Raw genomic sequence first — 72089 nt, 5'->3', positions numbered from 1 at the left:
GACTTCAGTAACTCAGCCAGAGATTATGGGTTTATTTCAGAAGTGGGTGGGTGAGGTTCTGTAGCCTGCAATGTGCAGGAGGTCAGACTAGATGATCATGATAGTCTCATCTGGCCTTAAAGTACATAAGATTAGCTTATATCTGATCACCTGAATTTAAGAAGGTAGGGACCTGAATGCATCCCACCTGAATGTCAGTACCAGTACATAGTATGATTCCAGTTCCTACAATAAAGTGGATTTTTACAAAGGGAGAGAGAATAGAATAGTTCTACAGAGTGTTGCACAACCTGCAGTGCAAATGAGACAACGGTTGGATCACATTAAAGAAGTTCTGTATTAAAATCACAAATGAGTTTGATTCCCCATACTTTAAATTCCAGGGTATTACTAATTTAAGAGGTCTCTTGGTTTTACGGTTTCTCTCCCTCTCTGTGTGAAACTTGCAAGCTGCTAATTGTGTTAGTACATCCTAAGACAGAGTCTGTTCTCAAAGCAATACTTTGTAACAACTACTACTCACAGAGAGAGAGAGAGACTCAAAGCGATACTTTGTAAGAACAGAAACAGCACACAGAGACTCCTCACCCTTTTGTTGTATTTATCTCGCTTTGTTAACAATTGTGATTAAAATAGAGATAGAGGATGTATGGGGATGGATGCTTGGTGTGGATAGTAAATGAATGATCAGGGAGGTGCCAGCCTAGGAGTTCAGTATTGGCTGGCCGAAGAATGCGCAGAATGGAGACAATCAGAGGACCCCCAGAGGGCAGACTGGAATCCACCCAACAGCCTCAAGGATGGGAGACCCGAAGAACAAGATAACATCTGGCAGCACAGAGCCCTCAGGAATGTGCCATCAGCTGATTGATTCAGCAACAGCATGATGAAGCAATTCCCACAGACTGGCATAGGAATAAATTCCTTTAAAAATGGACTCTAGAAACTGAGAACTTTGGGGTCTGATTCTGCAAACCAACTTGCAGGAGCATCAGATGAGCATCTGACAAGGCCCTGCTCCCTCCTCATGTCCAGGCCACCTGGCCTGTGGCTTGGCACAAGCAACTCTAAGGCTGGTAACTATGATAACAACCTTGCAGAACCTGTGTGTGTTTGAATGAATGTGTGAATAAATATGAATTTAATGGCATGTTACAGCTATAACTAACTGCTTACTATGATTCTTTCTGTATTCACAATAAATGTGGCATTTTGCCTTTTCCCCTTTAATAAAATCCAGCTAATTTTTATTTTATTGGTTTAACACAACTGCTCTTCATAGCACAGCATATGCATTAACATATTAGCAGGCAGGATAACTTCCAACACTCCACATCATTAAGAACTTAAAACGATCATTTCCGCATATTGTATATAATTCTCTTTACTCTCTGATTAGAAATGTCCAGGTTAGAAAATAGCAAGCTGGTAGTTATCTAATTAGAACCTGCTTCAGAATCTTGCCATGGGGCTTGTAGAGCTGGCCTTTTAATTTTCCTCTCCTTTGTGCTCTGAATGACTCTGAAGTTCCCTCTGCTCTTTCCCTTAATGAGTTGTGCTGTGGTGGGCTAAATGAGAAACTGCTAGCATAGACTTCTCATCGGAAAGCGTCTAATTGCTAAAGTAAGAATAGAAAACCCTTCACCATGTTTTCTAATTATTTAATTATTGTTTGTTACTTGTGTCCTCCTGCTTCATACAGCTGTAACATAACAGACCTACAAATACTAAATAACTACAGCTACTGGGACCTAATTGCAATCTAATCTTCCCTGGTTGCCAGATCGCCCTCTTAGAAATAGGAAACCAAATTTCTCCCTTTTGTGGATTTCCATTTGGTAAAGACTTAGTGTTTGTTAACAGAGCACAAGTGTACATAGTCAGCAGAAGCATGAGAGAACAAAATGAGGCTTTATAGACATCCTATGTGTGGCAAATTGCCAGCACTACTTTGATGGGTCTCACACTTTCTCTTCTTGGGGAGGGTTCAGGGTACTATTTCTCACCCCTGAACTGGGGTATTAACTCCCCACTATTGTCCTAGAGGAGGGGAGTGGAGAGGGAGGGACCCAGGCCTGCCCTCTACTCCGGGTCCCAGCCCAGGGGCCCTAGGGATACCAGTAAACCACTTGAACTAGCAGTTCCTTCCCATGGACTACTTCCCTCTCCTGCCCTTCAGCTTGTGGGGCTTCCTGCCCTCCCTCAGCACAAACCAGGTGTCCTTTTACCTAGGGTCTTGCTCTTCTTAGCCCACCACAGCATTTCTCCAAACTCTCCTCTGCTTCCCTCCAAACTGCTCTCTACTTCAACACCAATCCACTCTGCTTCAACTCCTTCCCTTGTCTGATTGGAGCAGGAGGGTTTTATCAGCTGACTGGCTTCATGTGCTCTAATTGGCTTCAGGTGCTTTAATTAATCTATAGCAAACTTTCTTCTCTCTACAGGGAAGAAGGCTCCCTTCTGCTGCCCTCTGGCCTGGGCTTTCTTTGCTTTTTGCCCCTGCTTTCAGCTTCCCCCCGACCGGGCCAGACGCTCTCCCCCCTTCTCCCCACTATTTTTTTTTGTTTTTCTGCTGTTGCTTGAGTGCTGGTCGGCTGCCGGCTGGCTGTCAGCCCCCCCACCCGCTCTCGGACGCTGCTGCCACTCCAGCTGAGGCCCCCTGAGAGAGGGGGGGCCTGCTGACCCGCTCCCCAGAGGGGGGGAGTGGAGGGACCCAGCCCCCAGACCCAGCCGCTTGCTGTTTGTTTGTGGACCCGTATCCAGCTGAGAGAGACTCTTATCATCTGTTCCGGGATCCCTGGAATGCTACAGCTGCAAAGAAAGCCCAGGAAAGAGAGGGAAAAAGCCGTCTACTGGAGGAACACCGCCCGGGGAATGTACAAATCGCCGTGGAGGGGGCCTTAAGACTGAGTAACTTTTGAACTGTGCTCTCGTGTGGGGGGAGGCCTTGACTGTGTCTTGACTGTGTTTGTAGGGACAGAGGGGGTGTGGCACGGAGCTGTCCCCCAATCCATCTGTGTCCTCCCAACCCCCACACTACAATCTTCACCACTGCCCCCCTCCACCATCTTTGCAGGCTGCTTAATATCTGCCTCTGGACTCAGCTGCTCGCCCTGATTCCACCGTGTGGGCCAGAAGCACCAGCCAACCAAACAGGACTCTCTGTACAAGCGTACGGTGGTTCATGTGCCCCCCCCCACGAATTGTCCACCCCACAGTTTGTCCCTTTTTACCTGACCCCAACTCCTGTTAACCACCTGCCACCGCCCCCGCTGGGGCATCGGCAATTGAGGGCACCGGGGTGACCTCCACCGCTGCCATGCCCATCACCTTCTCAGACTCTAGGGGAGCCCCCCCAGCCGGCGGTAAAGGCCAGGGCAAGAAGAAGGGGAAGGGCCCCACTAAAACCACCAGGCCCTCCATGGCAGGGGCCACCCCCACTGCTGCGGCCCTGCCACCGACCACAGCATCCTTCCCGCTGCCTCCTCCACCAGCTCTGTGGGTGTCCCTCCCTCAGCCCCCAGGATGTATGCCCAGGCGGCGGCAGCCCCCCCGCCTGCTGCCTCGTCATCTCTCCCGCCCACCGCCTCCGCCACCATCAATAGCGACCAGGGCCCCTTTCCCACCATGACAAGGAAGCACGGTGTCCAATGCCTCCTGGTGCCCGCCTCGTCCCACGTGGAGACCTATGTGCGGGTGTTGGCGACGGTGGTGGGGCCCTCGGCCATTGTGGTGGCCTCCAAAATGTACGGGAAGGTCGTCTTCTTCTTAGCATCGGAGGCTGCCGCCCAGGAAGTGGTGGAGAGGGGCCTGGCAGTGTGTGGGGGGGTGTTTGTCCCCCTAGAGCCGCTAGAGGACCTGGGCGTCCGCCTGGTCCTGACCTCTGTCCCTCCTTTTCTCCCCAACGCTGCCCTGTTACCCGCCCTTTCCACCCTGGGGAAACCTGTTTCTGTTATCAGCCCTCTTCCGTTGGGTTGCAAGGACCCCACCCTCCGTCACATCTTTTCCTTCCGCCGGCAAGTGCAGCTTCTACTGCTGTCGGCGGCACGTGACGGAGAGGCGCTCGAGGGGTCCTTCCTAGTCCCCCACCAGGGGGCCCGTTACCGGGTGTATTTCTCCACAGGGGAAGCCCAGTGCTACCTCTGCCAGGCGTTGGGGCATGTCCGGAGGGAATGCCCCTTAGCCCGGCAAGGAGGGGCACCTGGAATCCCCAAGACCTGGCAGGACATCGGCCCCGTCATTGCCGATGCCCCTGGCCGCCCGGTACCCGAATCCGCCTCCCCCCTTCGGACCACCACTACTCCCGCTCAGGCCCAAGGGGCACCTCCCCTACAACACCCAGACGAGCGGGAGAGCCCCGCCCTCGCTGCTGACAATCTGGCGGGCCTATGGAGGAGGGTGTGGCAGAGATACCACCAGGCATGGGAGAGAGTCTGCCCCAGGGAGAATCCTCCCTCCCTAATGCTGCCCCACTGTTCCCCCCCTCAAGTCCCTGAGCCATTGCCTCTACCCCCTGACACAACCCCTGCTAACCAGCCCCCAGATGATGCCATGGAGGGCTGGGCCCTAGTCCAGGGGAAGCGAGGCAAGCAGATGGTTCAAGCTCCGCCTCATCCACCCGAAGCAGAGGCCCCCCGGAAGACCAGGAAGGGGAGCACCGATGCCGAGCCTTCTGCTTTGCACATGAGTGCGTCCCATCCACCGGTGTCAGCCGGGAAAGACATGGCAGCACCGGAAGGTAGTGTCTCCCCTCCACAGGAGACCCTCCCCTCTGAGACCCTCGAGGAAGCCCCTTCTGTCCTGACACTACCCGAAGCCCCTGTGAACCCCGAGGCAACTGTCGTGGCGGGTGCCAGCGGGGAGAACCCCGGGGTGGCGGAAAGTGTCCTCTCCTCCATGTTCGAGGAGATCGAGGCCCTAGATCTGACCCCGGTTGCCCAGGGGGAGGACGACCTTTTGCCAGCAAACCTCGATTTGGGCGACCTCACTCCACCCCTCTTTTCCTCATGCTCCCTCCCCCTAACTGCTGCTTCTGCTCCCACCTCCGAGGAGCCCCTGGATTCCTCCATCGACCCGGCCGCTGATGGCACCCCGCTGACGACCACTGAGCCTGCTCAGGTGACAGCCGGAGCCACGCGGCCGGGACACGAGTCGCCAGGGGCACCCCCCCGTTGGTGTGGAGCAATCGACTTCCTTCCCGGGCGGGGGCCCTACAGAAGATAATCCACCTCCTGATGCTGTGGCCGCTAAATCCACCATAGAGCCCGCGCCCGGTATCACTGAGAGCTCCCTCCCCACCCCCTTAACCCTCGAGCCTGATCGGGAGGCGCCACCATCCAGCTGCTTGCCTCCTGAAACCCAGAACCTCACCTCTGCCCCTGACCCTGCCCCTACCCCTATCCAGTTTACCTCCTGCAATGTTATCGCCGCCCCCGGGGCTGTCTCCTTCCCTTTTCCAACTGATGACCCCCGGGGAGCGGCCTTTGTGTTCTCCTGCCCTGACCCATTAGGGGCTGCTATTTTCCCTCCACCGCCCCCTATTGCCCCAGGGTTTGAGGCGGGCCTAGAAGCTCCAGCCCATCAGGCACCCCGTCGGGGGTCCGCACCCTGCTTGCCCATTTTAGTGGACCACGGGGCTGCACCAAGGGCCCCGCCGGGGAACAACCGGGAAACCGTAACCTCATCCCCCCATGAGCTGCGAGGAGCGCTGCAGAAGTTTTTAGAAGATGCCCGTGGCTCCCGCAACAAGGTACAGCTTGCTCTCCAGCGATGGGGGGACTTTTCTTGAATCCTCTGGGCCACAAGGGCCCTCATGGGGGAAGGTAAAGGGACGGGGAAGCGGGATGCCGTGGCCTACTGGCAGGTCCGCGTCTTCCGTGAACAATTACTGACCTACGGGATGGGCCAAGGACTATTGCGCGGCCTGCTGGGGGATGCGAGCGTCCCTGCCAGTGAGGATCCCCCCGGCCCTCCCCATGACACCTCTCACCATCGCAACGTTGAACACCTGGGGTTGTAGGATGGCTCTCCGCAGGTCCCAGGTGCTCTCCTTTCTTCGGGAGGGAGGTACTCTGTGGTTTTCCTGCAGGAGACCCATATGGATCCGACCGCCGAAGACAGCTGGCGGCTGGAGTGGGGGGACAGGGTCTACTTTAGCCATTCCACGGTTCGACAGGCTGGAGTGGCGACCCTGTTCTCCCCCGACCTACGGCCCAAGGTGCTAGGGGTTGCCGAGGCCGTGCCGGGTCGCCTGCTGCATCTCCAGGTCCGTATGGAGGGGCTCGTGGTTAACCTCGTTAATGTCTATGCCCTGACATCTGGCCCGGAGCAGCTGCAATTCTATCAGCAGGTGTCCGCCTTCCTCGGCACCTTAGATTCTCATGAGTGCTTGGTCCTGGGAGGGGATTTTAATACCACCCTCGAGGAGCGAGACCGCTCGGGGACCAAGCAGAGCCTGGCCGCTGCGAACACCCTCCGGGAGATAGTCGAACATCACTCCCTAGTAGACGTCTGGCGTGACCACCAACCGGATGACACTTCCACATTCACCTTTGTCCGGGTGGAGGCCCATTGGTCATGCCACTCCCGATTGGACCGCATCTATTTATCACGCTTCCATCTCTCACGAGCCCACTCCTCCAGCATTCGGCTGGCCCCATTTTCTGACCATCACCTAGCCACCGTGACAGCCTCACTCTGTGCGGAGAGGCCGGGGCCAGCCTATTGGCATTTTAACAACAGCCTGTTGGAGGATGAGGGCTTCGTGACGTCCTTCCGGGAATTCTGGCTGGCCTGGCAAGGGCAGCGGCGTGCCTTTCCCTCGGCGCAGCGATGGTGGGACCTGGGGAAGGTGCGCGCCCAGCTCTTCTGCCGCGACTACACCCAGGGCACCAGCCGACGGAGAAATGCGGCGATAGAGCAGTTGGAACAGGAGGTCTTAGAGCTGGAGAGGCGTCTGGCTGCCAGCCCCAAGGAACCGCTCCTCTGCGGAGCATGCCGGGAGAAGCGGGAGGAGCTCCGGGCCCTCGAGGACCATCGGGCCTGGGGCGCCTTTGTTCGATCCCACATCCGCCTCCTTCGGGAGATGGATCGCAGCTCCCGCTTCTTCTATGCCCTGGAGAAAACGAGGGGGGCCAAGAAACACGTGAGCTGCCTCCTAGTAGAAGACAGCACCCCCCTCACGGAACAGGTGGAGATGTGCGGGAGGGCCCGAGCCTTCTACGCAAGTCTTTTCTCCCCGGATCCGACCAACCCTAGCGCTTGCAGAGTGCTCTGGGAGGAGCTCCCTACGGTCAGCGCGAGGGACCGAGACCGGCTAGAGTTGCCTCTCACTCTGGCCGAGTTCTCGGAAGCCCTCCGTCGTATGCCCACTAATAAGTCTCCAGGCATGGATGGGCTGATGGTGGAATTCTACCGCGTGTTTTGGGACGTCCTCGGCCCAGACCTAGTCACCGTCTGGGCTGAGTCTCTGCAGAGCGGGGTCCTCCCTCTTTCGTGCAGGCGAACTGTGCTCACCTTATTGCCGAAGAAGGGGGACCTCCGCGATTTACGAAATTGGCGTCCCATCTCGCTTCTCAGCACGGACTAAAAAATCGTAGAGAAAGCAATCTCACTATGGCTAGGGTCTGTGCTGGCGGACGTGATCCACCCAGACCAGACCTACACCGTCCTGGACCGCAGTATTTTTGATAACCTATTTCTGATTCGGGACCTTTTGGAACTCAGGTGTAGAGATGGTCTGTCGTTCGCCCTCCTGTCCCTAGATCAGGAAAAGGCTTTCGATAGGGTGGACCATGGATACCTCCTGAGCACTCTGCAGGCGTTTGGCTTCAGATCCCAGTTTGTGGGTTTTCTCCGGGTGCTGTTCGCTTCTGCAGAGTGTCTGGTTAAGCTCAACTGGACCCTGACCGAACCAGTCAGCTTCGGGCGAGGAGTCTGGCGGGGTGCCCCCTCTCAGTCCAGCTGTACACTCTGGCGATCGAGCCCTTCCTCTGTCTCCTCCGCAGGAGGTTGACAGGGTTGGTGCTGCGGGAGCCGGAGCTGCGGGTCGTCCTGTCGCCATACGCCGATGACGTGCTCCTCGTGGTCCAGGACCCGGGCGACTTGGCATGGGTGGAGGCTTGCCAGGCCATCTATTCAGCAGCTTCCTCCTCCCGGGTCAACTGGGTCAAGAGCTCTGGCTTGGCGGTGGGAGACTGGTGGCAGATGAGCTCCCTCCCACCCGCGCTTCAGACCATCCGGTGGAGCGCGGGTCTGCTGCTCTACCTCGGCGTTTACCTTTCTGCCACGTATCCCTCTCCGCTGGAGAACTGGGAAAATTTAGAGGGCGGGGTGATAGATCGGCTCCGGAAATGGACGGGACTACTCCGATGTCTCTCCCTCCGAGGGAGAGTGCTGGTGCTTAATCAACTAGTCCTGTCCATGCTCTGGTACCGGCTCAACACCCTGGTCCCGGCCCCGGGTTTCCTGACCAACCTCTGGACATCGATTCTGGGGTTCTTTTGGTCAGGAATGCACTGGGCCCCTGTAGGGGTTCTTCATCTACCCCTGAAGGAAGGAGGACAGGGCCTGAAGTGTCTGCACACTCAGGTCCGCGTCTTCCGCCTCCAGGCCCTACAGAGGCTCCTCTGTGGTGCAGGCAGTTCGGCGTGGAGCACACTGGTGCACGCCATCCTGCACCGCATCCGAGGGCTCCGATATGACCGGCAGCTCTTTTATCTCCTTCCGGGAGGTCTTCCGCGAGACCGCTCTGGGCTGCCGGTCTTCTACCAGGACCTCCTCCGGATTTGGAAACTGTTTTTAACGACCAGGTCCATGGCGGCCACCGAGGGGGCAGATCTCTTCGCGGAGCCCCTGTTACACAACCCCCAACTCCGTGTGCAGGTGGCGGAGTCCTGCTCGGTGTGCCAGAACTTGATCCTGGCAGAAGTCACGAGAGTCGGAGACCTCCTGGACTACGACTGGGGAGACTGGCTGGATCCCCTGATGCTCACTCGGCACATGGGGCTCTCCAGACCTCGTACCCCCCGGCGCGTACTTCAGGAGGTGAAGGCCGCTTTGCCGCCCGCTGCTCGAGCTTACCTCGACCGGGTCCTGCTCGAGGGCATGCCCTGCCCACCCTCTACCCCAGGCCTGCCGGACCTTTTAATTGGACCCCTGCCCCATAGACTCAATCGACCCCCTCACCCCTTTACTGCGAGCTGGCTGCATGAACTGCAGCCAGTATGCTTCCAAACCGCGCCGAGGAAACATCTATACATGCTCGTGCTCCACACCCTTCACGCCCTCACCCTAGTGTCTCGCCCCGACATGAAGTGGCGAGACCTTCTGCCACCTTTGGAGGGTGAGCAGCCCCGGTGGGCCAGCCTATATTCCACTTTGGTTCCGAGGCCTGTCGGGGACATCAGTTGGAGGCTCCTTCACAGAGCTGTGAGCACGGGCACGTACTTGGCGTGGCTCACCCCCATCCCAGATACTTGTCCCTTTTGCGGTGTGAGGGAAACCCTGGCGCACGTATATTTGGAGTGTGCCAGGCTGCAGCCCCTGTTCCGGCTCCTCACAAATCTTCTATTACGTTTTTGGTTGCATTTTTCCCCTCACCTTTTTATTTATGCACTCCCCATCCGTGGCCTCACAAAGTCGCGGGATCTCCTAGTTAACCTCCTCCTGGCCCTGGCTAAAACAGCCATCTATAAAACCAGAGAGAGGAGGTTGGCCGATGGAGTTTCCTGGGACTGTGGGACCATTTTCTGATCCTCGGTCCGTTCATGTATCTGGGTGGAGTTCCTCTGGGCGGCGTCCACTGACTCCCCTGGATGCTTTTGAGGAGCAGTGGGCACTGTCCGAGGTTCTCTGCTCGGTGTCCCCGTCCGGTTCCCTTTGTTTGACCCTTTGATTGGGGGAGAGAGTAAGGGACCCCAGCCCCAGCCATTGCTGCTGTGGACACCACCACCTTAGAGGGATCCTTTCACACGTGGGTGCATGTGCCCCCCCCCCCCGGATTGTCCACCCCATAGCCTCCCCCTCTTGTTGGGTGCTTTCAAAGGAGGGAATTGTTGGTGATACTAGGCGTGGCGCCAGGTAACTCGAGGGGGTGGCAGACCTTGAGAGTCGATGAAGCCCCCTTGCTCTGGGCCACCAGGTAACTTGGAAGGGTGGAAGACCATGAGAGTCGAGGAAGCCCCCCGCCCTGGGCCCAGGCAAGCTTGAACACTTCCCTCCCCTGAAGCTAATGAGAAAACAATTGTGATTGGTTGCTGTGTTACACATTGCATATGCTGCTGTTTTTGCTTTGTAAGTGTGCTATGCAAATAAAAACACCTTGTTTGCTTCAAAAAAACACTCTCCTGCTGCCCTCTGGCCATGCTGTATCACATATGAAATGAGCTGTTTTTACAACAATGTTTTTTGTGGGTTGCGGACTGATTTGGTCTTCACTCAGGACGAACTCCCAAAACTTAGTGGGGCATCTTTTGAGTTGGCTTCAGACCCTTGGATTTTTGTTTTTAAATGTGTATTAGATATGCTAAAATAGATAGTCTGAATCCAAGTCACTATGAATGAGAGTGGATGAGAGAGTAACCATGTCATGGAATGTTAAATTTGGACCCTACATTACATGGCCATTTTAATACATTTATCAGACTTTCCTTAAAATGCCTATAACTTTGTCCATTTAAAAATGTATAATATATCAGTACTGCTAATATCAAACAAACAATGCGTTCTATGAAATATCAAAGAATTAATTATGCTACCAGACTGTTCTAGACCTTACACTCAGATTGCGAAAGAATCGGTTCCTGCGAATGTGATCTCTAGGAAACAAAATACAACTGATTAGTACTGGCTGTGCTGCAGCCTGTTTACTTTCTTAATTACAAAAGAAAAAAAAGGCAGGGTAGAAAACTTGTGGGAGCAGGGGGAGAAATTGCATGTCCAGCTTGAGAGCTAGAACTAAGATCTGGGCTCTGCCCATGGCTCCACAGGTGCAGGGAGAGGGAAATGAGGATACAGAATACAAACAGTGGGGCCTGATTCACCATTGCCCTGTACCTTGTGCAGCTGCATACACCAATGTAACGCGGCTGTAAAATGCCACCACTTCAGAATGGCAGTGTTTCAGGCTCACTTAGCCCTGGTGCAAAAGACTATGCAAGGTGCAGGGCAGTGGTGAATTGAGCCTGTGGATTGTGAGCCCCAGTAAGTGCAATGCAGGGTAAAGTTGGTTTCCTAGCACAGCAGAGTAAGAGATGCAAGCATTATGCTGTGGGTGATGCAAATCCATTAGAAAGGGCATAGCTGAAAGGAAGAGAGGGCCTTGCTTCCCAGTGCAGCAACCTGCGTGGAATTTGGAAGGAGGTGCACACATTGCAGGAGGAAGGAAAGGTTTGGAGGAGGCACTCTAGAAAGCTGATCTGTCGGCCCGTGGCTTGAATGCTAGCCTAGCTGCAGTTGGAGCAGTAAATAGTTCTTTTTATAAAGAGCCAGGTTAGATTTACAAGCACACAGTCCTCTTATGTCATCATCCAGCAGTAGCTGAGACACCCAGGACCCCACTAGGGGGCATATGAAGTCATGCCAAACAATCTAAGATGCCAGCAAAACAGCACACAAGTTGCTCCTGAGACAAACTAAAGTAACAATTGTCCTGCTCGCATCCGTCTGGCTTCATGTGTCAGCCTGCTCTGAGCTGGCAGGATTTGTGGTGCAATGGCCACGTAGCTAGGTATGTGCTGGTTGCACAGCCACTTGGGAGTGTTGCCAAGATGTGGCCCTGTGTGTGTGATGTGTGCATTCCTTCTACCTTATCAGTAAATGTAGAAACAGTAGCAGGTTTTAATCAACTAAGATCTCATTAATTAATAAAAGACATTCTCCCTTATATCTGATCTGTAGATCTTACAGCGAATGGTTGGGGAATGAGGGGTAAAGAATAAACACATTTAATAATCAGTAAAAATGCATGTGAATACTATGCAACTCTGGGGGGTTGGAGGGGAGGGGAAAAGCAAAGAGCTATAGATCTTGAACCTCTTGTGTAATGATAGTTGTTCTTGCAGACCTATGAAACTGTAGTGACTTTGTTTTGTGTACTGTATCTTTAAATTTCTTAAGAACTCTTGCCTGTGAGCAGAGATGGCTGCCATTTTGTTCTTGGAATTGCTGTGGCGTGTACAGAAGATAACGTCACACTGTGCTTTCTCTTGTTCCTTCCCCCTTGCTCCAATCTACAGATGATTTAAACAACAAAAAGTAATTAAGAGCCTATAGTATTATTCATGCCACTTTGCTAGAACTTAATTACAGATTAGTCTTGCCATCCCATGTGTTTCTGTAAAGAAATGACAATTTATCAGAGGCTGATGATGAAAACAACATTTGAAGTCTGACAAAAACTTTCCTTGATGTGGAATGTCATGGCCACTTTTGCATCATTAGTCCTTTACAGAGGTACTGTATCTGCAGGAAAGTCTTGTTAATACTGTGCTATTCAAATGCTATGTAGGAAAATTACCAGTGGTAGCATTTAAAAAGAACAGGCAACTCCCTTACTCAGCTCTCTGGAGGAGGAGGGCTGCACTGTAAGTCACCACCTTTATCCTCCTCCTTTGGAAGAGGCTGACACTAGGTCTGGGGGCCTCTCCCAAATCTTGAAAGGATATTTGAGAGGCAGGGGAAACATGTTAATACTACAGGGATTGGGGTAGAAGGACATGTTTTATAGAAGATACCCTGAAGGAGGCAGCATCTTTTGCCACATAGCCCATCACTGTGTAAGTGTGGGCCAAAAACCCCCACTCCTTCCACTGAGCAAGGTGGAAGGTACAGGTGGCTGGATTCCTCTAAAGCAGGGGTTCTCAAACAGGGGGTTCTGAGGTTATTATATGCGGGGTCATGAGCTGTCAGCCTCCATCCCAAACCCTGCTTTGGCTCCAGACTTTATAATGGTGTTAAATATATTTAAAAGTGTTTTTAATTTATAAGGGGGGGTCACACTCAGAGGCTTGCTATGTGAAAGGGGTCTCCAGTACAAAAGTTTGAGAATCACTGCTCTAAAGGCACCAAAGGTAACAGGTTTGGTGTGAAAGTGGAGCTTATTCTGGGGAAATGGGGAGAAGTCCCTTTAGGAGATCTGTTTTATGGGGTTTGGACCACTCTTCTGATGACCTGGGTTTTACAGGACATTCTAAAGGATATAATCTCCTCTGTAGTTTCCAGAGGGTTCACAATTCTAAATCTTCATTGTGCTCAGCTCTCACTAGAATAAGGGGGCCATGTTGTCAGAACTAAGAGGAACAAAAACATACTTGATTTGAAACTATTTTATAAGAGCGAGAATGTAGGACGGTTTTGTAAAGCACTGGCACTTGTTAAGGAGATGAAATGCTGAGCGTTAAGTCAGAGGTTTAAATACTCGAGTCAGAATCTTCCACTATGCACAGAGGAATACACTGTGTGAAGCTAAGAAAGTTTTAAAAAAATTGTTGGAGGGTTTCTGTTGTACCACTAAGCCTCGCTGACTTGGTATTGGAAAAATGGAGGCTTGTACCTATGGGAGACTCTTTAACAAAGCTCTCCCTACCTTCAATGCCATAGTGCACGGGTGTTCTAGAAATGTGCAGAGGGGGGTTACAGTTGAGTAGGGCCATAGGGAGGTGGGCGGGGAAGGGGAATGGGACTGGAGTGTGTTGGGGGGAGAGCATAGCTACGTGTAGCACCCCATATCCACCCAGTTTCCTCCTTTAGGGCCCTATGAAATCCGTGCATTTTTGGATTTATTATTTTCTGAATTTTTTCCATTCATAATTTCATCTTTGTTTTTTTTTAAATCAAAATTGTTTGATACACTGACAACAATTAAGTAGCCTTACTATAAATGCATAAAAATGTTCAGAATTGGATTTCAATTGGAAAAACTGATTTTACCAAAAAAAACCCCAACATTCTGCAGCTATATAGTATATGGTAAAAGTAACACATCTTAAATAACTTTTTGAAGTATCACTCGGTAATATGATAAAACTGATGTTGCTGAACAGTAACACAAGAAGTCCACAGAAGTATGAGCCTCTTACAGTGTCCATTTAACTGAATTCATATTTGAATAATTAAAACATAAAAAATGTACTAAACATAAAATAATTCATCCTTCCAGCAGTCATTGCTGCCATGTTAAATTAAACTCAGTACTTTTAAGCTTTCTATATTCTGAAGGAATGCTTAAATTAATTTCAAATTTGATTAAATAAATTTCAAACTATCAAATCAACAGTTTATTTCTGAGCAGCACTACATACTGACAAACTTAAATGCCATTATTTTTGCCATCTCTGGCAGACATCTCCATTGTGGTACATTATGTTAGATTTTTAGTGTTTTCCTCAGAAAGTGATTCCCTCATGTCTATAAGTAGATTTTTATATTTACTAAAACTTCTCTCTGTGTCTACAAGAGAGGACAAGGAAGAAGATGTAAGGTAGGGCAACCTCTACTACTTTAGGTACTCATCCCTTCATAACTTTCCAGTAAGTGGAAGGATCCAGTCGATCTGGGATGGGCTCATTCTGAGTGCTGCGCAGAAACACCAGCCGTTGTTCACGCAGTTCTAGTGAGGGGTGGGCAGCTCTGATCAGAGTGTTGTTGCATAACTGGAGTCTGCCTGGGATCAAACAAATGGATCAGTCAATACATGTCTTTTGCTCTATGGACATCCCGGTGTTTGGAGAATTTGATAAAAAGTAAGTTGATATTCTTCATGCAGATTGTCCGGGGTATTTCCAAGAGTTTCTTCACCAAACCCAAAGGTTTTGGCTGTTCCAGAAATCAAGTAAGACCCCAGGTCTTCCATAATATTGAAATCTGAGACAGCTGTATGGTGGTGGGTACCCTCAAAGATGGTCAGAGGTGTTATCAGTTTGGGGCAAGCTTCAGATATGAAAGCTGTCTTAAGTTTCAGCAAGTCTGATTTTTCCTGATTGCTAAGTAATGTCAAAAGGTTTGTCACAGCCTGTGGTGAATACTTCTCTTTTTCAAAAAAGTCCCGGTAGAGATCAGTGTGCTCTGCATGATATTTTACTGCCTGAAACCAGCTATTCCATCTTGTATGTACTGCTTCAGGGGGGACCTTTATGGTGTGCACATCTTCAATCTAAGAAAAGCAACCCATCTTCGCTTTCTGGCTGGCTTTTTGAACAAGGCAGGTTTTATCCAAGTAACAAAAGGTGCCACATTGCTAAAGAAGTGAAAATGCTGCCATGTTTCACCTATCAGATTGATTATATGACATAGACATGTCACGTGCACGGCTGTGTCTGACACATTTCAGTGCTTCTCTGTATGCTTTGATGCAGTATGCTGCATTGTCAGTTACGACTGACCAAACATCCAGGCTGAGCTAGTTCTATTCATTGATTCCAGAAGAATGTGGAATGGTTGCTGCTCTTCCTGAATATGACATCAGTTAAATAGCATTGATCTTCAACTCCTAAATATAATATGTATTCTATTGCCATAATTTTTCTACTTGTTTGTTACTGGAGGATTTCATTAAACAAACTTAAAATTCAGTAATGGAAAAAAAATCCAGCTTGAAAATCACTATCGTATCATTTCATGTTAAAAGGGTTTTTTTAATATTGTACAAGCATATTACAGGTGCACTTCAATACACAATTAAATGTCCTAAAGCATATTAAATATGAAATGTCTGATAAAATCATTAACAAGCACTTTATAGAATAGCTCTAAAATCTCAATGCGGTGCTTTTTTGTTTGTTTGTTTGTTTTTTTGTTAAGGCTATTTTAAGGGGTTACAGCATCTTAAATGTTTTTCTTAAATTATCAGTACTTTAAATCTTATAAATGGTTCGTGTTTTCTAAGTACAACAAACGTTTTCCGAAGGGCCAATGCATACGTTATAAGAAAGCATCTACTTATGGATCTCATTATAGTAAAAGAAAAAAACTTACCTTTAACAATATTTAGCACAGTGTAGTCTTGGATATCTGTTGTCTCATCAATCACCATTGAAATCTTTCTCCCATGGATTTTGCCAGCACTGCCACCATGTGCTCCTGATAAATATGCAGCAGGTGAATCTGCTAAAGAGTTGCTTCATTTTCAGGCAATGCTTCCCCCTCCTTTCCCCCGGCAGTGTTTTAAAAGGAAAGGTCGAAGCTTCTTCATTTTTTCCAATGGGATATCAGCCTCAGCACAGACCGCAACAAAATCTTCAACATCCCATCTGGAATATGCAGATTTCATACTGTCTACAATGATTCTCTGTAGGGAGTGAGAACCTCCATGATTCTTGTCACATATGGCATGATTCTTCAGATGGGTTTTTGACGTTAGATGATGGTTGTAGGTATCTTTTCGGGTCTAATCTGTCTATTGTATGATGACAGCACTTGCGGAACATACCGCCAGATTCATAGAAGTCATTAGAAGTCATAGAAGTCATTAGGGAACTGACTAGCTCTTAACTTTGGTTTCAAGATGTTGTTTCTTAGTTTTTTGGATGAGCATTTTCCAGTTGTAACATGCCTTTTAGACATGTTTAAATTGTGTACTGAACATGGAGGGGTGTGGGAACTGCACTAGTAGTAGCAGGCCGTGTTTCTAAACAATGGTCACTTAATCTACAGTGGCGGAGAAGGGTGAAAATGCATATATATGCATTCTCGTTTTGTGTGTGTAGGTGTGTCTTTGACACTTCCCACGCAGTACAAAATTAATGCATGTGGGTTTCAAATATGCTATTTCAAGCTTCATTTTCTGCTGCTGAACGACTTTATTTTTTTTGTATAGCATGGATTTTTTTTTTTTGTATAGTGCTGGTTTCCATGTTGTTTTGATTCCGTGATTCTGTCCAAATTCTCGTTAACGTGGTTTCATAGGTTCCTTACAATCTCCTTACAGGTTTTGATGGACAGCCCTGGGTTTTTCTGGATCCTGCCACCCACTCGGCAGGGTGTAACTTCTTTTTCTTCCCATACAAATTTATTTTGTGGTATTTCCACCCCTCTTGCTCCTTCCTGGCAGGGTCACCAGTGCAGCTTGGGAGGAAAATTCTAATCACAGGGTAACCCCCACTTACTTGCCAGATAGTTGGAGACTTCCAAAAAATAATACAAACACATACAATATATTTAGCACAGTAATTATATTAACTAGGAAATAAATATAACATAACAGGGTAAAACACTATTCTTAGGGTCACCTGTGCCCATGCTGATAATACCATGAATTTCCCCAGTGACCTGAATATAGCAAATGCAAAATTAGTGTCCCGTTGGTACGTGTACTTTGTAGGGGCCTTTGATGACCAGTGACCACACTATCTTCTGTGCAGAAGTTAGCAATGTGTCTCACTGTGTTCACTACAACCCAAAAGACTCACAAATGGGATAAGGTGATAAGTGCCTATGCAGATTTAATAGGCCGGAGGTAATAAAATCCCCAAACTCTTTTCCCTTGGCTTGAGGACACAGTTGAGGGAGTAAGGGGTCTCTCAAACAATCTCCCTGACTAGCTAACTAAAAGATCATAGAATCATAGAATATCAGGGTTGGAAGGGACCTCAGGAGGTCATCTAGTCCAACCCCCTGCTCAAAGCAGGACCAATCCCCAATTTTTGCCCCAGATCCCTAAATGACCCCCCTCAAGGATTGAACTCACAACCCTAGGTTTAGCAGGCCAATGCTCAAACCACTGAGCTATCCCTCCCCCAAAATAGAAGATGGTGCACTCACAACTTTGTGATGGATCCTCAGGTTCAGAGATGGCTCTGGACTCCTCAGTCACTGCAGAGGGCTGATGATCTCTGCTGGCAGGCATCCTCTTCATGCAGGAATCAGGCTGCTTCTGGTGCCAGGGTTTCCCCTCACCACAAATGGATGCAGGGCTCATGATGCAGATTACAAAACTATACTAAAATCAAAACTAGTCTCCCACCCCAGCGCTCAGACGCACTCACAGCAGGTGGCAGCCCTGAACTAGCAGCCAGAGGAGCAGTGATGCCATGTGGTGACTGATTTCACCTAGGGAGCTCAGTCTGGCTGGGGGCAGTTTTCCCAACAAAGCTCTACAAACTTGGAGTACATTAGAGAGGGAAAGGCTCAAGCTGAGGGAACTTGCTTTCCGGTCCCCAGGGGCCAGTTCTCAGGGGGGACCCTGTATGCAGGTCTGGGACTCACCAGCTCCCCACATAGCCAGTCTTGCCCTTTCCCTGGCTAGCTCCAGACTGCTCCACAATGGCTTCCCCTGTCTCCTGAGCTCCCAGGGAAGGGCATCTTACTCCCTATTGGCAAAAACAAGGAGGAGTCCTTGTGGCACCTTAGAGACTAACAAATTTATTTGGGCATAAACTTTTGTGGGCTAAAACCCACTTCATCAGATGCATGGAGTGGAAAATACAGAGGCAGGTATAAATACACAACACATGAAAAGATGGGAGTTGCCTTACCAAGTGGGGGGTCATTGCTAATGACCCAATTCAAATAAGGTAGAAGTGGGCTATTCTCAACAGTTGACAAGAAGGGGTGAATACCAAGGAAGCAAAAATCACTTTTGTAGTACAGGAGAACCCTTGCAGCTCCCGGCCGCCGCCCACAGGAGTACCCCGCAGCTTCTGGCCAACACGGGCGGCAGGAGCTCCCCGGAGCTGCAGGCGACGAGTACCCTGCAGCCTGCAGCTGCTGCAGGCGGCTTCTAGCCCCTGCAAAGTTGCCCTACTTCAGGCAGTGTGGGGACCCACAGATCCCCATTTTGACAGGTATACTTTTAGTAAAAGTCATGGACAGGTCAGGGCTTCTGTGAATTTTTCTTTTTTGCCCGTGACCTGTCCATGACTTTTACTAAAAATATCCATGACAAAATCTTAGCCTTATCAATGACATGTACGTCTAATAAACACTGCTTATTGTTATACTCCACATTCACTTGCATGGCTTATTGTTATACTCCACATTCACATGAAACTGGCACTATATTTTCTCTCGTATAAGTTTTCAGTAACATTGGTGTCTCCCTCAGTTTGGTATTTTTAAAAGCTTTTTCATATTCCAAACCTGAGATAACAGACACTGCGGAGCCTGTGCCCAATTCTGTTTTAAGCATTTTCCGAGCCACCTGAGATGTCAACCAGATTGCTGACTTGTCGTTTTTGCTCACACTATATCCAGGCTGCCCACTCCACTCCCACAGTCTCTGCAGACATATCTTCACTGCTACAATGATCAACACCCCCCACAACACACTTTTCAAGATCCATGGCTCCCATACTCCACACATGCCTATCACAACATGTGGTGTACCTCATTCAGTGCACTAAATGCCTCAATGGCAACTATGTCAGAATGAAATCAGACAATCACTATGCTCTCGAATGAACTCATGCAAGAAAATGATAAAAGACAAAAACAACACATCACGTGTGGGTGAACACTTTTTACAAAAACAACGAGGAGTCCTTGTGGCACCTTAGAGACTAACAAATTTATTTTGCATATAATATATTTCCTCGTTGTTTTTGCTGATACAGACTAACACGGCTACCCTTTTGAAACTTTTTACAAAGTGATCGCTATATCTGACCTACCACTCCTCATCTTCAAAGGAAACCAGAACAACACTTTCAAAAGACAAGCCTGGGAGCTTAAATTCATAACTTCATGGTTACATCTTGTATTTAGCTGTGACATGCTGATTAAATTTCCCAGACCTGGAGAAGAGCTCTGTGTAAGCTCGAAAGCATGTCTCTCTCATCAACAGAAGTTGGTCCAATAAAAGATATTACCTCACTCCACCCACCAGTGAACTAGCTGTCATTTAGGGCCTGATTCTTCAGTCTGAAAGCAGGCAAAAATGATAGTTTGAAGTCACTGGATGTTTTACTGGTCAGAAATATAAGCGTGGGCCCGTTAGTGCAAATTCTTGAAAACCCACAGAAACAAAAGGATGCCCTAATAAAAACAATACCTCCTGAGATCCCCTGAGTGGGGTGTGAATAGGGATTCTACACTGTAAAACAATTCAGGCACTTTAACCTTTTAACTTATTGGAAAGCCACGAGTTAAGGAATGATGGTTTTGGTGCTGGAAAGGGGCAAATAAGGTGCCCCATTAACCCAGCTTCACTCTGACCAAGGGCTCAGTGATGGAAGAGTCAGGGGCAGAATGGGATTAAGGCAATCTGGGGCCCTATGAACAGCACAGTATGGGGCACTCTGTGGCTTAGTCCTCATGCTGTGATCACACATCTTTGGTGTGGCGATGGCAGAAGGCCGTCCTCCCTGCTCTGAGAGGCAGAGGAAGGAGCATGGTGCCTCTTCCTCCCCAGGAGTAGCAGCAAGAGTCTCTCAGTTTGGGAGAGAAGGGAGGTGTTGGTGGGACACCCCATCCAGATGGGGGCTGTTTCCCCCTTTTGGAGCTAGTGTTCCAGGCTATCTGGAGACCCAGGCAGTTGTCACTGCGGCAATCATGCTCAGGTCAGGTTTTTAAGCTTTCCTTTGTGAGAACTAGAAACTTACTTTTGTTGATGAAAACTGAGATTCTGACATCATCACATGACTCCAGGAACTGGGCCCCAGAGCACAGACCAGTCGAGCCTATTCTTTACTCAGACCCGGCAAGGGGCTCTGACACCCAAGGCCGTGCTGTTGTACATACTCCTGGACTGGGAAAAGTTGTTATGGCTCCTTCACTGAGGCCCTGATGCTGCAACTTGAGCTGCATGGGGAAACCCTCGCATATAGCACTTCAACAGGGCTCTGCATGGGTGTAGGGTAAGGGTCCACCTAGATGGAACAGATTTCAGGATCGGGGGGCTTAAAAGTCTTGGGAAGGGAGGCTTGTATATATCACAGCTATGATTTTTCTTGCCCCATTTTTGCCACATGACCAGTCCCAATTCAGAATGTGCCATTCCAAAGTGATCTGGATGTTTTAACCCACATTGAGACAGTGCACACGAGCCAGCGTGTGCGTGTGGACACAGACAGACACAGACAGACACGCACACAAGCATCTGCAAAATGTATCCAGGTTCGCCCAAAGTTATGTTAAACATTTGCTTGTTTCCCTGGAACTGATGAACTCAAGCACTGGACTACTAATCAATGTTTTTGATTTCTCTTTGAAAGGTTTTCTCAGCTCTAACTGTGAGAGAGAGAGCTCTTTTGGCCAACATGGATTATTTTCAATAATTAAGAAGGTTAACAAGAAACTTACTAGCAGAGTTCTTTCCTTATAGCATAAATATTATTTGTTTTAAGGTTTTCCCCATTTAATGGTTCTCATTAGGAAATATAACACCGAGCACTCTTGGAAAAGTAAGAGAAACAAGCTTTTAGCCTACTAGAAAATTCTAAAATATTTTAAGTATAAATTATTTACCTTAAAGTTCACTCTGTGAATTGTTCTTGTCACGGTAGCTAACTACTGATCAAGTTATCACAGCAATGTGCAGGACAATGTACCTATCCCTTTCAGCAGTTTGACAGATGAGCCTTCCTAACTGGAATATGTTGTCTGTAACTTCACCATTGCGATACTACTTCTGTGTTTGGGATTTTGAATTTTTTTTTTTTTTTTTAGCTAATGGTCTGTTTTTATGGAAACCGGTCAGAGATTAGGAGCTGATTTTGAAAATCATCCTCCGTAAAGTCTCTTGATCATATTTTATGGTGTCTGCAGTTTATAGAGGTAATCTTGTATCCCTCTGATACTTATGATATGTAGGAATATTTCCTCTGATGGTTAACTGCTCCTGCAGGGGAAGTTATAATGATGAATTTGTGACATAATTTCTATGGCAACATTCTATGATTTCATAAATGCGGGATGATGGTTATAGTGCAAGTTCAAGCTGAAGCTGAATTATGATGGAAAAAAGTCCCTATTCATACGCAAATGTTTCAGTAACAGTAGAGGGGATATCAGAAATTACTGGCAATTTATTATATTTGTGATAAGTTTCTCATTCAGTTTTCTCCAGTATGAAAGTAACTCTTTACAAGAGGAGAAGCAAAAAAATGGCTGAAAAGAGAGCTTAAAACAAAACTACTATGAGGACATGGGGACGTGAGGACAGAACTGAGGGGATGGTGCCCTAGGGCCATGGGGGTGCGAGGCCAGAGCTGAGGAGATGGTGCTGTGTGTGAGGACAGTTATGAGGGGATGGTGCTATGAGGACATGGGGACGTGAGGACAGAACTGAGGGGACGGTGCCCTAGGGCCATGGGGGTGCGAGGCCAGAGCTGAGGAGGTGGTGCTGTGTGTGAGGACAGTTATGAGGGGATGGTGCTATGAGGACATGGGGATGTGAGGACAGAATTGAGGCGACGGTGCCCTAGGGCCATGGGGTTGTGAGCCCAGAAATGAGGAGATGGTGCTGTAGGAGTCTGTGGGAATGTGAGGGCAGAGGTGAGAGAGGAAGGTGCACTGGGGATGCAAGGACCCTGTTGAGGCTATTCTTTGGGCTGGGGGGTGGAAGGGAAGCGAATGGGGACATGGACAGAGCCCACAGCCATTGCCTTTGTTATTCACCTCCCCTTCCCCCCCAGATTAGAGGAAGGTATCAGGCAACCGCCTAAGGAGGCGCTTGACGTCATAACGGGTGGGCGGGGCCATTGTTCCTTCTCGCCTCAGGCACCGGGTCGCCCCCACGGATTACCCTGCCCGCATTCAAGATGGCGCCCAGGGCCTCATCATCTGGTGCCGTGGTAGGAGGCCGAGGCGCGCAGGCGCCGGGTAGCGCGATTGTGACGCCGCCCGGCCAGGCGCTGAGCTCGGCCCCTGCGCTGGAGCTGGGTGCAGCTTCGTCGGGTCCCGCCTCGGGCTTTCCTCCCTTCCCCGCAGGCGGGACGATGAGGCTGCTGGCTGCCGGGATCCTGCTGCTGGGCTGCTCGGCTCCTCTCTGCGCCGCCTTCTACCTGCCCGGCTTGGCCCCCGTCAGCTTCTGCGAGCCCGCCAAGGAGAGCGAGAGCTGCCAGGTGAGAGCGGCCCGCGGGGAGCCCTGCGTGGGCGCCCGCCGCTGCCTGGCTGGGCCGGGCTCCTGGGCTCGGCGCTGCTGGGGGCGGGCATCGCTTGTCAGGGGACGCTGGGGAGCCCTGCGGGTGGGGGCTCCTGGCTTGAGGCACCCTGCGAAGGGCTGGGGGGCAGGGGGGCTCTTGTAGGGCGGCCCCCGGCTGGGTGCGGAGTAGGGCCCATATTGGGGGGGGGGTGGTTTGTAGGGGGCGCGTCGTTGGGTGCGGAGCAGGGTCCTGTGTGGATGGGATGAGAGGATTTGTAGGAGGCTTCTTGGTGACTGTAGAGTAGGGCCCTGTGCCTGGGGTATGTGTGGGTGGGAGGGCTGTAGGGGGTGCCCAGCTGGGTATGGAGTAGGGCCCATAAGGGAGGGGGGTGATGACCCTTTCTCAGTGGTCAAATTTAGGGATCTTTGGGGCAGTCCCTTCATGGGGCAGCAAGTGGCTGTGGTGGGAGGAGAGAGCCCCACCCCTTTCACACCCAGTTCTCTCTTTCCTGTGGTGGGATTTTTAGGACGGGGATACATCCCATGGCTTTTAGCATCTCTGGTGCGGATGAGGTGTTGAACCTGCCTGTCAACCCTGGCCAGGTGCTTGGTGAGAGCAAGCTGCTTCTCAGAGGAACAGTGGATCTGTCATACAATGCAGCTTTTCTTTGAATAGCATACTGTACGTAGAAAACCATGAGGGCTAAATTAGCTGTTATCATGCAGGAAAAAGATCTTGAAGTTAGTGTGGATAGTTCTCTGAAAACATCTAATCAATGTGCAGCAGTAGTCAAAAAGAGCTAACAATGTTAGGAATCATTAGAGAAGGGCTAGGTAATAAGACAGAAAATATTATCAGGACATTTTATAAATCCATGGTATGCCCACACTTTGAACACTGCATGCAGTTCTGGTCACCCCATCTCAAAAAAGATGTATTAAAATTGGAGAAGGTACAGAGAAGGGCAACAAAAAAGATTGAGCATGTAACAGCTTCCATATGAGGAGAGATTAGAAAGACTGGGACTGTTCAGCTTTGATGACTAAGGGGGAATATGATAGAAGTCTATAAAATCATGAATGGTGTAACAAAAGTGAATAAGGAAGTGTTATTTACCCCTTCATTCAACAGAAGAACCAGGGGTTACCCACTGAAATTTATAGGCAGCAGGTTTAAAACAAAATAAAGGATGTACTTGTTTACCCAACACACAGTCAGCCTGAGGAACTCATTGCCAGGCTATATTGTGAATGCCAAAATTATAACTGGGTTCAAAATAAATTAGATAGGTTCATGGCTATTATCCAAGATGATCAGGGATGCACACCATGCTCTAAGCCTCAAACTGCCAGAAGCTGGGACTGGGCTGCAGGAGATGGATCACTTGATAATTGCACTGTTCTGTTCATTCCCTTTTAAGGCTTTGGCATTGGCCACTGTGGAAGACAGGATAGTGGGCTAGGTGGACGATTAGTCTGAGTTTCTGGGAACACTTTAAAACCAGGTGTTATCACACATTTGTGTGCATGATAAACTTTTTTTTAAAATGTTTCTAACCATTTGTTAGGTGCCCAGAAATCCTCTTGCTTCAAACTTGTCACCTATGGAAACTTGGCGGAGGGGCAAGACTGCTTGTGCATTATGATGTTGTGTCTTACTGCCATTGAGCCCTTCAAACAACATGCTGGTTTCTGCTGTCATTAGAGACCATATGGTGCTGAAAAATTGTCAGTTTCTTTTGTGATGTGGTGCCATAAAAATGTGAGAACTTCCTGCTCAGTTCTGCAAAGTGGGCAGTCTACTAGGAAACCTGATACCTGTCTTTTCAGTCAGTGGTGCGGCTGGGCTATGCTAGCAGCCTGGTAAGTGCTAATGTAGCTAGAGCTAGAGAGTTTTTAACCACTGTTTTTTAAAACCTGAGTTTTGTCTGCACTGGTGTTTACACAAGTGACTAGTGCTAGCTATTATGCTACTACTGGAAAACAGGTGCAAAGATTTTTAGTCTAGTCAAGGCCTTTAATGTAAGTCTTCCTAGCACTGCACAGCAAAATGTAAAGGATAAAAAAATGAATCTTTCTAAACTTGGAATGGGTTTAACTAGTTTAAGATACTTCTCACATGGGTAAAAGCCCTGTTGCCTTTTCTTGTATTACAGTGTATGTTACTTACATACTTTTTCATTCTTTTAGTCAAAAATTGAGCTCTTTGTGAATAGACTGGACTCAGTAGAATCAGTTCTACCTTATGAATATGATGCGTAAGTACATTATAGTACGATTCTAGAGTGTTTGAAAGTGTGTTTTCTATCCTCGCCTTTATTTTTGTATAAACTAAAGTAATGTGATTTGTAACTTGATACAATATGTTGAAAGGACTGTCAGACACTTGCTAGCTGGAGGAATAAGCCTACTACTCAGATAGGTATGAAAGATGACAATTGGTAGGGTTATCAGTTATAAGGGTTCACTAGCTATGTCCTGCTAAGTAATTCAATCCCTATACTATTGGGAGAGAGGGGAAGTTGCTGGGTTTTCTATTGGGGTTTTGTCCCTGGGTCCTGCTTTGGAGTTCTGTGTAGACATCTATTAGATGGTGGGGTGAATTTCAAATTTATCAGCTATCTGCTGTAAGACCAGAGGTTTCTGTCTCTTTTCTCCCAGTGCCTCCTGGTTGCATTCTTTACTTTCATTACTCTTACGCCCCCAGCCTCTGTTTTTAGTTTTTTGGGGGGATTTTTTGGTCCTTTTCTCTCAAGAATGTCACTGCCTGCCTTTGCTGATGCTTGTAGCTTTGCCAAGTAGAAGTGAGAAATTTGTGTGATTCTTAAATTTTACTGCTGAACGCACTGGGGAATAACAAATGGTACTCTTGTAAACTTTACTATGCTCTTCCTTGGAAAAGCAATGAATAGCTGCAGAGATACTGGAGGCTGGCTCAGTAAGACAACAGTACAGGTGTTGCATTAAATGCTGCAGAAATTGATGGCCTCCTCTCACACACTGGTTAGGAAAAGCTTCTTCTTCACTAGTTTCAAGTGTGTTTTTATAACATAGATGTACCCACAGAGATCGTGAATAGTTATATTTCCCTACCGTCAGCTGTTTCAAGTAAAGTAGAACTTCTGGACAGGTGAATGGATCTTTTTTGCATACTGGGATAAAAGCCATCAGATTTGTCCCTCTACAGAATATACACACTTGCCATGTTAATTATTTTCCATCTGTAAGGAATCTTTTTTTTTTTTTTTAAATCGTTCTTCATTTGACATTATGTCATGGAAGGAACATGAATAGTGCTTTGTATGATTTTCTTACTTCTTTTAGCCTGAAACTTATCTTACTTAAATTGCAGTTTGAAAACGGAACTTTGACTACAATCTTACAGTATATATTTTAAACAATATTGCTTGAACTATGGAGTGCGTTGGTGACTGATTAAAAAAGTTACTTTGTGCAGTGAATTGTACCTAATCTGTCTGCATTTGGAGTCAGACTTTCAATGGTATATTAAGGATCGTTGGTTTAAAAAAAAAAAAAAAAAAAAACACCTCATGAAAACTCCTGTATCAAGGACATAGCTTAACAAATTGATTTATTTTGAAACTGTAAATTTCAGCCTAAAATGTATTAATATTAAAGACTCTAATTTTTTTCAGTTTTGACTTCTGTCAAGATGAGATAGAAAAAAGACCTTCCGAAAATCTTGGACAGATCCTGTTTGGAGAAAGAATAGCATCATCACCATATAAGGTTATTCTAGCCATCCAAAGTTATTCTGGTTACACTTGATAATTACAGTCTTAAAAAAAATCTCTCCTTCAATAATAATTAGATGGTAGAAAGCAAGGAGATAACAACTAAGGATTTTGTACTATCACTATAAATCAGTATTTTGGTCATTGTTAACTTAGTGCATGGGAATTAAGAATTCCATCCTAACCTGCTAACACATTTTTTCCAAGAGTATTTAACTGTATATATTACAGAGATTATTCAAGTACACATGTGCAAAATTTTGGGCAACCTATTATGGAGGTTAGTTTGGTCCTCAGTATAGTTACCCTTACACACACAATTTGGTAGAGCTATTGGTGTGATGTGGCAATATTAAAAATGGCCCACAAGCCATTCAGAATACTTGTGAGCAGTAACTTTCTCTCGCTCTTAGGGCTTGTATATCCTAGGATTTTTAATTGTGTTGTAACATGTTAACTAACACAACTATAAAGTCTAACCACACTGTAAAACCAGATTAGAAATATAAATGTGTGAAAACACTTCCTTAATGGCAAAGTGCACTTCAGCAGGAAATGTCTGCTGTGCTGCTGAAATTTGCCAGCATTGCCTCATGGTTTGTCGTCATGCTCTATAGCAGCTGAAATTAAACCATAGTATACAAAAGGGGCATTGTTGGCAACATGGGTAATTTCATGATGCACTGTGCTAAGCAAAGCTAATGTGATTGCTCTCTTTACTGGTGCAATACTTTATCAATTTGCAAGGTGGATTATTTTTAAAAACCTTATGGTTAACATTTCAAATAGTTGTTTACTTGGAATATTCTAATTGTTGTAGAGATTTATGTGCTTTTAGGAATGTACAGATGAAATATTTTGCATAGGTTGTACATAAGCATTCTCTCAAACTGAGTTGAAACTACTGATATGAAACAAACTTTGGCTTCAAGAATTCTTTTTAGTGCGATAGGCTAGGATCTAGATTAAAAATAAACTTTGATTGAAAAATAATGGCTTTTTAAAAAGGTACTTTAGGAGCAAAATTTTAAAATTGCTCTGTGTGTGTGTGTGTGTTTTGGTAACAGTTTACGTTTAACAAAGCGGAAACCTGCAAGATAGCTTGTACAAAATCATATGACCCAGAAAAAAGTGATGACAAAAATAAACTGGCTTTTTTGAAGAAAGGAATGCAATTGAATTATCAACATCACTGGTGAGTTCAGACATATCCTGTTTTGAACTGTGAACAGCAAAATGAAAATTAGCATAATGTAATGAGTTGTTCTGAGAGGTGACACTTTTTATCTTTTTTCTCTCCAGTAATTGTCCTGTAACATATTATTCTTTGAGACCTAACTAAAATCCTTTTTCATATTTGCATATGAAATATAACTTAAAAATAACGGAATAATTAGATAATATTTCTTACTAAGGAGTTGCCTGTTTAAAATTTCTTTGCCTAGGATTATTGATAATATGCCTGTAACATGGTGTTATCAAGTGGAAGATGAACACAAGTACTGTAATCCGGGATTTCCAATAGGATGTTTTATTACTACAGATGGCAGAGTTAAAGATGCCTGCGTTCTTGATGTAAGTGGTGAGAGCTTATTTCTTTAATATGGCCAGATATGGGTCTAGCTACAAAGCTGTAGTGTTTGGGTCATGTCCTCATAAGTCTTTGTCATGTTTTTTTGTTTTTAATAAATAACCGTGTGCTTACAGAGTGTAAAACAGGCTTGATATACAAAACACAAATATAGTTAAATAAGATCTACAGTATGTCCATTGACAAAGGTAAGCACACCTATATGTAATCAAACGTTCCTCATTTATATACATTAGTGATTGTCTGCTGCAGCTTGTAGTAAACGCTATAGTTAAGGGTGCAAAATACCTTCATACATAAATTCCTGGTATAGCATGGGTTTAAACTTTCTGAAATTTTCGGACGAAACTTCCTGTTTAGGCTCTGGCTGAGGGGAATTTTTAATCAAGTTTGGGCAAAATCTGTGCAGATTTTCAAGTTCCGTAAGGGTGGAAAAACATTCTCTTCTGACAAAGTCAATGCCATATCTCCTCTGCCACTTCCCTAACTCAGAAGCAGTAGTGCTTTGAAACCTGAGCCCAGATCCTGCTCCATGCAGGCAAATCCCTGCGTTCATGCAGAACCCCACTGACTTTAATGGGGCTCATGCTGCATGCAGCTTATTGCAAGATCTTACTAGGAATGAAACCTTCTAGAAAACACCAAGAAACAGGTACTGATGTGTTTGTTGACAAATGTGTAACACTCAAAAATGGCAGTTAAATATACATAGTTTATTCAGAATTGTGGAAAGACTTGTCAAACCCTGCTTTGATGGAGAAAATAATTGTTAGCAGCAAGTGTGTTTAGTACTCCTGGTGGAATTCAACACCAAAAAATTAAATTCTGCACACAATATTTTAAAATTCTGGGAATTTATTTAAACTACCATACAATGGATGGAGAATGGGAGTGGGAAGCATTGGAGAAAATCCCCAAACCCCCTTTGTCTAATAATAATAATAATGTAGCTAGGTTTGATCCTTTATTTCTAGTTATTAGTCAACAAATATATGTAGCCATATGCTCAGTATTACATCATAGGCAACTAAAGAGTAAGTGAGGGCTGGGGTATCAAACTCAGTTTATATTGGCTACTGACTATCTCCAGAAAGGTCAGTAGTAAACAGTTCATGGCGCACATTTTGACTGGAAAAAGTTTGTCTGAAAATTTAGACCAGTTCTAATCATTGAAGCACCATGAGCATTTATAAGGCTACACTGTCATTTACAATGTCTCCTTTACACCACTCTGGCAGGGTAAAGGAGCTTTAAAACTTTTACGCTTGTTTTATGCTTCTGGGGAGATTCACTAAGAATGGGAACAATTCACTAACAGCAATGGAAACAACTTAGCAAGCAGGCTGCTACATTTTTACTCCTGGGGGAATTCTGTCCCCAAAAAATAAAGTATGCAACAAAAAATTAAAAATTCTGCGCACAATATTTTAAAGTTCTGCATATTTTATTTGTCAAAATAACACCATATAATCACATCAAAATTATTTTTTGTAATTTATTTCAAAATACCTGTCAACAAGTATGTCTGTAACGATTCATAGAAAAGATTCAGAAAATGTTTTTTTGACAAATTCCTTACTAGGCATATTAATACAGAACTCTGAGTAATAATTCATTTAAACTACAATACAGAGCTGTATTTCCCGCACGCATCAGAAGCAGTGCAAAGGATTGGGGGATTCAGGGGTAATGGAGGAGCTGAGGAAGAGGGAAGTAATTGCTCGGAAGGAGCCTGGGTTTGAACTTGGAGGGTTGTTGGGTATGGGTGGGAAAAGTACAGAACAGTGGGTTTTCTGTTTTGTTTTGTTTTTTTTATGGGGCGGGGAGGGACTGTTAAGGAGCTTTCCCCATGCAGACCCTGGCTGACCCCTAGCCTCTCCCATTCAGTCAGGCACATCTGCCCTGTCCCCATGTGTCCCTGCACTGCCATGCACTGCACCCGCTGTCCACATGGGTCCCTACATCCCCACTCAGACACCCACTCCCACCATCCAGCCCTGCCCCTCCCTCCCATCCCCATGTATCTGTTTCCGCACTCAGCCATTGCCCTGTCTGTATGTGGCCCTGCATCCCCTCCCCATGTGTCTGTGCCCGCACTCAGCCACCCACTTCCTGCTGTAGCTCGGCACCGCCTTCCCCTCTGCTCACATGGCCCTGCACCTCCCTCCTATCTGTGGCCCTGTGCCTCCATTCCCATTCAGCCCCTGCCCCAGTATGTCCTCCCCCACTAGCCCTTATGAGCCCCTGTCTGACCCGCCAGCAACCCCACTCTGTCTGTCCCGTGTCGTCATCCCCCTCCCCCCCCCCAATAGCCCTTCTCTCCTGACTGGGCCTGCTGCTAGGAAGGCTCTGCATGCTCTTTCTCTTCCCTAGCTGTCTGGGAGCTGCTGCTCTGTTCTGGCACCACAGCGACCTCTGGTCTGCAAAATATGGAACTGCAGCAACATTCTAGCAGAAGCTTTTTTTCTGCGCAAAAAAAATAAAAATATGCGTGACTCATTAATTATGCACATGCACAGTCATGCAGAATTCCCCCAGGAGTACATTATGCTCTGCACGAGGGGACAAAGCCTGCCTCACACTTACCTCCAAACATCCTGAAGCCCTGACCCTCCATGCTGGGCATGTCACAATAGCGAGCTAGAAGGACTGTGTGTGTGTGTGTGTGTGTGTGTCTCTCTCTCTCATTTGCTTGCATGCATGCACGCCCAGCCCTGCCACGCCCCTCCACCCCAGTAGTGATTGACATGTCCCCCACACGCATGCCCAGTCCCCCCCGCCCACAGGCTGATTTACGTCTGTGCCGGCTGCTGGGTGCAGGGGGCGAGAAACTGCTCTTGCGGCTTCCCTTTACTTCCTCTCAAAGTCATTTTTCTGCAGGGAAGCAAAACAGTCTGTGGATGACATGAATTCTTCGCCCGTGCAGTGGTGCGGTATTCCTCCAGGGGTAGCGTAGGGGAATATTGTAAACTTGATGTCACTTAATGCTGTTATAATAACAGGGTTCATACGTGAATACATCAATAGAACAATATTTTATGGATTAAATATGTACAGTAATAGATCTAATAATTGGCTGGTAAATGCATATTGACTGAATCAAAGATAGCAAGTTGAAAACTCCAAAGCTTAAACTTCTCTGGGTTTTGATACACAAGTACCAGATGATTTTCCCAGGGAGATCAGTATGTAATACTAGCCTATTTATAATGTGTACATTTTTGGATAAAGCACTAGCTCTGCTGTACAGTGCTTCTGCAGCAGTGGATATCATAGCCTGGTAATGTCTGTGTATAGATGAATGGATTAAATATATTTATATGGCATTGTGCCAGAGAAGTAACTGTCATATGGGCAAAGAAGAACACAGTAGTTATGCCTATAAGTTTAAATTGCAAAGGTGGTAGAATGCTATGCATCATTCCAGCATATTTTAAAAACACACCAAAATACATATTCCATCCGACCTAAATTTAGAAGCAATTAATGCATGCGCGCCCCCCCCCCCTTTTTAAAAAAATTTTAAAGAGGGATAATAGAATATGCCAACAGGGCTACTGCACATCTAATTTTTCAGTGCCTCCAAAGCCCTTAATTTAGAATAGTTAAACGGCACAAAATGCCAAAGAAAACAAACCAGTGACTAAATACATAGTTACTGGAGAGTTGTAGCAAAATGTTCGAAAACTAGCACTATACCAATAATGCAAGGATTTTGATCATTGGGGAAGGAAAAGACTCCAGAGTCACTGGATCTTAGAGGATCAGATATTTCAACACTAGAACTCCCCAATGTTACTTTTGTTGGAATCCTGGAAGAATACTGATCTGCGTGCTTTCAGAACAATGACAGATTAATCTGCAGCAAAGTATGAGAGGAAGAGGGCATTTTTACCGGAAAATTCAGGTAATGTTTCTGGGTGCAAGGCACGTTACTAAGAATAATTGAAATGCTGGGGAAGTGGGTTGGAGTGAGATGGAAGTGTTTTTGAAGGCGTTTTGAAACTGAGGCTAACTGTTAGTTTCACTAACACTTTCTGGGACAAGCTATTAGCAAACAAACCTCTTTTGGGGAAAAAATGTGGAATGGGGGCAGAAAGGAAAGTTCAATCAGACTTAGTTATGTTAGGCTTTTTCTACATAGTAAACTTCATTGTTGTCATTTATTGTGATTGCTCCTGGAGCTGCAATGATGGAAGCTATAGAATAGAGGGGACTCAGTATGGGGTTTTAAAAAAAGTCGCTGCATTGTTATTACCAGTGGCTAATTATGGCTACAGAATTATGTGTTTTGATATGCACTGCAGCTTCCATCATGGCCATTGCCAGTGGAAATGCACTAGTCGTGATTAATGATCAGAAAGTTTGCTAGTGTAAATTTAACATCACCTCTGGATCGGTCATCTGAGGAAATTGAATAATAGATCTAAAATATTTTAGTAATTTATTTAAACTACAATACAATGGATGGAGAATGGGAGTGGGGAGCATTGGAGGAAATCACCAAACCCCCTTTGTCTAATAGTAATGTAGCTAATATGGACCCTTTACTTCTAGTTATTAGTCAACAAATATATGCAGCCATATGCTCAGTATTACATGATAGGCAACTGAAGAGCAAGTGAGGGCTGGGGACTCAAACTCACAATTTATACTGGCTACTGAGCATCTCCAGAAAGGTCAGTAGTAAACAGTTCATGGAACACATTATGATAAGAAATTTTTTTCAGTCCAAAAATTTAGACCAGTTCTAATCACTAAAGCATTTAGTCACTAAGCATTTATAAGGCCAAATTGTCCTTTATGATAAGGCTCCGTTACATCACTCTAGCAGGGTAAAGGAGCCTTAAAATTTTTACAACTGTTTTATACTCCTGGGGGAATTCACTCAGAACAATGGGAACAATTAACTAAGCAGGCAGGCTACTACATTTTGCTCTGTTTGAGGGAACAGAGCCTGTCCCACGTCTGCCTTTTCAGAAACAGACCAAAGTCCTGCCCCTCCACGCCAAGCGTGCTGCAGTGGTGAACGAGAGGGGCAGAATGTGTCTGTCTGTCTCTCTCACATGCGCATGACTACCTAGGTCCCCCCGGCGGTGATTTATGTCTCTACTGGCTGCTCTGGGTACCCAAACCAACCTGCCTGCCCTGCCAGGGAGGGGGTGCATGACCGCTTTTGCAGGTTCCCTTTGCTTTCCTGTCAGAAGTCATATTTCTGCGGGGAAGCAAAGAAATCTGCAGGGGCCATGAATTCTGCACAAGCATAGTGATGCAGAATTCCCCCAGGAGTAATAGACTATTCAGCTGAAGAACCACATGTTAGGTTAGAGATAGTACTCACATCTCTATGCTCTAGCCCAGTGGTCCCCAAACTTTTGGGGGTCACTGCCCCCTCCCTATCTGCATCCCACCGTGGCCAGGAGCAGGACTGTGGCTTTTGGTGGGAGGATGACTCGGACAGGAGTAAGGGGGCTGAGGCTAGGGTCACAGCTGGGGGTAGGTCTGGGGCAAGGAGTGGGACTGGGGACGGAGCCATGGCCAGGGGCTGAGGCTGGGGGTGGGAATGGAGCTGCAGTGTCGCTGCAGTGGGGGCTGACAGCCGGGCCCGCAGCCAGGTGTGGAGCTGCGCCAAGGCTGGAGTTGGGCCAGGGGTGGGGCTGGGAGCCAGGGACTGGAGCAGAGCTGGGGGCGGGGGAAGGGGCTGGGTGGTGTTCCCTCCCCATCCCCCATGGGGGCTGGCCTGGGCCCCACTGTACGCCCCCCCCCCCCCAGGTTCCTCCATGCCCCCAGGGGGCATACCCCATAGTTTGGGGGACCTCTGCTGTAGCCATTAGAGGGGGGACAAAGAGCTACAGTTAGTGTGGGTTACATGGAGATAATAGAGGGAGTAGACTTTTAAATCTGGACTGGAGTGTCTTATGATGACCTTTCAAGACTGATGTAGACTGTTTTAAACCTTGTGGAATGCAAAGTTTATTCTTTACCATTATTTTCTTTGCTTTTTGTAGATTTGTTATCTTTCTAATGTCTATTTTGAGAATATACAAAATACTCCTCATTCCTCCACCCCTTCTGTGTCTCCCCCCCAGACCCCAGTATTCTTTTATTTTGGAGTACTTGGATCTTTGACTACAGTATTACCTCTCCACTGGAAATGTTTTTCAAACATGTAATATTTTGCAGTCTCAGTTTCACAAGAGGGACACCTTCTACCTCTTCAACCATGTTGACATTACAATCATGTACCATAGCGGGAAAGATGAAAGCTGGCCTGGAGCAAGACTGGTAATGGCAAGACTGGATCCAAAAAGGTAATTACTAGTAGACACCATTTTAATATGCTTCAGTGTCTTCAACCATGGGTAGTGAAACTAGAAATTACAGTTGAAATAAAACAATTTCAGTTTTTCTGAAGAAATGTCTGTGCTCTGTTGACTATTGTAAATCTTTGAATACATTGATGTATCTTCCTGACTTTACTTTTTGAAAGTAAAAATGAATGGTGTGGAGAAAGTGAATAGGTAAGTGTTATTTACCCCTTCACAGAACACATGAACCCAGAGGGTCATCTAATTAAATTAATAGTCAGCAGGTTTAAAACAAAAGGAAGTATTCTTCATATGACATACAGTCACTCTGTGGAACCCATTGGTTAAGGCTAAAACTGTAACTGGGTCAAAAAAGAATTTAAGTAAGTTCATGGAGGATAGGTCCATCAGTGGCTATTATCCAAGATGGTCAGGGATGCAACCCTACGCCTTGGGTGTCCCTAGGCCTCCGACTGCCAGATTCTGGGACTGGATGATAGGGGGTGGGTGTATCACTTGATGATTTCCCTGTTCTGTTTTTTTCCTTTGAAGCTTCTGGCATTGGCCATTATTGGAAGACAGGATAGTGGACTAGATAGACCACTGGTCTGATCCTTTATGGCCATTCTTGTGTTTAGTGGTAATAAAACTGACTCATTAACACTCAGAAGCCACTATTCAATGCCTTCATTGTATTTCAGCTTTCTCTTCACGTCAGTTTTGGCTACAGGGCTATGCAAGAATGTTGAATGATGGGGAGATGTATTTTCCTATTATCCGCATAATCAGAAATGGCTGAACCATGTTTGCTCTAACTTTCTAAAGCAGGGGTGGGCAAACTATGGCCCGCGGGCCACATCCGGCCCGTCAGACCTTTTTGATCCAGCCCTCAGCTCCCCCCTCCCGCCCTCCGAACCCCTTGATCCCAACCCAGAGCCCCCTCTTGTACTCCAAACCCCTCATCCCCAGCCCCACCCCAGAGCCTGCACTTCCAGCCAGATCCCTCACCCCCTCAGCCCCGTGGCCCAACAGCCTGCCCCGTCTCTGATACTCCTCCTGCCCTCCACACCCATTGGTCCCAGCCCGGAACACCCTCCTGCACTCCAAACTCCTCATCTCAGGCCCCACCCCAGAGCCCACAGCCGGAGCGCTCACACCCCTCCCCTGTACCCCAACCCCCAGTCCGGAGCCCCCTCCTGTTCTCCGAACCCCTTGGTCCCAGCCCCACCCCAGAGCCCGCACCCCCAGCCGGAAACATCACCTCCCCCCCCCGGAACCCCAACCCCTAGCCTAGAGCCCCCTCCCGCACACTGAACTCCTCATTTCTGGCCCCACCCCAGAGTCCTCACCCCCCAGCCAGAACCCTTATCCACTCCTGTACCCCTGCCCCCAATTTTGTGAGCATTCATGGCCCGCCATACAATTTCCATACCCTGATGTGGCCCTCAGGCCAAAAAGTTTGCCCACCCCTGTTCTAAAACCTCAAACCAAACCCTTCACATGTTCAGAGGTGAAGTCCATTTTAATGGTGGGAACAGGGAGGCCTTTTCTCAATAAAGAAATTGTAAAACTGGTGGGAAAAGATACAAAAAAAGTAGATAATAATTTTGAAGAAGTTCTCTACCCAATACAGCAGGTATGAATCTTATTTAAAATTTCTGTCTTGCTAGCTACAAACATACAGATAAAAACAATTTAAATTGTGGAGGTCCCCCTATGGAGATTCCTGGTAAATTCACAAACAAACTGGATTTGATCTACACTTATTCTGTGAAATTTGAAGTAAGTATTATTAATGTTTTAGTAACAAATCTCCTAAATTGTTTGGATCCAGGTTCTTTCTGGCAGTTATGTATTTATTCAGTATAAATGTTTTCACTGTTTTAATACAGTTTTATGAATATTAATGTGTCTGAGGAACAACTTGGGAATGTAAGCAGTTCTGTAGGTAAAAATATTAAACATCCAGTCCCAAAGTTCAGAATGCAGTAGGAGAGCACTGTGAAAAATGACTTCTAGAAGCAAATTTCTCTGTTTACAAGTAAAAAGAGGGCTTTAACTACCAGCTCTGAGTTTGAAAGCCACGCAGGGTTTTTCTGTGATCATGCGTCATCAGTAATGAAAATATTACAGGTTAAATTATGCTTTCAGTTACAACAGAGCAATCCAGCTGTCCTCAAATTCTAATCTGCAAGTGGAACTTTACCTGTCTTTCTGATGGTTAAAAAGGAGATGAAATCCAGATCACTCTTCTGTAGCTTCATTGGTTCTTCAGTGTTAACAGCAGTAAAATTAAGTAAAACTTAGATTTGGCATTAAAGTTTGCAGATCTGGCTCTAAACACAGGGAACAGAGCTATTGGTTCATGTAACTCTTCTACATAGTCACTGTTCACAGTGGATTGCTAATTTAAGCAACCCTCATATTGGAGAGAATATATTTGTAGATAAACTTTCTTAGGGACATTTTTGATTTTATAATTTACCTACTTTAATGAATGAGTTTATAGTGAGCATATTTTTTTTAGTTCTTGTCCATCTGATTTGAAAGTGTCTTCGTTATTACTTTACCCAGACACTTGCAAGCACTAAACTAACTACTGGATTAGTGGCTTTGAAAACAGTCCTTATTTCACCTAATACATCACAGGCAGTAAGTAGTAAATCGTACTTGTGAATGTGTTTTTACCCTAATCTGAAAAGTAACGTCTTATGGGTGTGAGGATAGTTCAGTTTCCCTGTTGCTTCAAAAATTGGTACCCCTGTTCAGCCTACCTTAAAAAGTGGCAATTATGGTTTGTTTTTGTGATGTAAGACACCTGTCTACTAGGAATTGGACTGAGAGCACTAGTTCATTTTTGCGAAGACAGCCATACAGCTGTCATATGATAATAGCTTTCACTATCCACCCATCTGAAGTTAACTTGAGCCTACCTTGAGGTTATAGAATATAGAGCCTTGCACTTTTCCCTTGAGCTATCCAGTCCTCCTTAGACTTGCCAATTTTACTACATGGGTGAACCTCCTGTCTATTAACATATGTTTAAATCTTGAGGATAAATTGCAATTTATCATGTCAATGTTGTTCAGTAACTTACAAAATGCATTATGCATTTGGGACACTTGTTTTTTCAGCAAGAGTCGATAATTCCTGCTAGTTTAGGTATTTCCAGCAGATGTCACTATTTACATCTTAAATATCACGTACACTTAAAATTGACTCTCTGCAGTTTGCTGCCTTTAAACTTTACTTTAGATATAGTCAGAATGCATTTTTCTAAGGAAAAAATGCAATTATTTATTTAAAATATAAAATTAATAAACCAGTAAAGTCAGTAGTGGCTGTTTTATGGATCCAGGACATTTACTTCTAAAACTAAGTAAACTAAGCCCATATCTTAAATAGTAATAGCTTTATGATTTGTTATCGCACTTGCATTGTTTTAGTTTGGCCACTGTTTTATCAGTCTGATTTTGCAGTCTGCACACTGAAGAGACAGAAATCTGCTCTCTGTTCTACAGCAGCTGACTTTTGGTAGTGAGGCCATGATAGACTGACCCATTTGACCCATTTTGAAGGGTCGGGCTTTCAGACCTGTGCATGTGCAAAAATATACACATTTGTGCACTTGCTGTTTGCATACAGCGCATACAAAAGTTCAACTGGATGCCAAAATAGTAAATTGCACATCGTTTTCTGAAAATCTGATCCAGTGAATCATGATCCATTTACCAAATTGTGGGATGGTAACTTCACAGAATAGCTTGATGAACTGACATGAAGAGGTGAGTTCAATCTTATGTTGTACAGTTTTACTCTGAAGAACACTGATCAATATAAACTGTGCCCAAAAACATTACACATAATTCAAAAATTACAGGCAATGGACATTATAAAGTAAGTTACAGAGAAGGACAAAGTCATAAAATAAAGCAGTCAGAAGAAGAGATTAAAGAGTATAAGGCAGGGAAAAGACTGTATATAAAATGAAGATTGGAGTCAAGTAGATTATGCATACTCACTAACTTTAGGAAGTGGCATCAAAACCTTTACTCCCCCACAGTCATTTTTTTTTGTTTAATCATTTTGTTTCACCTTGTTTATAGGAAAATGATATCAAGTGGGCTTCCAGATGGGACTACATTTTGGAGTCTATGCCACATACCAACATTCAGTGGTTTAGGTAAAATTTTTAATTTATGGAGTGAATAAATCTTGCAGTGAAGCACAAAGATCTTATCCTTCAGTTTTCAGGATATGTAACTCTTACATGTAAAATTAAGTCTATTAGTTTCCAAGCAAATGAACTTCCTTGTTTCAATACGTAAAGCAACTTTTATCAGTCTTGGATGTCTTGGGAGCAGCTAAAGTATTGCATGTCACCAAAGGAATGTGCCATTAGTATCCAAAAGCAAAGTAAAAACATGGAGGTTGCTTTATCATCTTGTTCTGCAGAGCTTTTGGAAGGTTACTGCCCATCGGTTTTCTTACCATTACCATCTGGCTTGCTCTGATTACCAAATAGAGGTTATCTGTATAAGTTTTGTTTTTAATATTAGCTACTGCTGTTAAATACGAAAGATAGTCAGTGAGGTTTTTTATGCAAGAGAATGTACCAAAAGATCTAGTGTTTATGAATTAATGTATAATTTGTACAGTAAAGAGGAAAATGTGTGCTGTACATAAATGCTAAAAAAGCAATACATGTTGTACATGAAATCTGATATTTAATATGTAACTAATTTGTTTAATGGAATTACATAGATTTGATTGTATTTCATATGTATAAAATCCATTTGGCAAAAACCAGTTGGGTTGAGATTCTCTAGTATTCTCTGCTCTTCAGCAGAATGGCTTTGCAGGGGCTTTCCTAGTTTTGTGTTTTAGTAGTATGTCCTATTATAATTTATTTTTTCTGTGTAGGAAAACATTAAAATTTAAAATACCTGACAGAACTACTTACACACAAACTTGATATCCAGAAATGTGCTTCAGACTTCAGATGTGCACATCTTATGACTATTGTAGTGCATATGCTGGAGTCTGAAAAAGTGGATAGAAACTTTGAATTTTTCTTTATCTACAGCATAATGAATTCCCTCGTAATTGTTCTCTTCTTATCTGGCATGGTGGCTATGATCATACTAAGGACTCTTCATAAAGATATTGCAAGATATAACCAGATTGACTCTTCTGTGAGTAGAACTCTTATGGTTTTTAGATCTCATTTTTTAGGAAGAAAAATCTATTAACTACAGTTTTGAATGCAGTCTAGGAGGTCAGTATAAGTAATATGTAGACATATCAGCTCTTTGAGAGTAATAAATGGCCTTACTAAAATTTCAGCTTCTCCAAAGAAGGGAGTATTTGGTGCAGATATGATTAAGAGGCTCAGTTTCCCACCTCGATTTGACAAACTTTTAATGTGGAAGGATAAACTTTAGGGGTAAGCAAAGGTGAGGTGTGTTCTATTCAGATATTTCAAAGAACTTAGTGTTGAGTGCCTGTGCACACGCTTGGATGTCTTGTGAGGGACACTAACAAGTAAACCTGTAATGCATCAAGTGATGGCTATAAAGGCAAGCTGAGAATTTCTATACTACTATATGTAGGTTTCTGCGAGTCCATTGTAATGGTAAAAACCAAAATCATTATGCCTCTCTTGCTGGTTAAATTTAATCAACCTGAAGTGAATTTGGTACGACTTTGTTCCTTTTTAAAATACAAATAAACGTGCTCTCTGCTGTCCTATCGTAATCTTAATGAAATATTTTTTAACAGGTTTATTTGGTTTCTGCACTGGATGGGGAAAGGACTACTTCTACATCTTAAATCTAAAGCATGAGGTTCATGGACATAATACTGTCATTTAGAGAATTGTTTTCTAGTAATCGTCAGTTGTAGATGTACACCTCTTCATTTTAAGGCCTAAACATTGCATATTTCAAACCTACTTGTTTTACAGGTTTGAAATACCAAGCTTGCAGTCGGACATAGAATTTTTATCGATAGTAGTCTAACTGCTGTTTCATCCAGATGGTGGGACCAGGTTTAGCTCTGGCATAAGCAGATGTAACTCCCATTTTAGTGGAGTTGTATTGAAAACAACAGTTGAACCTTCTCAGAGGCAGTGTGGCTCTAAGTCCAACACAGTATTTTAGGGTACATCTACACTGCAATAAAAAATCTGTGACAGTGAGTCTCAGCGCCTGGGTCAATTGACTTGGCCTTGTGGGGCTCAAAATATCAGTGCAGACGCTTGGGCTGGAGCCTGAGCTCTGAGACCCGCTCCTTAGTAGGCTTACTAAAAATCCAACTCCATTGAGTGGGGAGTGCTCTGGTTCACATAAGACAAACAAGGACTCAGGCTGCCCAGCTTGATCTGATTTTTTCAGACATACAGCACAAATAATGCATCAACTTTCAGAGCAAAGTTGGTGGTGGGACCAGAACCTGCTCTGTTTTCCAAGGAAAGTATTTTTGCTGACTAATTTCTCATGGAAAATCTAACTCGTGTTCTTTCACTGGTTAAACCTTTCCAAATGTGCCAATAGAAAGTGTTTGCCTTGTCCCCTGTTGGATTGGCATAGAAGGCATGCATTTAGGAGGTCCATCCTGGAAAAGAACATTTCTTTTTCAGTTTTCTTTTTTGGTAAATTAAAAATAAGCATTTGTTTCAGGCAACAACGTTTAAACCAATGCTTTGTTTACTTACTGGTTTATGAAAAAAGGCTTAGTAAGGACAATAGAAGCTTCCTGCTTTTGGAAATGAGAACCAGATTTATGTGGACTCCCACAGCAAAGTGCACTGTACTTTTGGGAAAGGAGTAACTAGAAGACTTCTGTCCAGGAGGAGAATTTATTATGATACTGAGTTTGGCAGCGTTTCCTCCATGTTGTACCTTAATAATCATGTTCCCTGTTACCTAACTCTGGATCTATGGTTTCTGTTTCCCTGCTGACATAACACTTGCTGTAAAACTGCTTTCTAAACACATTAAAAAAAGTCCCACTTGCAGCATACCCCCAGCTCTTGAGAATTGTTTATCAACAAGGTGGACACAAAGCTCCTCACACTAGGGAGATGATGAAATGTTCCATAGGAAATGAAGAGATGTTGTCAGTCATGCAGTTCTGTTTCCCTTCCTTTCCACCTCTTTTCTGTGAATGTTTAATTTTGGTACCAAACACCCCAGGGAAATATTTACTGATTACAGTTAGGCTGGATGATGTGTAGGGAACCCAGCACTCTTTGACTGAATGGGGCACAGCTATTTTAGCATGGGCCAAGTTTGTTGGAAACCACCAGTTTTTCAGAGTTGACTGCTGCTTAGTTTCTCCAGATTGATATTCCCTAAGACTCAGACTACATTAGTTTATTTAGCAACATGACAGCAACATGATGAAGAACACAATGGTCTCAACTTGAGAATTAACAGGGAAGATATTTGGAGCAGAGGGAGCCCAAATTTGCACTTACAAAGTAAAGCAAAAAGCCCGTCATTACTTAGTTATTGTTACTGAGGCGGATATCTCTTTTGCTTGTCTCAAAGCATAATTATTTAAACCAATGTGAATTGCTGTATTCCAAGTTAAATTAAATGGAATGCTTTCTTTTGCTTTACATTCACGTTGACCTTATGAGGATCTTTGCTAATTACATTGTTTCTCTGCCACTCTCAAAGGCAAGCATTTTCATGATAAATCTTGCCTGTTTCTTCCAGTAAACCATGAGGGGACTGTAAAATCAGTGAGTAATGAATCAATGCAATTAGTCTGTCTTTGGGCCAAACAGAAAGTTAATCAAACTTTGAAAGCATGTTTCACATTTTGCTTATATTCATTGCTGAATTATGTATATTTAATAAAGATGTTGCTATTATGCAGGAGGATGCTCAAGAGGAATTTGGTTGGAAGTTGGTTCATGGAGATGTATTTAGACCTCCAAGGAAGGGAATGCTGTTATCCGTCTTCTTGGGTCAAGGAACGCAAATTTTCATTATGACATTTATTACTCTATGTAAGTATAATAAGGTTTATTAAAATTACATACTTACACCTTAGTGTAATTGTAAGAAACATGAAATGATTTCTTGCATCGCTGTCTATCCTTTTGATTGGTTACAAATCCTTCCTTTTAAGAAAAGAAAAATACATTTGCCTATAGTAATGACCCAGATGTCTGCAATAACGCTATTGCAAATAGTAGTGTTTTGATCATTATCACAGCATCTCTCTATTAGGGCTAATTCACATGCTATAGAAGTGAAGTAGCCCCAGTCCAAATCCCCTTTTTAAAAGTTGTTAAAAATATACTAGAAGTCCACGAAAAGAAAAGGAGTACTTGTGGCACCTTAGAGACTTACTTCATCGGATGAAGTAAGCTGTAGCTCACGAAAGCTCATGCTCAAATAAATTGGTTAGTCTCTAAGGTGCCACAAGTACTCCTTTTCTTTTTGCGAATACAGACTAACACGGCTGTTACTCTGAAACCTGTCATTAGAAGTCCACACTTACTCATCATGGTCCAATAATACTTGGACCCAGTAAGGTAAGTTCAAAGACGTTTAATCAAAGCTCTAATATTTTTCAGAACACATTTTTTCTGATAAATTTGATATAACAGTCAACAGTCATTCTGAAATAAGAACTTGAGTATGTGCCAATAAAATGGCACTGAATCAGTGCTCATGTAACTTGAGCTTGGCACAAACACCTAGATACAGCCATAACATTGTAATCTCCTTCAAATTATTATACTTCGTTGTTTCATATAAATCTTTTACAACTCCCTTTGTTACTACACAGTAAAATATTGGAACATACTGACGTTTATATATTTTTGTAGCACTTGGTATTAAATCATTTGTTCTAAATTGTACATACCAGCAAAACATTATCTTCTGTATATCTTGATGCCAAGCAAAAAAAACACATTCTTTGATTAAATGTTTCAGACCAGAGAACTGGTCTACAGTAAATACGATAGAAGTCCAGATAAAATGGTAGCAAATTCAGACTGACCTTCAATACTTGCCGTTATCTATAAACATCTTATGCGGGGAAAAGGAAGGGATAGCCTGTTTTCCCTTTTAGCATAGGTCATTAAGCAGAAGGGTCAGTATATGCTTGTCCTTGATCCTCCTCTAAAATATATTCTTGCCATATTTAACATCATACTGTAAGATGTTGGCTTTCCCTTCTGGCTTGTTTTTAAGCTTTAATTTTAATAAAGATTCCTGTGTGGTGCTGAGCGTGAACAAGGAACCATCAGTTCTGTAGCCTTTGACTCCCATAGAGCATAGACCTGCCAGTGGCCTGAAGGCTGATTATGTAGCTGTTCTGCAAGACCATTATCAATAAACAACAAGGAAAACTTGCTGTTAGAAGATAAGACTTCATACAGTCTACACAGTGGTGTAGAAGATTTTTTTCTGCCTTTTTGATTGTTCATTAAAAGTAGAAATGAAAATCTTATGGGGAGAGGAATAACTTTTTGTATTCAATATTTTAAATTTTAAAAGAATCACACCAACAAAATCCCAATAGCCTTTGACCAGCCCGAGTAGGGTACTCCTGTACAGGTTGGTGAAACAAATCAGTAATGTAAGATATGATTATAATTCTGGGTTTCTAACATTCTGTTGGCCTTCTTCTGTTTTAGAGTTTAAAAACTTGGTGAATTATTTTTAACAGTGAAAATGGCAACTTTTATCTTTCCACTTCATCAGTGCTTTTCTTTGTTAGAAGATCAGAACATGTAAATATGTCCACCCCAACTCACTGCATTCCTAGCTGACTAACATTTCACACAGAGCATTACTTTTCAGAGTTCTAGTTCAACATCCTTTTCTCTGTTCCTAATGTGTTTAAATGTAAGTATAATAACTTACCTTTTTGTGTCTTCATTGGTCCTTCCAAATCCATGACAGTTCTTGGAGTCTATTTCCAAATACAAAAATTTCACATACCACTAATTGCAGAGTCTGTAATTGAATAACTGCCTTTCAAATCTGGGGTTGCCCTTACAGTTTGTTCAAGAACTCAAACTACCGCCCCCTTTTTTTCCTTTTTAAATATGGGGACCTTATTTTCCAGATGGTCTACCTTGTTCCTGAAGATAAGCATTGTCCATCATGGGAGCTGTGATAACCCTTTGTCTGGAGTTCGAAGTTTCTAAATTGGTTACTTAAGATCCAGTCCTATTATCTTCATGCTTCTTATAACTACCTTTTTAAAAAATAAATCACTGCTTTTTACTACTCTGGGCCTACTTTTCTTGGACGACTCTTATGGCATGTATTAAACTATTATGGTTGCCTATGCAATAAATGTACTCTTACAGAAGCATCATTCTTTAAGCTTTTAAATGCTGATTTTCAAGCTGAAATCTCATGGTATAGTTGTTGGAGGAGCAGAGACTTCAACCATGTGCCTCTCTTGAAGCTGTTTAGCCACAGGAATCTTAGCCTTTTGAGTATGAGGTAAAAATACACAAGCATTTAGTTCAGTTATGCCCAGAGTGGTGTGCACTTGTGACTAGTTGGTATGTGTGCGTATGTATACATACACATATGCTGTCTCAGTGAACTGGATAAACCTATGTGCTGTGGCGTGAGCTATAGAATATGCTAATAAAATGTGACAAATGGTTTATTCCTTCTTTTCACATCTTTAGTTCTAGCTTGCCTTGGCTTTCTTTCTCCTGCCAACCGAGGAGCTTTGATGACCTGTGCAGTTGTACTGTGGGTCTTGCTGGGAACTCCTGCTGGTTATGTATCTGCTAGAATATATAAGAGTAAGTACCATTGCTTATTGCATATGATACAGCATGTTAAATTCAGCATTGCCAGGCATTATATGTAATTCAAGTTGGAGCTGATGTCTCGGATATCAGATCTGCTCCTTGCTGTCACACTGCAAAATATTTATAAGAGGTGTTACATTTGAAACTCTCTAGTAATGATTTTTACTTATTCCTCAGCATTTCGAGGTGAAAAGTGGAAGACAAATGTTTTGCTGACAGCTCTGTTGTGCCCTGGGTCAGTACTTTTTGTTCCTTACTCTTACGAAATTGTTCTTTCCTGTATTCTTGTATATAACACAAATAAAGAAAAATACTGATTTCTTAGCACAGAACTCTTTCAGGGGCTGTGCCGTTGCCTTTATTGCTTCCCTACTTTATTTTCCTTTCTACACAGAACATTTTAGAGTGGGAAGAAAATCTTGTAAATCTCCTGTATTTGAAGAGTTTGCAAATTGCATAATGTTGTAGAACATGGCTTTTCAACCTGGGGGTCATGACCACCCCTCCCTTCCTTCATAAGTAGTCCCAACACTATGGAGGTGGGGCCTGAAATGTTTTTTTGTTGTTCTAAGATGGAAAAATTTGTGAACCATTGACTTAGTTGTATTGTTGCTGCTGCAATTAATCCTGATATAATACAACGGCTCTTCGATTACAGCATTCAGTATTTTCTAGATACTCACGTTAACATTAGTAGGGACTATATTTCATTGTAAATGCATGGCTTATTATGGTGGCTTTTTGGAAAAGCTATTCTGCTAAGAGCACCTTTATAAATCAGGGCTAGATCCTATCCCCATTGTAGTCAGTCACACTATTCGTACTTAGTATACAGGAAGTAGGGTTAGGTCTGAGATTGTAAGTTTAGTTCCTTACTAATTTGGTACAAACACTTTATCTTGTTGTTTGTATCTTGAATATATTGGAATGTTCTTCTGGTGAAACTATGTAATAGGGACATTAGTGTTCTATACAAAATTATTTTTATGACTAAAATAGCAGCTGTGTGCTACTACAGTGAATAATCTTGCTAAAGACGGGACTAGAGACTAGTTCATGAAGAACAATGTGGTGCTCTACATGTATAGCTTTTAAAATTGGGTTTAGGAACATTTCATTTGGAAACTAGGGTTTCAGGTATGTTTTTGTGTCTATGTACCTAAAAATATAATTTAAAATTAATGTAATATATATAATTGTACTGGAAACCGTAGAGGTAATTTAAAGTGGTCCTTTAAGACAGAAGGTTGCCTATTAGAGGTAGTCCTTGGCACAGCTTTTTGGGTGGGTGGTAGAGTGGAAAATAAATGTATAGAATGTATATAGTAGATTATTGGCATTGTGAATAACTAAAGCAATTTTTCTGATTTTGTGTTCAGTAAATATCTTGAATTTGGCTTCAGATTTTTATTCTGGATAACCTATTGCAGAATGGAGTTTAACAAGATCTGTTTTCAGCAAAACGTCTGTATCTTTGTATGAAGACAGATGAAAAATAAAATTAATAAAACATGGCTTGGTTTGAATAAACTAGAATTGGATCGAATGAAACCTGATGTATTGGGTGACAACTGAATCTGTAGTATTTCTATGTGGAAATCTTATTCCTAAACAAAATGTGCTTCAGTCTCCCTGCTGTCATTTAGATATCTTCACAGTGCAGAGGATATTTATCTGGAGAAAAAAAATCATGCTGATAATTTAAATTCCAGAATATATTCAGTTTCATAGAGGAAGCAGAATGATTGGGGTTGGTAAAATAAGAACAGATGTCTTGATTATGCTGTGCTTGTTCAGTGAAACCGCATAATGTCATAAACAGCCCAAGGCAGTTATATACTCAGTAGACTGAGTTTATATACAGAGTATTTTTCCTTTATCTTTGGAAGGGGAGAAGCAGAGATTGGATTACTGACATGGACAAGGTCTAAAATACACCATGCAGGGTTTGCTTTAACTGCATTTAATTACACATTTATAGGGTGCTACTCACAGGAATATTTGGGAACCGTTTGTGCAATGGCTTGCCCACTGCTTTCTCTTTGCATGATGTTGTCCACTACAATGGAATGTTTAGCTTCCTCTGAGACTAGTGTAAATTCTACTTCAAGAATTCTTGCATATGAGTCCCAGTGAGTGGTTCATTTTACAATGCCCCTTCCTGGGGCTGAATCTTCTCCTGTACCCTGGGTGGTGGGAATCCATGCAGATTCCCAGATGAGGTTCCCTGGCAATGTATTTTATTGCTTTATTACTGGATGGAACATGTTTGAAATCTTAATCACTTCTCTCAAATAATTAAAACTGGGTTTCAGTCTCATTTGTTGAAAGGATTTTCAGAAAGCATATGGAAAGGGTGCAGGAGAGCATGACCTAGATCTTAATTTCCAAAATAGAAGTCTTTAAAAACTTTGGTTTTTTTTTTAAATGGAGGGTTTAGGGGAATAAAATGGGGTGAGAAAGTTGTTTGCTTTGTGACACAATTCTGTACTAAAAGTGCAAGAAGACTGTCGAAGAGGACTTCTTCAGGCTTAGAAAACCAGCCTTTAGGGCTTAGTAAACTCTGAATAGTTTTTCCTTTTTATCGATGTTTTTGAGAAAATGGAAGGTATAATGCTGATTAAACTGAAGCAATAACACACTCTTGCTTCAGTAGCTTAGCTCCCTTTGAAACTGAATCTCTTAAAGTAGTACAAAGATGTAGTGTTGTTGAACTAGCACATTTTTTTTGTTCACTTTTTATATATTGTGTCCCATGGCTGAAGAGAGAATTGGTTGTAACAAGAAGCTTTTTCTAGGATTAGCCTGTGGTAGCTCTGATGTAGTTTGTGGTATCTTGAACAGTGGGTTTTGCCAGCAATGACTGAATTTGGCAGAAGGAATAACAGGTTCATTAGAAAAGAGCTATTTAAAAGCATTACCAGAGAATTAGCAGTGATGGGAAAGGAAGGGCTGGCAAAGTACAGTACAGTCAAGAGAGTGTTTGCTTAAACACACCATGTAACTTTTTTTATGATAGTGGCTCTTCACATTCCCTCGGTTTGTTTATAGCCAATTAAAGGTCTTCCAAATAAGTGGCCTTATTGCTAAAAGACTCTAAAGATTAAAGACAATTAGCTGTTGCAAGTGATAATTACCACTTTTTATGTATTGGTGGTGAAACAATATTGCATAGACTACAAGTGAATATTCATAATCCTTTAGCTTTATGAACCACCTAAAAATATTTAATTCTCTTCCGATTTCTCACTGCTAGTGAGAAAATTCTGTGTTGTGTTTTGTTTGTTTTTTTTTTTTTCAGTATTGTCTTCGCTGATTTCTTCATTATGAATCTTATTCTGTGGGTGAAGGGATCATCAGCTGCCATCCCCTTTGGCACACTGGTTGCTATCCTGGCAATGTGGTTTGGAATTTCTGTCCCATTAACCTTCATTGGTGCATATTTTGGATTCAAAGAAAAGGTAGTTTTTGAGTGCATTGTTTAAGTGTGTCTTATCTGCCACTCAGTATAATACTTTTCTGTTCTAACATCAAGTATTTATTCATGCGGAGTTAGCGTGTTAGCTGTCAACACCAAAATTTGGCTAAGATGCATATGGCTGTCCATTCTGAAATGAACTGTTTTCCAGCTTCTGATCTTTTTGTATGATGGACAAGAATACAAACTCATTTTCAAAATATTTTTCTGGCCATTCAGGATCTCTTCTAAGAACACATCTTTATTGACATTCCTCTTGTCTACACAGTATGTGTGCTACAGTCTTCTGAAAGGTTAACACATCTAGAAGAAAATCAGTAATTCCATCAAAAACTAAATAAAGACCTCTCCCTCCTGCATGCTGAAATTTACTAGGTCACCACTGAAGTGGAATTTCCAAAAAATCACTGTTTGTTGGTTTGTGCATTAGTTTGTCATCTTTAGAGGTTTGGTTTAGCTCAGTGGCGTATGGCTAAGGCTGCGAGTCTGTCACAGAAGTCACGGATTCTGTGACTTCTGCAGCGGCCAGCAGCAGTTTGGGTGTGTGAGAGGGGGCTCAGGGCTAGGGGTTGAGTGGTGGGGGGCTCCCCGGCTCCCATTGGCATGGGGCTGCAGCTCCTAGGCGGTGGAGGGGCCAGGGGGCTCTGTGTGCTGCCTGTACCTGCAGGTCCTGCCCCTGCAGCTGCCATTGGCTGCAGTTCCTGGCTAATGGGAGCTGTGCAGGCAGCACTTGTGGCAGGAGCTCCGCGCGGAGCCCCCTGATCCCTCCACCACCTAAGAGTTGCAGGGACGCAGAGCCAGGTAGCACCAGCAGGGCGTCCCGGGCCGCATGCCACTGTCCCCCTCCCCCACCACCAGCGGGCGCGGCCTGGCCCTCCTCTCCCAGCACCAGCAGGGTCCTGGGCCACCTCCCGCAGCGCCCCTGGGCCGCCCCAGTGCACCCTTAGCCCCCCACCCAAGTTTTAGTTAGGGGTTTATAGGAAAAGGCATGGACAGCTCACGGGCCATGAATTTTTGTTTACTGCCCGTGACCTGTCCATGACTTTTATTGAAAATATCTGTGACTAAAATGTAGCCTTATGGATGAAAACGTATCCTAATGGATGAATATAATGGGAGACTTAAGCATGTCAAGTTCCAAGGAGCTAGTATTAGGAAATAATAATCTTAAGTGTCTTTAATTCTTTTAACACTTTTTCCTATCTTATCTTGTTACTATGTTACTTACAGTTATTTGTCTTTTTTAATTGTATTAATTTCTTTCAAAGCCTATTGAACACCCAGTTCGTACAAACCAGATTCCTCGTCAGATCCCGGAGCAGTCGTTTTTCACAAAGCCGTTGCCTGGTATCATCATGGGTGGCATCTTGCCATTTGGTTGTATTTTTATTCAGCTTTTTTTCATTCTAAACAGTATTTGGTGAGTATTGTATCTTTACTTGATAGGCAGGCTGGACTGTCAGTTCAAAAATGGACATGTACAATGAGCACGGAGAACCCAAAACAGTGGATTCAGAAAAACCAGGAGGGAGACATGAAGGAATTTGCCAGTATTCCCTTTTTGTGAAATATCTTTAAATTGTAGTAATTGCATCCTTCTAATTATTACATAGATTTAATGCTTCCTCCCACATCTCATAAAACAGATACTTATGCACTTGGTAGGAAAGGGTGCATTTTTGTATGGTCAAGCATTTAGATGACCCTTGAGCTGAATAGGATTGATTTGTCTAGGGATAGAAGTCTGGGAGTGGAGGAGCAACTGTTAGAAGGTGTGGTATGGTAAAATAAGACAGCTGGAAGACTAATTTAAGCAATGTGAAGGAGGCAGATATTATGCTGGAGAGCAGCACTAGAGAGAGCCAATGGAGTATAAGGGCTCAGAAGGCCCTGAGATTTGAAATTCTGATAGTACCTTTCTAGTGAGAACAGTCCTTGACAGAAAGGTGAGGGGAAAGGAATGATTTTCCCTGGTCTATGTAGTCAGGGTCTAATTGTTTTATAAAACGATGCTAGAGCTTTGAGGTGCCCTTCCCCTGACTTCAACAATGCAATTGTGTAAGCAGCGTATTTACTCATGAAGGTAGAGGGATAGCGGGTAGAGGCTGGAGATTTGGAGGAGTATGTCAACAATGCAGACAAAGCCTGTTCTGTTTTCTAATCACTTTTTTTTGTTACATACCTAAGAAATAAGTAAACACTAATTTGACACATTTCTTTTGTGTGTTTTAGGTCCCATCAAATGTACTACATGTTTGGTTTCCTGTTCTTAGTATTTATAATTCTTCTTATTACATGTTCTGAGGCTACAGTCTTGCTGTGCTATTTCCATCTATGTGCAGAGGTAAATGAACATATTATTTTGATGCATGTATCATGACAGCGCAATGCATAGCTAGCTGGGACATGTTAGAGTGAAGTTTGCAAGGGGTGTTGGATGCCTATGCAAGGCCACCTCTGCAAAGTGCTGGACACTGTAGACTATGTGGGTGTATTGTCAGGATTCTCAAAAAGAAAAGGAAGGCTTGTGGCACCTTAGAGACTAACAAATTTATTTGAGCATAAGCTTCCATGAGCTACAGCTCACTTCATCGGATGCATTCATTTTCCACTGAATGCATCCGATGAAGTGAGCTGTAGTTTGCGAAAGCTTATGCTCAAATAAATTTGTTAGTCTCTAAGGTGCCACAAGCCTTCCTTTTCTTTTTGCGAATACAGACTAACACGGCTGCTACTCTGAAACCTGTCAAGATTCTGTGTATCGATTGTATGTACCTTTGGCCTGGTTATGTTGTTGGCCTATGTTTTGTAATATATACAAGTTAAATTTTAAAAAAAGACAATTTCTGCCTTGTCACTGCATCTGCAGTGCAAGCTCTCGTTTTATGCCCTGGGATGGTACTGTAATGGTAGAGGAGCCACAAAACAGGAAATGACAGTCCAGTTGGATTTTTAATGTTATGAACAGCTTGATTTAAGTCAGCTGTTGGGCATAACATGTCAGTGCTCAGCTTTGGAGGCTTTGTGCTGCTAATATCTGGCATGGCAGATTACAAAGTCATCAGTATAAAGGGGGAGGGATGTTGCTTTCAAATTGACCACTAATGAGGTATTGTACACTGTGTGGTTTTAGTAATTTTGTCTGTACTGAAAAGGGCTAGTTAAATATTTTCTAGCAATCCCCAACAAAATAATTCTTGTGGCTTAAAGAAAGCTTTGAATCTGATTTCACTAATACTTTTGCAAAAAGTTTGACACATTTTCAACTGTGTATTTAAAATAACAGTGAAAGAATGAAGTCCCATTTGTAACTGTTCCCTATAAATCATGAGTTAAGGTTTCCAATGTGCTGCGGCCAGTGTACTTTATAATTGCTCTGCAGTTTCAGTAACAAAATTTGCTTAACTTCCATCCAAGGTAGTATATATACTTATCCTGTCTTGAGGGTACACTCATGAAGGGGTGTGTATGTTGGCAGTTTTTGCAGTCTTGAAGATTTGATCCTCAACCATAGTGTTCATTTCCACTCTTGAATACTGTAGTTGAGCTGTGCAGTTAAACTACTATCATGTTGCCTCTTATGGCTGCATTTCTGTGGTGGACACTTGTACCATGTATATGTAAACTTGCAAGGTGCTTTGGGACCCTTGAGGGTGAGAGCTGCTACACATCTGTGAAATTTTCAATGAATTAATAGTTACTTAACACATTATCCTGTGTAAATGTATAATTCTGAAACTTTTTAAAATCTGCAAAAAAAAAAAAAAAAATTAAGTCCCCTGCACATTCTCCTGAAACTTTGTAGACTGAGCAGACATTTGCTGTAGTTCCCCAGTTTCTACAATTACCAGAAAACCCCTAAATATAGTCTTGATTGTAGATAACAGAATTTCACATTCATAGTTGAAAGATCCTGACAGAATTCACTCTGAGAAAGAAATAGCAATTGGAAAAGCATAATTTTAATGAAAAGGGGTTTAAGCAAAAGTATGAGTGTAGAAATATGCCAAGAAATGATTTAATCCGTCATACACTTGTAAATAATGCTTTGCTTTGAAATAAAAGTGCAGTTTTAGTTTTGTGCTTGGATTTTTTTTCCTGTAATGGTTTATTATTTCTTTCAGGATTATCATTGGTGGTGGAGATCGTTCTTAACAAGCAGCTTTACAGCCGTTTATCTTTTTATCTATGCTGTTCATTACTTCTTCTCTAAACTCCAAATAACGGGAACTGCTAGTACCATTTTATACTTTGGGTATACTATGATCATGGTTTTGATATTTTTCCTTTTTACAGGTAAGTGCAGCATTATTGGTGAAATTCAATGCAGTGGTTTCAGGACTTCTGGGTTACTGTTTTCTGAACATTCTAGCCAGAGTCAAGTTGAGAAACATTTGCTTGCAAGAAACAGCAATTTTTAAATTAAACCTGGTTTGAGTCTGCTGCTACCATAATTCACTCACCCAACCAAATGCACACTAGCAACATAACAGTACAGATAACGTATTGTTCCTGACCTGAAGATCTACAATCTAATTTGCAGCGATTCTTTTCTAACTTGTTGAGTTTCCTCGATTATTGCATGGTAGTGTAACAGTGACCTAAGAACATTATAGATTTACATTTTCAAAGTGTCCTTGACAGAAAAGCTTTTATATTGGAAATTACTTAGGAAGTCACAAAATGAAAGGGATGCTGATTTTTTTTTATATATATATATATATATATTAAAAAAAAAAAAAAAAAAAAAAAGTAAATGAAAGATAAGAAACGGAGACTAAAAATGAGAACAGCCTTTGCTGGAAGGATGAATGTGGGGCTGGAAGGATGAATGTGGGACTGGAAGATTTAATCCTGACACTAACTGTTGCAAGTCACTCAATATCTTGATGTGTGTTCACAGTGTGTAAAATGGGGCTAACACTTACCTAATTAATCCTTACAACAGATACTTGTAAAAGGTTTTGAAAATGTAAAGTGATCTAAATGCTAAATATAACTATTACTAAATGTAAAGGTTTTAAACTGCAAATGTTACACGTAGTGTATAGGGACTGGAAATTTTTATTTTCAATTTATTTAACTTGATAATGAATGCAAGATGTCCAAATATTCACATGGTAGTGAACTGGTATTGAGTATGTGATAGAAACCGAATACCCAGAGCAGTCAGATACTTGAAATGCCAGATGGTAAAGCAGATGCGATGTTGCGTAACTTGCAGATGCAAAGAAGAAAAGAGGGGTTAGGAATGTGTTGAACAAAACTTGCCCTACACTGACCCAAAAAAAAAAAAAAAGTTTGTGGAGGAGTTAAACATCTTGGGAGTTCTGAGCCTATTGAAATGAGGCAAATGGGGTACTGCAGCACATTGTTAAATAGACAGTGTGGGGACACTTCCAGTGTTGTGCTGTTGAGATGCAGGCAGGACCTCCTATTGTGGTCTACTAGAATGTACTTTATTCATATCTTCTGATGTAATTAAACTTGGAGCATAATGTGAGGAACAGGATTTTTTCCAGAACTAGAAGTTAGCTTTCTGGTAGAGTATATGAAGAATGTGTGAATTTTATTGATCAGATCATCAGCTCTTTTCCTCAGCCCCACAGAAAAGGCTAGGGTTTGTGAGGTCCAGGTTCAGCAGAAAGGTCTTTAGTACTGCAGTGAGTCGCAAGCACTTGGCGAATCCAAGAAACCTCCTTCTGCACTGATGTTCAATGGGTGCTTGCTGTGGAGACTTCTAGGTGGCTATTCACTTCAGGCTTCCTCATTTGTTCAAGAGAAGGGTCTAAATCTGGCCTCTTGTGACTGTAGCTGTAACTTTCAGAATTTAGAAAGGCAGGATGGCTCAGTGGTTAGGGTGCAAGTCTGGGACTTCAGAGACCTCTGTTCTATTCTGTGCTGTGCCACAGACTTTCTTTGTAACCTTGGACAATTTACTAAGGGCTGGTCTACACTAATTCTGTAAGTTGATCTAAGTCTTGGGAGCAAGTGATAGGACTTCTATAGGACTTTCTTAGATTCCCCATCTCTTCTTGGAAGATCCTCATTTACATTCAGAACACAATTAAAAAAATGTAAGTATTTTGGATGCACTCAGGGTTATTTCAGCCACCAACCTCAGTCTCTTCTCTGCTGCTGCCCTGCACCCCATTCTCTGTTGTCACTAGACTTGCTGAGATTAAGTTTGTCTGAGCCCGTTCCAACTTGTTACTTGCCATATACTAGTTGTGGAGAGAAGTGGATTTGGTGCCTGGCTACTTTGTGGGATAACTTCAAATGCTGTTGGAGAGAAGGAACTTTTGCTTTCTAAATTTGGATCTGCTGCCACACTTGGATCTATGATTAAGACCTGTGTAATTTTATTCTGTGGAAACCTGACGAAAAGTGGTAAAAAGGCAAATGGCTATGAATGAAGAATGAGATGCCAGGTTGAAATTGCCACTATTTTAACAAGAGGAGTATTCAGGGGAATAAAACTTCACACGCCGTAGAGTTCCAAACAGAGAGCCATATTTTGAAATGTGGACTCTGAAATTACTCATGCAAACTGTGCATCTACTACAGAATTATCTTAACATTCATAAGCAAGTGGTATCAAATGTAATTTTGGGGCTTGACGTGACAATTTGGCCCAGAAAGCTTCATACCAAAGAGGAAAGGCTCTTGTGCAAACAGGTTAAAAAACAAGGTGCAATGCTCTTCATGCTCAGGATCACATCTTTCTAATAATCTTTCGTTACCTTGGTGCTGCAAGATGTAGAGTTCACACAGTCCTACCTTACAAGTGGCATTTCACTTTGAATCCCAAAGCACAAGAGTGGTAGAATTATAGGGAAAATGCCTTCTGTATATAGAGGGTTATTTTAAACTGTGACTAGTGCTGTTAATTTGTAGTATCCTGTTATTGATGAGCTACAAGACACTGACCGATAACTCACTGCTACCTCTAAAAGACTTCTACCTGCTTATTGAAAACCACTTCAAATATTTATATTTGCTTAACATCTAGAATTTTAGAAATGTAGGAGTGGAAGGGAGCTTGATAGGTCATTTAGTCCAGTCTTTTGCACTGAGGTAGGACTAGGTATATATGGCCAAATCGCACACAGCTGTTTCTAGGCAGTTCTTCTTCATTTTCCTGGACACTGTAAAAGTTGGTGGGTTTTTTTCTTTTTATTACTATTTAAGCCTTGCAGCTGAGAGGGGAGGAGAGCCTGATCTTTTTTATGCCTGAAACTGGTTGAATAACCACCTGAGGTAACAAAACAGCACAGTGCATGCTAGAATTAGCAGGGAGTATTAGTGCATGCGTTTCTGAGCAAAGTGAGCAAATACCCTGTGTAAGTTATGTTTAATGATGTTAGCTGCCATGTATTTGCTATGTTTTTTCCTTCTCATTATTTACACCCTGCTGAAGTCTGTCTCTCCTCCGCTTTTCATGGGGGGACAGGAGGGGAAGGCTGTGGATTGTATCCTTTGCAGTGTTGAGTCTCTTAAAAGTGAAAACTGAGAAGGATTTAGTGCTTCCCATTTTAAATTATTAGAAAGCAAACACGAACTGTGGCATGATGCAGGTTAAACCCCTACTTAAATTCTGCCAAAACAGATAAGCTCCAGATGTCCTCTGTAATTTACAAAAAAGAAATCTATAGTTAAAAATGTTTTAATTATTTTTAAACTAAAGCAATATGTTAATATGTGTCTGGATTTTAGCATAGGTTAGCTGCTACATTGCCAATTTCAATTTCAACTTACAAGATGTAAATTGATAGAATTAAAAATATCCTTTTTCACATATAAAATAATTGAAATTGTCATGGCAGCTGCTGAAATGGTATTAAGAGCTTCAGATGTGTTGATCCTGGAGTCCTTAATGGGAAGGCCAATGAGGCTTGAAAAACTACAATAATATGTAATTGTTATTTTCACGTGCTAACTTTTATAGAACCACATTAATAGTAGTTCTGCTTTCTATAACCATTTCATGACAAAAGTCAGTGTGGAATCACATTACTTTAGGAAGTGACTGTTTTTCCAAATTCTATACTTTGTAAGTTAAAAATGGCTTGTATATTTAAATTTGTGAGCAATTCAGAGTTTGAGTCCTTGATAATCTGTTTTTGAATTTTATCCTCTCTGATAATTTAACAATCAGTGCTTTGGGTGGATAGTAAACTACTGAACCTACACAATCCAATGAAGGTTAGAGGAGTTTGGTTTATCATGACTTTTCCTTAGTAGCACCCACTTTGTAAATTAAACCTAAATAAGGGCCCAATCCTGCCAACACTTCTAAATGTGAGTAAAGTTACTGATGTGAGTTAATGGATTGCTCACATGAGTAGATGTACTACTGTGCATAACTATTCCAGTTACGTTAGCAGTAGGATTTTTTTCTACATTTTTTAAACATTTCTCCATCACAGTACCTGAAATCCAATATAAAATTCCTCATTAGCAGCTCGTGCATGGCAACATGGTTGTGGCCTCCACAAAAGACTACAGTGAATAGCCAAGTAGGAGCTGAATGCTGAAGCTGAACAAATACTTGTGAATATTTAAAACAATGACAGTCACCAATATAATCAAGCTGGCCAAATCGAACTATTTTTGTGTACATCCAAACAGACGCTATTTTAATGTACAAATTGCAGAGAAATAAATAAATATGTAGTAAGTATATGTGAATGGTGATAGTTATGATTACATGAATTTTATGCTTGGGGACAAAAAATGGTTGCGTTTAGTCAAAACATGTTGCTTTACAGTGACCTATTTTTGAACATCACTTTCAATTGTGAGTTAATACCATGTTCAAAATTGAGTTTTGATCTTCTGGGTAGACTGTGTTTAGAATCTGAGATTCTGAAGCACCCACCACTGTGCAGTGATTGAAACCAGTATGATACAAAGAGCTTTTAAGGTACATAAGAAGTATCAGCCAAGTGCAGAGTGCTCTTCTATTTGCTTTCTTACATTCTGTTCGTGCTCTGAATGTTTTTGTCTTCATTAAACAATAAAGCTAGAAGAGCCAAGTAGAACAGGGCAGTCTGCTTTGAAGTGTTTTGGGTTTACTTGGTGCAGTAATTGTGTTTTTTAATATTGAAGTGAAATTTAAAAAGAAATAGTTTACTAATAAATTTGTTAGCCAGTTAAAAGAATACCATTAGCAAACATTCTGTATGTACAGAAAGAAAACTGTTGCTAAGTGCTATTATGCATTACTGGTAGAGAATTCAACAATATAGAAAGCTGAGGACAAAAGATAAAAAGAGCTGAATTGTCAGCTGTTTTCAGATGTATTGGTCATATTTTGCCTCTTAGGGTAGGAAAGTTACTTCAGACATTCAGTAACATCTTGACTATCAGTTTCATGAATTTTAAATAATTGCCATAAAAAAAAAAACAAGCTTACATTTACACTTCTGGAGAATTAGAGAGAAGATATATAATGGTTTGTAGTGAGCTGATGCTTTCATTTCTATGGATGGAGCTCTAAGGGCTTATCTACGAAAGTTAGTCTTAAAGTAATTGTGAAGGACATCCCTTTGAAGATAGCTCTACCAAAAAAAAAAGTAATTCCTTAAATGCATGTCTGCCCTAATCCATATTCATATTTTTGTAAATTTGCAGGCTTGGGATTACTTAAACTAAAATAAAAAATAATAAAAAGGTGCACTCGTAACACTTGATTCTAGAACAAATCAAGGCCTTTTAGAGATATAAGAGGAGTTTGTTGCGGTTGAGCTCTTTCACAATAGTATGGGGCAAAGAGAGGTCTATATCCAAGCTCTTACCCCTATCAAAAAGGTAGATTGTGGAATAAAAGTGTAGTGCTAACAGAAATTCTTCAGGAACAAAGTATGATCTTTCCTGTTTAAATCAGTAATTTTTACTGGAATAAACAGGTTAACATCCACAGTGAGTAGGACTTGCTTACAGTGAAAAGAGTTTGGGTTTTCCTGTTCTGTGTTCCATCTGATATTTCACTTGGGATTGCAAGTGTTCTTGCATTTCGATAACTAAATAACCAGTCACATGAATTTGTAACTTGAATCAGTAGACTCTGTACAGATTCTTTCAGAAAATGTTGCTTTTGCTTTTGACCATGCTTTGTGAAAGAAACTGAAGTAGCTTTGAATGGTAACAAATTAGACCACTTATGAACAAATAACCTTGTTGGTTTTTTGGTAAACATAGATGTGTTTTTTGAATTGGGCATCATGTTGTAAACTTACTAAAGTTGATACCAGGCATGTATACTAAATTAGAAATCTAATAGTGTGTCTCCTCTGCAGGAAAGGGTGTCCTGTTTAACAAGCTGGTTCAGATATTACTGGAATGATATTTTAATAAAGCAACAAAAGATGGCAATCGAGGCAAGATTTCAGTTGAGAGAAACTATCAGCTGTGTGCTTGTATTTCAAGACTGGCTTTCATGAGAGAGGTGCTCAGAGGAAAGAGAATCTGAAAATGCCAGCCTTGACTTGTCTGGCATCAGTGTCTCACCAGTGTGCCATGCTAGCTGATAACATTTCGAACAATGGCAGTCAGGCACCTAACTCCTTTGGGAGCCTCTGAAAATCCCAGCCTTCTTGTCCATCATATTGAAGTAAATGATATAGCTAAAGCTGCAGCCTTTAAAATAGCCTTTAAAATAACCGTTTCCTTCAGTTGTATTCACCTCACCAAGGTATTACTTGGTTTGTATTTTACTCTTAACTAGTTGGTCAGTGCCAATATCATAGAATTGCTTATGTGGGACACCATCCTAATCAAACATTTTATACCCATTTATCACTTCTGTAAATTACTACATCAGGTGCCAGACAGGGAAGAATTGGGCCCATTCTGCTCAGTCAGTCATTCATACACAGCAACTTAGTGCAGTGGCTTTCACAATACAGAGTTGAAGTGAAATACGTTAGTTTATTTAAAAAGTTTGCAAAGGCAATAGAAAATAAATGACTTTACAAGCAGAATAGAAAAGTCAAGTGACAGCCTTTCAGATAGCAATAAAGCTGTGAACCAGGTTGGAGAAGAAATACTCCCTTCCCCAGAAGTGGTCTTGTTTTTGGAACCTGGAAGAAGTGGGCAGCTTTTATGAGAGGATTTTAAGTGTGTTATAGGAGCTCTGCAAACATACAGGTTACTTGTGAACAATAATTTAATCCAACTGTCAGCTAATGTTGACTCTGTGTAATATCAAACTACTGAAAACAAGCAATGTACTGAACTCAGCCACAGGAGCTGTTAGTCTGTCAGATAAATGTTTAACCTACAGGTTTAAAAAAACCTTGAGAATATTTAAAAGATTGCTTCACTGAAGTTTTCGACTGATTTGCTATAGTTCACTCATCATAAATCTGCAATAAAGGATGCTTAAAGGTAGATTTTTGAAATGATATGGACCATGGTAGCTCCTCTGAAACTATTTTGATCTTTGAGTTTGAAGTAGACTTGATAGCTATCAACTAGGGGCTATTTATGATTCAAATAATGGTATCCATAGACTTAAATGCCCTTTGAAGTCTCTTGTCACTACAACCATCCACATTCTAAATCCTTAAGAAATTTTTGTTTGGTTGGAGGAATTACAGTGCATGCTGGGGTTCATAATGGAAACGGTGACTGAACTCTAACTACAGATGTGCCATTATAATATTGGTAGGGGAGATTTTGTGTTCTGGTGATGAAAGTAATTATATAGGCTACTGGACAAAATCCAAATTAGGTGTCTAGCAGTTTTCTGTCTGAGCTACATCTGTGTGCCTCTTGCAGTTCAGGGTGACACGTGGTGTTTGACACTTGCCTCCATTTCATGCATTTATGAGTATACATCTCAGATTTAGCTGCGAATATCCGTAAATCTACTAGGCTTCTACTATCTAAATTGACAAAATCTCCAAGAAAGAATATTTTCTCTTTGATTTGTTGAACAGAATTTGGGGAGGGAAGTTGGCAAGTGATTCTATTGGTGTACTTGAGAAACCTGATTATAGATTAAATAGTCCTTGTTCACTGGGAATGGCTTTGGTAACTTTGAGGGAAGAGTGGTGCGTAGGGAAGGTCCAGAGTAACAAGGGTCAGTGGATGGGGGTTTATATAGACTATATTTCTATAGTAAGCTTGTATATACTTGCAATCGCATGTTCATAGAACTGTGCAATGGGAAAATCTTATTCTTGTGCTAAAACTTTAGTGCTGTAAAATATTGAATTTCTGTTACAGGAAAGCTGATTGATTTTTAATATACCTAATCTGTTAAACATGCAGGAAAAACATAGCACTTCAGTAAGTAGCTGCTTTAAGAGACAGAAGAAGGCTCAAAGCAGGTTATGTTATAAACATAACAAGAACGTGGGATAAGGAGAAACAAACACTAAAATGAAGAAACTATGAGCTAGGGGAGGAGAGTTTGTAACAATGCAGATACAGGAGTATTGGACACAATGGGAAGGAGTCGGAGAATCAACTAGAAAGACTTAGTGATGTCAAGCCCACAGAGGAATTAAATTCCTTTTGTGGTTGGTGTATGATTTCCTATCAAGCATGGTAAATCTGCCAACCCCCACTGTTTTGGACTATGATAACTGAAGATTTGGAGGAAAAAGGTAATCTATAGCACCTAATAGTAGGCTGTCAAAAGCCCTTTACGAGAAATGTACGTGGCAAAATGAAGTATCACAAGAACTAGCAGGTATATAATAGGAAGCATCTGAAGAAAGGCTTCTCATTTATCACTTGTGAAAGTGTGGTCAGCAAGCGGTTAGGTGGGTAGAAAGACGCTAATTCAATAAATATGTAAAAGGTAAAATAGTCTAATAAAGAACTTGAAACTTCCTTCCAGTGGCTGTGCCTGTGATGGTGAATAAATAAGATTGTAGAGCTGATATTGAACATGTTCTATTTTCCATAATTATGTTTATAAAAAGCCTCTGATGGAGTGGACTGGGTATGTCTCCTAAGGGTGCAGTGAATCTTTATAGGAGTGTTGCACTTCGCTGTCTTTTTAAAAACTTGTTTAGCTAACACTGATTTTTCTTACCATTGGGAGGGTGTTAATTGTGACATCTAGTTTAATGTCTGTGCCTCAGTTAACCAAAGTGCAAAGTGCCTATAGTAATAGCTATTTCCTGGAGGGGTTTTGAGGTTTAATATTGAATCTCCTTGAATGCAAGGTTGTTAGATGGACAACTTACTTATTTCATAAAGTTTGCCTTTGAAATTGGTGCAGGAGTTTGAGAGAAACACATTTACCCCTGAGTCTCAATTGAGTTAATGGGGAGGATATTTGGGACACATTGCATATGTCCCCAGTAACTGAAAAGGAGGCATAGTCTTCCCTTCTTCTTTCCAGTCACCCCATCACAGTGATAGTGGGTGAGGCAGCCACAACTTTGCTCTTTACAGTAAAAACAGAAAATACTCTGGCCCTGGGCCAGTCTCTTCCTCTGCCCTATGTTGTTCTCCACCTTCTTGCCATGCAATGGTTACTGCTGCCTTAAATCTTCAGTAACTTCTGCAGGCTACTCAACCCTTGCTTATAGAGCAGAAGGGACCACTATGATCATGTAGTCTGACCTCCAGAATAACACAGGCCAGAGAATTTCCCCCAAAACAATTCTTAGAGCACATTTTTTTAGGAAAACATCCAGTCTTGATTTTAAAATTGCCAAATTGCGCACTGTAGCCCTTCATAAATTTGTTCCAGTGGCTAATTACCTTCACTTAGAAATTCACACCATAATTCCAGTCTTCATTTGTGTAGCTTGACAGGGAGGTACACAGCTCACTCGTGTGAACTCCCCTTCCACAGAAGGGTGGATTTTGAAAATTTAGTTGGACTACCATTTTCGGTGGTAGGTTGGCCCACACTCCAGCTGGAATGTTTATTTGTACCATGGTTGTGTCTTGAGGCCCCAATCAAGATCAGCCCTAGTACAATGGACTCGCATAGTAAGACAGTTTTTGTCCTTAATAGGTAGACTAAATAAAGGAAAAATAGAGATGAAGTGACTTATCTGGGATCACATAATCAGTGGCAGAGCCAGGAATAGAATCCAGGTCTCTTGACTCCCAGTCAGTGGGCAATTCACTAGATCACATGGCCTTGCAGTAGTGTATGACCTAAAGACAGAGCTGGACATGGCCTTTGCATATGTATACATTGTAAATGTTTCATACAGTAGAGGAAATTAACTACTAGTTGATTTAGAGTATCTATATGGCTGCTAATGACAGATTTGTGTAACCACGTTCAATGGGTTACAGGTACATCATGCAAGAAAATCCTAAGTCTTTATTAACTTTGAAATTGATAAGTTAGTAGCCCCAGGTTGTGCATTGTTAAAATTAAAAAGTGCACTTTTATTTCGGGATAGGTAACTGGAGGATAATGAGATATTCTGTCCTGCTGGGAATTTTCTGTTACTAGACTTGCTCCAGAAGCATGTACGGAAGGTTAACTAACTATTTTAACACTCTTCTTGTTTTAGGGACGATTGGATTTTTTGCCTGCTTCTGGTTTGTTAGTAAGATTTACAGTGTTGTGAAAGTGGACTGAAGAATTTCAAAGTGTCTTTGGAACATATCTCCCTTGCTGTGATATATTTTTACCATGTATTGAGAAACCTACTGCATAATTATTTTAAGATGTAAAAGCTGAATCTCAGTCTGTATGGCACAAAATACAAGTTTTATGGATGGAATAGCAGCACTGGAAAACATTTACACCAGTCATACTGTCCCTGAAAATGTTAATCCATTCTAATAATTTTTAAAAAATACCATATACAAAGTTTGATTTAAAACAAATGAACGATGCAATGAAAACCGTTTCTTTTTTTAAAAAAATAGTGCATTATATAGTTTTCTAGCTGAGATTTCTTGTGATTTTTGTTACTTTTCTTTTTACTTTTACCAATTATACCATCAAAGCATAGGACTGTCCAGTAAATACTATGTAAAAATGTGAAACTTTTTTAACTTAAAACTGATTGTACATAGTATTGTGCACCTTCTTTACAGCTTGTTTATCATCGTACAAAGGAACATGTATTTAGTGTAATGTAGAATTTTGTTAAGGATATCGACACTGTTTTTCTTCAAATAAAACTGCACAACTCTGGCTGACTTGTCCATTTTCTTGTCAGTATGTCACCACTCTTAAGTTTCATTCATTTACTTTGTCAAATGAGCTGCAAAGAAATGATTCCCAAAGGCACAAACCCTTATTTCTGGGCTGTACTGCTAGTTATGGAGTGTTCAAACGTAGGGAACAATAGCCAAGTGGAGCCTAACTGCTGCTTTGGATTATAGGATGAGAGGCATTCTCTCTTCTAAGCAGATCCACTCCAGGGCTTTAAAGGGGATTACCAACACCTCTGATTGTATCTGGAAGTGAACAGGAAATCATTGCAGAGACAAGCTCTGTTACGTTCATGCTGGTCACACTTGAAGAACAAGGGGATGTTGAGTGAAATTTAAAGGAAATCTTTTTTTTTTTCCACACAATGTATGATCAAATGAGCTCGTTGCCAGAGGAAGTTGTAGAGGCCAAGAATTTAACGAGATTCAAAATGTCATAATCCGAGTTTAAGGCCAGAAGGGATCACCAGATCATCCAGTGTGTGACCTCCTGTATAATGTGATTGGATTTTTACGTGGTTATCAAGACTAACCAGAGTTACCATTAACAACAAATTTTGGAAGGGATATTAAACCTTGTGATTCAAGGCTTAAGCAGACATCTAACTATTAGTGACCAGGATGAGACTGATGTGTGAGACAGATTATCCCTCATGCCTACTGCAGTGTCTCATGCTCTGAAACATATGGGAGGCAGGTTAGTCAACTAGATGGACATTGGATTTGATTCAGTATGGCAATTCCTATGTTCCACTACTTCCATTTTATCTAGGTTGGAATCACAGCCAGCTTGCTTTCATACAGATCCCCCATTGCTTGTCGGCCACTAGGAGCGTAATGGGACTATGGCAAAAAATAAATAAATGTAAAGTTGAGGATCACAGGCATGTTGATGACATTGCAGTCCAAGACCTCTTTCCCCTTGTGGATTCATGTGTCAATAGTGAACGAGGGTCACTGATGGAACCCTGAACACCTCCACATGTGAGGTCATTTTTAAAAAGTTTGAGAACGGCATGAATTAAACTTCTATTTCCTGAGGCTTGCAGAGGAGCTGGCAAATGTATGATAGCAAAAATTAGTTTTAAAATAAAATTGACCATTGGTCAAGCAGAGCAGAGTTGTGTCTGAGTATATGTTAGCCAGCATGAGCATGGGATAGCAAAATTCAGTACAGAAAGCCCATCTTCTAGCTAGGTAAAGATAAGCTGGGGGTACATACAACTTTGTCAGGAGCTCCTCTTTGGCTGATATTCTGCCCTGTAGTAACCCTGTTCCTGCAGAAGTCCAAAGGTCTTCAGTTTTAGTTCAGATGATTCTCTGTTTCTGCAGAGTTTATAATTTTTACAGGTCCAGAGAGGAACATGGGTGTAACAAGAAAAGGAGTACTTGTGGCACCTTTAGAGACTAACCAATTTATTTGTGCATAAGCTTTCGTGAGCTACAGCTCACTTCATTGGATGCATGGGTGTAACAGTCTCACAGAGTTTATAAGCAGTTCTGACTCCATAATACCATTGTACAGTTCTTCCCACCCCCATCACCACCAATTTTTTTTTCAAAATGATGCTGGAATGGCCCCTAATCAGAAACTTGCAGAATATGGAGACAAGTAGAATAAACTTATTGCACACATTTTAGGGGGGAGAAATTAAACAACTTTATAATTTTTCCTCCATGACAATCCACCCATTCTCTATACCCAGTTAACACTCATAATGGGAACACTTTACAAATAAGCAATCAAGTACTTAAGAGTAGTGTATCGGAAAACTTGCTATAAAAATACTGTTGCTTTGCTAGGCAGTTAGCACATCTTTTTGTGCACTTCATGTGTGATTTTACTTGTGATGTGGCCTCTTAAGAGTTAAGGGGTCTGATTTTTCAGTGTTGCTGAGCTCTTGGAGCTCCCAATGACTCCAACTAGGGATCTGAAATCAGGCCCTGTGTACGTCCAGAAACGCTAGCCAGTGGTGTTAAATGTATTCATCCTCATGTTGAAACTGGTGCCATTCAACAAAAGGCACTTCCTCTTATAAACTTCATACTTCAAGAGTTTCATTGAACTATAAAAATCACTTTTATTTACATTTTACAGGAAATGTCAGCTGAAATCGCTTCTGCATCTTATGGAATTTGGGGTTAAAACTGGCATAATGTCCCAGCAGGATTTGGTTGCCAGATTAATAACTTAATTTCTGTAAGCGGGCATTGTGTAAAATAAAGTTTTAGTTTAAGATATTGGCTTTGCTTAACCACCAGAAATTTTAAAAATAGGAACTGGGGTGAGCAAGGTCTCTACAAAACTCAAGTGACACAGGGCCCAGGTTCTAAAGTTTTAAAATAGGTTACTCTAAAATACGATTATCTCCTTTTAAAAAAAAAAAAACCTTCACAAGGACTTTTAGCATGTACATAGCAGCCAGATTCATTAGAATTTGTATTAACTAATTAAACAGTCTGATAAATGTGATTAAATCAATATGGCTCCAAAGGACAGTTTCAATTCTGCTTTAAAATTTTCAAGGTAGAAATACGTTGTTTTGCCTCCCAATCTGTGGACATTTTGCTGACAGACTTGTTATATTAGGACAGTGATATTACAATAAACTGAAACATGAGATGGAGCTGTTTCCTCCCTCAAGGGGGAGGAAAGGATCTGGAGTCAAGATGGGAATTAATACAGTTCTAAAAATTGGGTATTAGTATTAATCTAACACCAAACAACCCCCCCCCCCTCTTTTAATGGACAGCTTGAGTATGACTCTAATCTCAAACTATCCTTGTCATCTTTTAGAAGGTCGTCTTCATTTAAAAACAGGGCAATCAAGGTCTGATATTTCTAAGGTTTTTTAAAAACATAACTGCTCTTTGGAAAGAATTCTGTGGCAGCTTTTGTGCTCAATGAAGAGTGCAAATACCTTTTTTGGCTTTACTTCATCTCTTAAAAAAAAAGACTCTCAAGTATTTGCATTAATTTAGACTTGATGCAAAGTGGTCGACTCAGCCCAGAAAAGGCTTAAATCCTGTTTTTTAAATTTAGGAGGTACAGAATGGGCTGTGGTAGAATAGCATAAGTGGTTTCATCTTCACTCTTTTTACTGGATGATGCTGAACGTGTGGGTCTGATCCCACCTCCTTGAAGATGCTCTTGTACCTGTAGCCATAGATGTAGGGGTAAAGGCGGCAGAGGAACGGGAGAAGCACCACTGAGCTAAGCCACCAGCCCTGGCCACATGTGCAGCAGGCTGGAGGGCAGCATGCACAGCAGGTGCAAGGCCATGATCATGAAGATCACCCTGGGGGCCTTGCAGTGGTGAGGGCTGGGTTGCAGGTGGCTGGTCCTGGGGAGGGGTGCAGACCCTGGGTCATCAGCATGTTCTGCTGATGGGATTCCCGGAGCACCATCCCATAGCAGCCCAGCATGATGGCCACTGGGCTGAGGAAGGAGGGGGAGATGCTGAGAGCCACATAGGAGGCACTGGAGGTCCACTCCATGGTGTACAGGGAATTGCGCCAGTTGAAGGTGGCTGATGCCAAGCAGCCAGGTTAGCAGGATGAGGGCACTGCTCCTGCTGGGGGTCATCCTGGCTGTGTAGGAGGGTGGGTGGATGATGGCCAGGTACTAGTATTGCCTATTTTGGTTAGATGTATTCCTGGAGGTTTCATCACATGACATTTTTAATTAAAGATTAATCTTTTAATTCCTGGAGACACCAGGACAATCCCCCAGGGTTGGCAATCCTACCAGGTACTGATCTACTGACACCATGGCAATGGTTTTGGCCCCAGGGAAGGAAAAGAGGTCAGGAGGGCCACCAGGCTTGTGCACAGGTGCAGGGGCCAGAGCTCAGGCAGCGAGCTCGCCACCTGCCAGGGTATCACCAGCACACTCTGCAGTAGGTTGGCTGCCAGCAGGTTGAGGATGAAGCGGTTGGTCACCTGCAGCAGCTGGGGCTTGCACCAGAAAACCAGCAGAATGCTGCATTGCCAAGTAGGGAGAGGCAGAGCAGGGTTAGCCTGGCCAGGCAGAGCAGCGTGCCTGGGCCAAGCAGGGGCTTGGTCCCATTACTGGGCACACTGGCAGCAGGAGAAAGAGATCTCATGCTGCCTAATGGAGGCCTGTGCAGGCAGGCTTGGGTGCCAGGAGCTGGCTACATTCTAGAGGACCAGTTAGTTAGCATTTGCAATGGAGGCTTATCTGGGTCTATCCCCCTCAGGCATCCAACAGCACTAGGGTCACCCTTGCTGCCCAGTGTCTCCCACGGGCAGTGCTGCAGGTAGAGGCCTGTATGGGGAATGTGGAAATGAGTTTGCCTAAATGAGCTGCATTCTGTAGTGCCGGGCGGCGCTCCTGTGCTCTGCAGTGCCCCTGTGCTGGGACAGACACCCGGGTGTAAGGGGGCCCCTTACTGAAAGGCAGTGCGTTTTTTGGGTTGGCCCTCTCCCAAGAGCTGGAGAAAGGGGAAAGGTTGCAGAGGAGTCAGGGCCCTGAGCTGGACTGTCGCTGTGGCCAGGGGGGAGAGGCCAGCATTCCAAGTCAGCCAGGTGGACAGGGCAGGCAGGCCAACGAGCCCCGGGAGCCTGTCCTCCGTGTGAGCGGGGGCTGCCAGGGCAGAGCAGCGCCAAGGCCATGCGGGGGCCGGAGCAGCGGCCAGCAGCTGGGGCAGCGGAGTCCAGCCGCACCGACGGTGAGCCAGGGCCGAGCTTCAGTGCGAGCCGCGGGCCCAGAGCCGGCTGTGCCGCGCAAGTAACACCGGGGGCCCAGCGCAGGGCGACGCCGCCAGACGTGGGGCTTGAAGGTCAGACGCGGGGGAGGGGCGACCCTGACAGACAAAGGGCGGGGAGCGGGTGATGCTGAGGAGAAGGGTCCTGCCCCCAAGAGCCTGAGGGCGCGTGGCCACCGCCAGAGCAGTGTCTGAGCCCTGGTATGACGGCAACCCAGCTAGGGCCCAGACAGCGGTCCTGGGCCACGGAAGGAACAGGCTGTGAATTGTGTCGGGTCCCAGAGACTGTTGGCGGGGTCCCTGTGCCTATCAGGCGGGTTCCTGGATCCTTGAACTTTTACGGCTTTTCCTTTATGCGTTCACAGTTGCCGTTTAATAAATCGTACGTGGTTTAAACTCAACGTAGCAATCATGGAGTTAGGGAAGGGGCTGGTGTGGAGAGAGTACCCCGGAGTGGGGATGCCCTAGCCCCTGTCCTGAGTGACCCGTGATGAGACTGGGGGGTAAGCCCTCTCAGGGATCCTGGGCCCAGCTTTATTGGGGCTTCAAGGAATCTGCTGCCTGGGAGAGTGGAAGAGGAGTCCTCGAGGTCAGGCAGGCATCTGGCTAAAAAGGGCTGGGCAGGGACTCGGAGCCTTTTGCCATCTGATTCCACTGGAATAATACAGAAACCAGGAGAATACCCAACAGTAGTGGGACCATCCCCCACCTTACACTGGCTTTACCTTGGATCTAGTGCTGGTTCTTGGCTTGTAAGGATTTCCAGGCTCACAATAGCATGCACTCCGCAACACAAAGAGGGCACTAGTTGCTAGTGCTGAATTAAAAATGATACCGCAGCATTTGCACAGGAGCGCCTTCCTTCCGAGGCCAGTGCAGGCCGAGGAACTGCTGCTGCTGGACATGCTTCATGTGAAGGCAGCGGCCCCGCTCGGAGATCTGCAGAGAAGAAATGAGAGATGGGAGAATATTGAGATCTAGAGAAAGGGGATGAAAAGATAGAATGGCTGGAAGCAGAAATGAAAAGGGGGAGCTGGCACCCAAAGTAGCTCTGTCAAATGCAGTGGTTCTCAAACTTTTGTACTGGTGACCCGGTTCACATAGCAAGCCTCTGACTGTGACCCCCTCTTTATAAATTAAAAACACATTTTTATATATTTAATACCATTATAAATGCAGCTTGTGACCCCCCATGCAATAACCTCATGACCCCCCGAGGAGTCCTGAACCCCAGTTTGAGAACCCCTGGTCAAATGGGAGATAATTTGGATGATGCAGGGGTGAAAACGTAGCGTTTCACATGGGCTGTCCACTCTTGTCTATCATTGAGTTACTTCAGATTGATGATCTGTTGGTGTCAGCTGTTACATCTAGCACCCCCTTCCAGTTCTGTGAAGAAGATGGTGAGAAATCATGCCTCTTTTCTGTGCTGAAGCTGAGCTCAGTGCCGCTAGAGGGGACTTAGCCCCCTACCTCTTTCAACAGCTTCTCCACATCTGAACGTTATACAAACAGAGGGAGCTGTTTAAAATCTAGTGCTTCCACTGCAAGCATTGTCAATGCAGCTCTTTGCTAAAGAGCAGATGTTGTTGTTGTTGATAGTACAAATCTTTTTAAAGCTGGGATTTGCAGCATTGTCATAATCTTTGAGCCTTTTTTCTCTAGAAATTTAACTATACTTTTGTTGTTGTTTTTTTTTTTTTTTGCGCATATGGCATACCTGTGTCTCTGTGGTCAGAGACAGATATCCTGCTCCCTGTTCTCACAGTGGGCCCAACCCTGTAGTTATTACATTGGCAAAATACCTTTTGAAGCTGGTAGGTGTTTGATATGAGAAAGGACTGACTTCAGTATTAAACCAAGGGATGGAAATCAGGAAGCCAGGGGATGCTGCACTGTACAGAAGCTCTGGAGACAGAGGTGGGAGGTCTCATAGCTTCCAAATCTTCACTTCTTAGGCTGGCTATTAACTCCTGGGAATGGTGTTGCACACACTGTGCTCTCCTTAGGAACTGGTGAAGCCTCTCTTCTGCGTTCTGCAGCCAGCCAAAGCTCCTTTGACAATCAGGCCAAATCTGCCTTTCCCCACTTTGTCAGGCAATTGTGGCAACTTTTGCTATGTACCAGGAAGCAAGTGAGAAGAGCAGAGCCTTGTTTATCCAAACCCCTCTTATGTGAACCTCCTGTTTGAAACTGGGTTATGATGCCTGACATATTTTGTCTGTACCCCATTTATCTGGATAAATTCCATGACCCCTGTTATGCTCAGGCAAATAGGGTCTAGTGTACACCAGAAACAGGTAAGGGAGGTTCAAATGTAGGGGTTCGATGTTGGTTCAGCCTCTTACAGAGAGGACTAGTGCAGAGACACATCTCCGATTGCATGGAATATTTTGGAGTTGCCTCAGCTCCTGTGTCTTTGATCCCTGGGGAGTCATTCCTTTTACCCATCCTATTAGGGCCTGATCCTATACCCATTGAAATGAAGAGAGAGACTTCATTGGCCTCAAAGGTGAGCTTTGAATCTGATCCTTTCTGCATCTTTCTCCCAAATAAGAAAATTTCTTCTAGCTAATGACAATATTGTCTCCATTAACTTACTGAGACCCAGCTCAGAAATGTGACTACCAGCTGCAACATCAGCACCAAGGCTAGAGTCCAACTGCATTAGATCTCACTTACAAGATGGGGGACTGTATCCTGGAATACAGTGACACTGGCAAAGACTTAGAAGGGCCATAGTGGATAACCAATCGAATATAAGCTCCCAGTGTGATGCTAGCCAAGATGACTAACACCATGCATGGATGCAAGAGGTTGTAAATATCCAGTAGGCACAGAGAGGTGGCATTCTACGTATGACATCTGTGAGACCATTACTGGATACTGTCCAGTTCTGGTGTCCACAATTGAAAAGGATGTTGAAAAATTGGAAGGGGTTCAGAAGAGGGCTATAAGAATGATTCAAGGTCTGAAAAACCTGCTTTACAGGAAGAGACTTGAGAAGCTCCATTTACTTAGTTTATTCAAGGGAAGGTTAAGAGGCGACTTGAACCTGTTCTAACAGTACCTAAATGAAGATGAAATTTCTCATAGTAGATATTCTATAAGCTAACAGGAAAGGGCATAGCAATTTACAGTGCTTGGAAGTTGAATCTAGACAAATTTAGACCAACTATAAGATATGCATTTTTAACAGTGAAGGTAATCAACTATTGGGATAACTTACCTTGGGATACGATGGATTCTCCTT

General features: G+C 43.2%; 1 protein-coding gene across 2 annotated transcripts; it reads left to right on the top strand.

Annotated features, from left to right (window-relative positions):
* The first annotated feature begins 22636 nt into the window (after positions 1 to 22636).
* Positions 22637 to 64089, top strand: LOC102946133 (transmembrane 9 superfamily member 2). Of its 2 annotated transcripts, none has more exons than XM_007068665.4 (17): positions 22637 to 22997; positions 25208 to 25275; positions 26674 to 26767; positions 27840 to 27967; positions 28218 to 28347; positions 34547 to 34674; positions 36342 to 36453; positions 38778 to 38854; positions 39758 to 39866; positions 42559 to 42691; positions 45350 to 45469; positions 45656 to 45713; positions 48780 to 48939; positions 50225 to 50376; positions 51189 to 51300; positions 53081 to 53252; positions 63458 to 64089. In XM_007068665.4, the coding sequence occupies exons 1-17, from the start codon at positions 22695 to 22697 to the stop codon at positions 63523 to 63525; spliced, it is 2124 nt and encodes a 707-aa protein (XP_007068727.3). In that variant the 5' UTR covers positions 22637 to 22694; the 3' UTR covers positions 63526 to 64089. The 2 variants fall into 2 exon arrangements, with proteins under 2 accessions (XP_007068727.3, XP_037765758.1); XM_037909830.2 differs by having other exon boundaries at positions 22677 to 22997; positions 48735 to 48939.
* Positions 64090 to 72089: the final 8000 nt, after the last annotated feature.

Source organism: Chelonia mydas, chromosome 9 (genome assembly GCF_015237465.2).
Source record: "Chelonia mydas isolate rCheMyd1 chromosome 9, rCheMyd1.pri.v2, whole genome shotgun sequence".
Classification (NCBI taxonomy): Eukaryota; Metazoa; Chordata; order Testudines; family Cheloniidae; genus Chelonia; species Chelonia mydas.
The sequence above is the reverse complement of the archived record's forward strand: the minus strand, read 5'-3'. Positions and strand labels throughout refer to the sequence as shown.

What these genes read in the sequence shown, in the direction of transcription:
- LOC102946133 (XM_037909830.2), top strand. Translation starts at nt 22,695, where the DNA reads ATGGCGCCCAGGGCCTCATCATCTGGTGCCGTGGTAGGAGGCCGAGGC. An exon ending in TTGAATTATCAACATCACTG is followed by an intron (nt 27,968 to 28,217) that starts GTGAGTTCAGAC and finishes TTCTTTGCCTAG; the next exon opens with GATTATTGATAATATGCCTG. An exon ending in TATGACATTTATTACTCTAT is followed by an intron (nt 42,692 to 45,349) that starts GTAAGTATAATA and finishes TCACATCTTTAG; the next exon opens with TTCTAGCTTGCCTTGGCTTT.